Genomic DNA, 72,089 nt, shown 5'->3' with positions numbered 1-72,089 from the left:
AAATGCCATAAAAATGCAGATCCATCCAATTCAAACAAAACTAAAGCTCTTCCATAAATTTTGAAGGAAGAACAATTGCAGAGTTATTTCGTAATGTTAAGGTCTTAATCTTGATCTAACACACGTTAGAACGTCTCTAAAAAAACAATTTAAATTTTCACAAAATATTTCTAGTTTCGTCAGCCGCTACCGACCTGACCTCTCCGCAGTCCTTCCAGGCTTTGGCTCCGCTGTGAGCGGCCCCTAGTCAGAGCACAATGTGTGAGACTACAGTGAAGAAACACACACTGATAAATGCTCTGTGTTCTACTGCCCTCCAATGGCGGACGCTGTGCGTTTAGCCCCATGTTCTGCAGCAGGACAGTTAGTTGGTTTGGTCAGCGGCAGGCCTGGGAGAGCTGCCCGTGGCCGGCCCCGTCGCCCCCATCGCCCCTTGCAGCTGGTTAGGGAGCTGAACAGCAGACCTTGATGCCAAGTACTGGGGTTCCTAATGAACGTCAACTGCAGACTTCAGCTATTATGTCACCGTCCATCCTAGAAGTGCCATGAATGAGCGTGAAGTGAATGTTTCACAGACGCAAAAACCTGTGTGCAATGGTGGTAACTGTCATAAACCCCTCTATTCATTTAGTTACACATGCAGATACACACACACACACACTAACGCAGACAGTTTGCAGAGGCCCAGATGGCTGGTTCACAATGGCGGGGCAGGGCAGCCTTTGATAGGTTTGAGTGATTGATTTCAGGCTTGACTGGCTCTGATAGAGTCACCTCAGGAGGTGCCTGGCAACCACAGCTTCTCTCCACAACTTTCCATTGAGGGCCCCGGGCCGGCAATCACACTGGATGCCCAGCTGACTCAGAGCCGTCCCTCTTTAAACTCAAAATGTGTCCAATCCTGCAACCGCTGGTCACAAACCTCTAATTCTTGTGTCGCATACTGCAGGAAAAAAAAAAAAAAGATATTTGTCACGGTTACCACAAAAGTTTGTATTCTCTGTAAGACTGATGATTATTTATTTGTTTATTTATTAATTTAAATGAAGCAAATATACTTGCGTTTTGAAATACCATGTACATGGCATGGTATATATCATATCACTATTGTAATCCTATATTTTTTACATTTTACTATGGTATTTAAATGTGGTAATTATTCAGTACCAAAGTACTGAGAGTTTGTTTTAACAAAAGTACCATGTTTATTTTTTTATTTTTTTTTGGGGGGGGGAATTATCTTGCAGTAGTTTTTTTGTGGAAAAAAAAAAGAAGAAAAAAAAGGAAAATATCAAAACACCATGGTACATTTCTTTTTTTGAAATACCATTGCAATATCATTATATTATTCCAGTTACATTGGGGTACCCCTGGTGTAAATACCATATGATATATAAATGTGGTAAACATTCGGTACTGTGGTATTTTTTAATTACTCAGCCTAGATACAGTAGATACAATCATAGGTAACACTTTATTTTACAGTGTCCTTGTTACATACAGTATGTTACATGTACTAACCATAGTAATAACAGTAAATTATGCAGAATTACATGCAACTAACCCTCAACCAAACCCTAATCCTACCCTAACCCTATAGTAAGTACATGTAGATGCTTAATATAACTCAGTACTTAAATATATAATTACACTGTAACAATGACACCTTAAAATAAAGTGTAACCCAATAATATACTAAAGTACTATTACTGTATTACCGTGCATTTTGTGACATTATACTATGTAAGTACCATGATATTTTTTAAATACAGTATCATGATTTACCTTCTTTTTTTTTGTTGGTATTATGGTATATAAAATAGTTATTCCATGGTATATAAATATGGTAAATATAATGTATTTTGTACATAGTACAATGTAGTAGTGCATAGTACATAGTACAATACTATGTATTCCATGGTATTTTGAAATAATTTTTGAGGAGGCCTTTCATGTTGATACAATGATATATATCAAAGTACCATGGTATATTATTTTACACGATACCAGTCCCACGTATGTGCCTAAACATTTAATACTGTGGCATTTTTTAAATAACCTTAGGAAGTGCCTAGATGCAATGATATCACAGTATCATTGTACTGCAATATTATTTAAATTACACTGGATTAGGCCTGCCATGTCAATACCGTGATACATCAAACTACCTTCGAAGTGCCATGGAGTATCCTGTAAATACCCATGATATTACCATCTCTGTACGGTAACTGTACTGTTTCATAAGGGCCAAATGAAGCCTTGCAAACAATCCAGGTCCACAGTGTTTTAATTAAGGACGGGTAAATGAGTGAAAACATTGATTCCTCGTCTCCTCAGGTTGCTGCACCTCTGAGGTGGTAATTGAAATGACATGGAGGCGATTGGCGTCTGCTCTAACACCGGGGTGTCACATCCAGTGTGGTGCAGTGGCGGGTTTCACCTGCCCGTATCCCGTCATGGCTAACCGCGGCGAGGGCAATACGTGCGGCGGATGCAATTCCCCCCGCAGCCATCTCTCCCACGCTTTCATATCACTCGCTTTTTGCCTCCTTGACACTCTGACAAGACTGTACAATCAATTAAGCGGCACGAAGCGGCTCTCTGATCCTCGTTCAAGGCGACGCTTGCGAGTCGTCTTCCGCCACTAACAGGGGTTAAACTCAGCCTTCACCCAATAGCCCGTCAGCTCAGATCACAAAGGAAGATGCATTGCCGTTCTAATTACATGCGTAGGGTCTTGAAAATCCAATTATGTTTGCACTCCTAATCACATAGCCTAATTGTACAAAGTAAATAAATCAAGGCCGTCCCTTGCCACTGCAATGGGATCACTGTACTAATAGCGCCATATTAATCACCTTGATCACATCAATGGCAGGCAGGTAGACTTGAGCTCCGTCCCTCATTTGAATAATTAACATCTTAAAACTGTTTCCCTCTCTCTCCATTTCCCTCTACATAATGCTGCTTTTAATTGCCCGTTTATTTATGCGTTGAAGTTGAAGCCATGCATAATTTATCAGATAGTTTTACACACGTTTATGAAATTGTCTCACCGAATTACAAATGTTAAGTTTATTTAGGATTAAATTTTAATGGCTCCTGCGATAGCGAGTTTGTTGCTGAAATTGATTTGGATAATTGTGTCCTCCAGCAACCGCACGGCGTCGGAAGTGCGATTTTCCCCGAACTCCGCCGTAGACGCTATACCCGGGGCAATTAACCTCGTCCTCAGAAACTCTCTAATAATGTGCTTTCTTAATCTCGTATTTAAGGTTATTCGAGATCATGATGTTACCGTGCTTGTTAGTCCAGTGGTGCTCAACTAGTCGTTATTTAATTAAATGCATGTGAACGTGTGTTAGCATAGAAAAACAAACCCAACTGAAAACCACAGTGTTAAGGAATAAACAGATACATCTGATGGGACTGAGCTGCTGGTTTGGGTTAGTTGTACTACAGACCGTCACTAAAGTAGTGATTTCTATGTGAGGTGTTATGAGAAATTGTAAACTTTTTTTTTTTTCTTTTTTTTTTTTTTATGGAATCATGGATGTGGAGGTGAAGGAAGGGGCAGAGCAGCTCCGCCCGTTTAGAAACAAAAACTGTGTAATATTATTATAAATTAATACAGTAGTAATATGGTGTATATATATATATATATATATATATAGGTAATTATGTGGTAATGATTCAGTTCCAAACTACTGAAAGTTTGTTTTGACAATAGTACCATGGTTATACCAGGGTATTTTTGGAATTATCTTGCAGGAAGTCTTTTGTGTAAAAATAAAGTTAGAAAATATGGAAATTATCAAAAAAAAAACATGGTACAACATTTATTTTTTTGACATTCAATTGCAGTACCATGATATTCCTCTTGTTAGATTGGGGTAGGCCTAGTGTAAATACCATATTTTATAAATGCAGTAAACATTCGGTACTATAATATTTTTGAATTATAACAAAAAAAAATAATAAAAAAAAATAAAGTAAAGTTAAATCAAATCAAATAATAATAAAAATCCTACCCAACCCACTTGGACACTGGCTAATGCAAGTATTACTGAAACAAAATACAAACTAAACTTTGTCATTTCACAAGATACAAAACCCCTCTTTATGAACAATTAAAACTAAAATTGAAATTGAGAATGCTAACAAAATAAAACTGAAAAGTGAAATTTTCAACTATATGAAAACCCTTGTATCTGTCTACAGACACCAAGTTCAAAATAAGGGGACTTTGTTAACATTTTCTGAAATTCTATACGGTGTGCAGGATACCACACATCCACCCTGTTCCTTCCCATCCACCCTGTTCCTATAATTCTTACAGCAAATATCAATAGTTGTACTACAGAGATTATACCTACGCTATTTCTGCGTGAGGTATTATGAGTTGTGTTTGAGATGGAAACATGTGGAGGTAAGGGAAGGGCCAGAGCAGCTCCGCCCGCCTGGGGAGTTTGGCATGTGCCCTGCGAGTACACCCCATTGATTGAGGGTCAAAGTAAATAACTGGGGCGAAAGTACCGCCCCCCTCCCCGTTCTCTCTCATGGGGCTCATTTCAATACCCCGCCTCTTCCCTTGACCCCACCCACTGACAGACAGATTCTCCATTCGACCAGTACTCCTCCTGCTTCAATGGCTCCTCTACTCCTGCAGACACACACAAATTTTATTTTTCTGGTCTCTACAAGTTCAACAACATACACAGATCTAAGCCATTGTAATATGAAATGGAAGTAATATTCCATTAAAAGAAGTCCCAAAATGGAGGAGATGATGGACTAAGCAGCTACATATTCCACATATGTTGGGACGGTGGCGAAAATTTTACGGACAATAAAAAAACAACGGGTAACGCTGGTCCTCGCTGAGCAGAGCAAAAGAGGAACACATGATTTGCGATAGCAAAGTCAAGCAGCTCAGCGGTTTCAAAGAAGTGCCCACATAAAGCCATGTGTGTGTATAACAAGGTTATTGTTATGGCGAACTATTATAAAGATGAAAACTAGTTTCATTAATTAATTATGTATAATATATAATTGTATATTATATATATATATGAAAAATAAATACCATATTATTTGTATATTATATAGTACTTTGGAATGTTTTAATTACTTTGGAGTAAGCCTACATGCAGATACAATGATATACTAAGGTACCATAGTATTACTGTGTATTTTACCATGTTTCTTAAATACAGTATCATGCTATTATCTTTTGTTGGTACTATGGAATATAAAATGGTTATGCCATGGCACATAAATATGGTAAATATGCAGTACCATTTGTATATATTAAAGAAAATATATAAAACTGAGAGTTTGCAAAAGAATTAAAACTAAACTAAAACTAAAATTAGTGTTAATTAGAAACAGGGAAAAAAACTGCATAAATGAATTATTAAATATGTATTACATCAGAACCCACTTATACATTTGATAATGGTACAATTTGCAGTGCTGTTTTAATGAATGAAAACTATAACTAATAGTGAAGTAAAATAAACAAAACTAAATTTAGTCCTTTAAATAAAAATAAAAAAATACAACATTTGACTAAAATAGATAAAATGAGATTTTGAAAAGGAATGAAAACTAAACTAAAACTGAATAACTGCTAAATTAGAAACAAAAACTGCACAAAATTATTATAAATTAATAAATTAGATAAATGAAAATATGATTAATAAAATAGAGTATGACTATAGTTTCCCCAAGATACAAAAAACTCTTCAACTAAAATTGAAAATCAGAATACAAAACAAAATAAAAAGTGAAACTTTCAAAACTATAATAACCCTTGAAATCTACCTATAGATGCCAATATCAAAAGAAATGGACTTTGTTAATTTCTAAAATGATATATGGTGTGTATGATCCCACATCTCCATCCTGTTCCTTCCCATCAACCCTGTTCCTATAATTCATACAGCAAATATCAAATGGCAGCGACGGGTTGGGCTCAGGGTGAAATGCTGTCGTAGAAATGTGCATCCATGTATTTCTCCTCTCGGTGCGCACACACACTCACACACACAGACACACTAATGGCTACCCAGCGAGCGGTAGGGATAGCGTTCCTCTTCCTCTGCAACCCCCTTGGCCTCCCGCTGGAGGAATTCCCAGCCCTCTCTGCAGGTAGCCAGCCACAGCCGAGCCGGAGAACATGTGTTTTCCTCCCCTGGTTGGGTCAACGTGGGGTTGTTCATTCAGTGCCGGTGATATAGTGGCCGAGACCCAGCTCTGATCACTTATCTGAAGTCTGGCCCGGACTGGGTCGAGCTCGCTTCAGTTAGGCCCCTCCACGCATGATGGATTCCACTCAAGTATGAGAGCAGATCCAGCCAACAGACTCCTGATGGGCCAGACGCCTCCTCCCTTTGACTGTGCAACTCAATCAGTGACATATGCCAACTCCAGCTTCTGAACTCCAATACAGTGTTGTTCCACCTTTTTTTTCTTTTCTTTTTTTTTATAGTCTTCTTTTTCCAAAGGGTTTGAACTTTAACCACAAAGTTATGAATTTTGGCTTTGAAGCAACAGGAGAATGTGGAGAACGTCTGAAGAGGACCAACAGACACTTGATATTCTTGTTTTTATGTTTTCACCCCGAACGAGGGAAATTGCCTCTTTCCAAACGCCGTTTGGAGGTTGTTTTAAGAGAAAAACATTTTCACTGTGAAATGTAAAGACTAGCACGATTGAAACAACACTTCTCTTGTGGTATCTGACTGAAATCGGTTTGAATTCAAATATTTATTCAGAATTTTTTGCTGAAATATAATAACACCTATAATGGATCTCTGGAAACTGAATTTCAGTCACATGAAAATCTGATTTCATGCAAGTATAATGCAAATAATACTTTTCTATTTTTCTATTTTTTAAAAAATTTTTATCAAAAATAAGATGATCTACAAACAGATGATCAAATGATTTACTTTAAACTTTACAACGTTTTGGTCATTCTAGGGGAGGGAAACATTTGCAAAAAAATAATAATTTCTTGAAGATAATCTAACATTATTGTGTGTCATGATATATACAAATCTAGATTATCAGTGCATTTATATAGTAATTATGTTTAGTCATTGAAAAAGTTTCAAGATAAAAATAAAATTAAAAAAAGGGCCATAACAAATTAGAAATATCTTGATTGACCAAAAAAGTCTTGATGAAGAGGTTTGTCATATATTATCATTAAAAAAATTGGGGTCAGAGGTTTTTATTTATTTATTTATTAAGAAAGTAATATTTTAATTTTGCAAGGCTGTATTAAATTGATCAAAAGTGACAGTAAATAAATTTAAATTGTTACAAAAATCAGTAACAATATTTTAAGGTGAAGTAGTTACATATTACAGGTAAAAACAGTAAATGATGCATAATTACAGGTAACTAACCCTAAGCCAAACCCTAACCCTAACTCTATAGTAAGTACATGTAGTTTATTAATATTGCTCAGTACTTATTTGAGTAAACACAATGCAACTACGTCATCTTAAAATAAAGTGTAACCCAAAAAAATCTATTTCAAATAAATGCTGCTCTTTTGAACTTTCTATTCATCAAAAAATCCTAAAGAAAAGATGTACCATAGTTTCCATGAAGCTGCACAACACAAGAAAGCAAATCATCATATTAGAATGATTTCTGTAGGATCATGTGACACTGAAGACTGGAGTAATGATGCTGAAAATTCAGCTTTGCCAGCACTGGAATAAATTACATTTTAAAATATATACGAGTTGGTTCATTTGGTGAATATAAGAGACTTCTTTCAACGGTCCTCCCGCTTTATTTACAGAACTACTTGTGTTCAGTACATGTTCTTTTGGTAATGGCAGCAGTAACTAATCAAACGAGGATCAAAAGATGGAGATAACCAACATATCCGGGCATTTATCCCGACGCGTGGTGTAGACAAGCACATTTGGCATTTTAAAAAGTCGATTCAGGTGTCTGGATCGTGATGGAAGACCATTGTAATTTGTTCTTGTATCAGAAGAGCTTAATCCTATGATCAGATACAGGAAACAGTCCAAGCCTTGTACTTTAATAAGAAATCTGCAAGAAAAGACTTATGCAAGATTACCAGCCCGATGTCTCACACCGATCAGATAAAGCACATTAGAAGCAACACGGATCAACCACCGCGAGGATCTCTTGTCTTTTATATCTGTGACGGTACAAAGCAACCCCGCGTCGCATGGCACAGGCGTCCAGCTCGGCTTTACACGGTGTCGTCGTGTCCGAGGGGTGATGAAACCCAGAGAGAGTGTCAGAACCCCTGCGGAGAGAGAAAGAACAAGTGGAACAGCTAATGCTCTCGCACAATGGTCCCGGCTATACAATGGAGCCGTGTGACATTTCTGTACCTGCAGCACCCTTAAAACCTGAAATGTGACAAACACTGTCTCGCACACACATGGAGACTCTCTTGTGACGGTGGCTATTTAGAGTTTATCAGGCGCCGCAGTGGGCCTGACGCCGCGCTGAGTAAGATTCCCAGCGGGAGGGCATCCTCTCGGGCCACCCCGGCGCGGGGCACCCGCCGTCGCTGAAAAGCCGAGACAAGAGATTAAGGGGTACGAGTTGCATCTCGCCCCATAAAGAGACACTCTACGGTTTTTCCTTCATTACCAGTAAAGGAATAAAAAGGGGAAAAGGGGAAGACAAAGTACTAATGGAAAGCCACCCCTGCTCTCGGATGCACTCAGCCCTGATTGTGGTGTGCCACTGATATGGTGCGACGTCCCGGTCTGGCTAGGCATTCGCTCGTATTCTGGTGCTGTCTGTGAAATGTGAGATAATAGGAAAAGAGGTGTTTAAAGGCTAGAGCCCTGCCCGTGAGGATTTAGGATGGCAGCATGGTATCCAGGGCTACTCAACGAGTGCCACCCCACACTGTGAAAAGCGTATTTATCAACTTAATAGCAGGTGTCTGATTGAACAAGAGCACTGAGGCGAGTTTGATTAGAGAATGGTGTAATCCCCCACTCTTCTCGTCCTCTTCCTTCCTTCTCCTCTCCACCCCCAAACGCCACTTACTGGTGATGTCTTGAATTTTGAAAGATAAGGCCTCAACGTGATGGGGTAATAGCTGTTAAAGCTACCCCGAAACTGTGGCTGGAATACACTGCACGACTTATATAAACTGAAAAGATACTTTAAAAACATAACGCATCATCACACTTACTGACATTGTAGATGGTTACAGAGAAAAAACAAGGGATCGGACACTACCAGATGTTCAAGTCATTCCCAACACAACAAACTCGGACAGAAATACTCACCTCTTTGTTAGGAGTTGCATGACAAAAAAAAAAAAAAAAATTTACCATGATTCCAACTATATGGAATCAAAGTCTGAAGCTTAAAATTGGAGTCTGTGACTATCACACACTGCACAAATTTCTGTGAAATCTGTCAACTCACACTGTCTGGAATCTGCACACTGGTTCTGATTTTCGGCAACTCCCCTCCAGTCGTCCAGACTGCCAGTTGGAGCAAAAATATGGGCAAGAGTTGTGTAGTGTGTTTGAGTCTTAAGTGGAAAGACAGTCAAGCTAAGGAAACGTTTATGACATATTTTACTTCGTAATTATACGAATGTTCATGGGAATGATAAAAAAAATAAAATAGGGCAAAACTTTTAATTCATCAGGAATTGATTGGATTATGACGGGGTCATATATAGCCTATATACCGGAATGAGTCCAGGCAGATAAAGGAGAAGGGTTTGGTGTAGAGCAAAAAGGAAAGGTGTTTCCAAGGTGGTGCAATCTCCATTTTTTGTTTAAATTATTATTTTTATTTTATTTTTTGGGATAAAACTTGCCCAAAAGGGCCAAGTGTTGCTAAAAAACATTTTTTTTTGTTTTTTTTTTTACTCTTTCCCTGCCAGACATTTCCGTCATTTGTGAGAAAACACTTCCTCGCTATTGACGGAATTTTCCTGTGTTTTCACTGTTATACGGCAGGGGGCGCTATTACGCATCTTCTGAAAGAATACTGAATCTCCTGATCAAAACACACTTAAAAAATATTCAGAAATAAGTGATATCATATGTAATCATATGCATATGTAAAATAACACGATCACCAACATTAAACAGAATATAAATCAATACTGAATGAAATGTCTGTGAAGCTTTGGGGGTGTTGATGGACTCGATCTACTCCATCTATGTTTTATCATCGTTCTGAATCCGATCTGGATGTAGTTTTTGACAAAAAAACATAATTTTCTTAGCTTTTTGCTCAAAATGTTTTATTTTATTTTATTAAACTTACCCACATTCAAGTGTTGATAAAAAAGAATGGATGAAGCTAGAATAAAAATATTTTGTTGTTATTGTTGTTTAAAAGCAGAGGGTCTGTTCTTTCTTTTGACATATTGCATGTTCAGATATGCATACAACAAAATATTCTGAGGGCCATGAAAGTTTTGTGAAAATTATCAAAATTCCTGGCTGGCAAATGCTGGCGGGGAGTTACAAAAGACGAAAAATTGCACATAATATGTGCAATACTTTTTTTTCTTTTTTCTTATACTAACGTAACCTATCTGCAACTATAATGCAACATTGTGAAATGTTTTAATCTTGCTGAGATGTTCCTCCACAACACTGCTGGACCTGACCATGTGCTTTCCATCAAAGTAACACGGCTCTAGATGTCGAGCCAACAGCTGCACACATAAAGAATGGATCGACGGAGAAAACAGAAGAAAAGAATGAAGAAATAACAGAAAAGATGTGAGGAAAAGGCAGAAAAGCTGGACTGATGAATAAGTCAGGTGACTGTGGAAATGAGAGCCAATTAAACGGGCATCTCTGAACGGGCGCTCCCTACGGTCGCACACATACTGAGAGACCGGCCCGCTGGCAACCGCAAACTACATTGAGAAAGAGAGAGACCGAGAGAAAGAGACCCTTGCCGAGTTTATCGCAGCGGTGCTTCATCGAGTTTCAGACAACAGTGGAGGGGAGACGGCGTGAGGGGCCGAGACTCCTTGGGGCCACCCGTGAAATTCTGACCTTTGTCTTTTGCTTAGCATTAGCTCGACCGCCAAGTTAAGAAGAATATGATTTTTACCCCATTTTTTCTCATATTGTTAAAGCTAATTCTAATGAATTGTAGAGCACTTCATCAATAGCCTTTGCAAAACATGTTATTTGTGTTCTGACCTTCAATTACCCAGACCCAACCTTGTGTGAAAGCCCATTGTTAAACTACAGGCACAGAGCAGAGTTTGGATTAGGCCGACAGGTTCGAGCTTTGTCTCAGCTGGGGTGCAGAGGCACTGACTAATTTAGCCAATTAGACAAGGGCATGATTAAGGTGGCCAGATTGAGAAAGAGCCTCCGTTGGACTATAGCCAGGACTCTGGGGTTAGCACCCCTGCTACAGAGCTTAAAGAACTCAGAGATTCTCTAATGACCAGCAGGCGCAAGAGCAGTAATGACCCCTGAGAGAGAGACAGAGACAGAGAGAGAGAGAGAGAGAGAGAGAGAGACAGAGAGAGATCATCACAATCCATGTGCCTATTGTTCTTTACATATCTGATTGTGATCCGCTCATGTGTCATTCATTCGCCACACTGCTCTAGACACATTATATACAGATCAGTCACCACACATTCAAAACTTCAAAACAGATTTATTTATTTTTATTTTTTGTTATTTGTTGATCCCATTATTGTTATTTTAGTATCACTGATATAGGCCTACTATTATATTTTTTGTTAATATTCTGAATTAGATTATTAGTTTTCATTTTTAATTTAATTTTGTTTTGTTTTTAATATGTCTATTAAATATATTTATTAAGTTCGGCCAATTTATGGGGCCAAAAAGAATTTTCGCCACTGGATGGCGGGCCATAACTTAGTCAAAGGATAATTTAGGAAATTAATTGATGAAAAATGCAACTGGAATTGCCTCTGACAGACTGTTACAGTGTTTTTTGTAACTGGTAGTGAGCTGTTACTCTGTGTTAAATCCTGTAGGACAGTCACATCACATCACAGTCACAAAAAGCCACATTTGTGTGGCGGTTTCCGGGTTTTACACTGGATAAGTTAATAAAGCAGTAGTGACTTGCAACACAGACCGCCTTGCTAAAACACACATATGTGGGAGATGTGGAATGGATAATAATAAAAAATAATAAAAAAATAAATAAAATAAAACTATGTTTCCATATTGTGAATAATAAATGTGTATAATTGTAATTAGCTTGTTTCACAATGGAGCCTAACTTATTGTAATAATTATTTGACGCAGCCTACTTTTACACTTTTCCTCACGTACTAAACTGCATTTTTTTATTTTGTTTATTGTTTGCTTGCTGTACGCTATTACGTATTGTGCAGAGTGATGGTAACATTTAAGCTAGCTGATGAGAGAAAATGGCATTATCGAAGAGTCTAAATAGGAAAGTTGACAGCAAAAATAGGGCATACAAAGAAGAATGGAAAGACAACGTTCATCCTACCTAGTTTTGTGAATGCAAAGCTGGTGTTCTCAAAAATGTTCTCGTACTTTTATTTTGAAGGCAAAATCATTAAAGATGAAGTGATTGTGAGTAACTGTTGCTGTCATGACAGATCTATTTGAGAACCAGCTGCTATAAAAATAATCTGGCCCACGGGCCGACTGTTGTCGACCACTGACATAGAGTATAAAAATAAACTTGTCCTTGTCACATTGAGCTCATGTTTTGTTGGTTTCCTGTGTTTTGCTTTCATGATTTTAGTTAGTGATTAATTACTAAGTTAATGATTATGTTCACCTGTGTCTTGTTTGGTTCTCCATTTCCCCCTGTGTATTTATTTGTATGCTCATTTTGACTTAGGGATGTTTACACGACATCGTCTTCAACTAAAAACATAAAAGAATTTATGTGTTTTAGCCGTTCGTTTGCAAGGTTTTGAAAAATAGTGTTTCATCGCCATCTAATGGCCTGGAAGCAGAATCCAGGGTTTTTAGTTGTTTTCGCGGATCTGTGTGAATGGGGATTGTTTTGACAAGGTTGTCGTTTGTACGCTGAAAACTCAAGCTTATCGTTGTTGTGTAAACGTTCGCTTAATCTTTTTCCGTTCTTGTCACCTTGTTTCTCCGTGTCGTGTATGTACTGTATCTAGCATGTTGAAGTATCAAAATTAAACAAACACTGTTGTATTTGGATTCCTCTCTTTTCTTGGAATAAGAAATGCTTAATAATAATAAATAATAATAATAAAATGTCTGTCAAATCAAGGTAATTTAATGTGGCTCAAAAGAAACAATAATAATAACATTAATTCATAAAACTGTAAATGACAAAAAAAATTCTCTTAAAATATGACATACTTTAACCTGGTAAAATGTCGATGCAACTCCCAAAAATGTAATTATAAATTAAACATTTATGATATTTCTAAATAAATAAATAATACATTGATAATATATATTTCAAACTTTTTTCACATCAATGATTATGATAATACTTACGATTATAATTATAAAAATGTAAGGAAAATATGTAATACATTTTTTAGTTGATGGTTACACCACTTGAAATTTTAGAGTCATTAAATTTAATAAACTGTAAAAAAAAATTAAAGTATTTCACATGAGACCAACATGAATACAAAGAGCTTGTCCAGGATTGTCCTATTAATAACTGTTTAATTTGTCAGAAACTGGTTACCATGTAATTTCCACTGTTTGCTTTGCACATTGTACCTGCACTGATTACTCATACTTTCCATTTTATATCGTATTCTGTTTTATTACACAGCTCTAATTGATTGTGATTAGTGAATTGCAACATTCTGTGTTCAAAATAAATGTTGTTGCATAATGAACGTTATTGCTGTATAATGACCACTATGAACCGTTGTACCATGTCTCTCATATTTTCCTCTCCTCTTCCTCTGCTCTCCTCTTCCTCAAAAAACCCCCCCCCAAAAAAAACACTTTCAAACCAACATTTCATGTCCACCTATTTATTCATTGGATAAGTAGCTGTATAATAATCAATGATGTACAGTCACCATTTAAAACTCTTTGCCCGGTTTATTTTGCTATAATGACATTATCCCTATGTATCTGTCTACATATGTGGCGGTGACAGTGAATGAGGCAGGACTGAATGGATTTTGTCTCAAGTCTCTACACTATTGATTATTCCCTACCACCTCGGTGGATGGCACAATTACCTGTTCCTGTCGGAGCGTTCCCGTTCTGTCAGCGAGGCCTCATGAATAATGAAAGGCTGACATTCTGTTACTCTTACCTGCCGCTTGTAACCAGTCAAACTGTAAAATGTGTTTATCTGTGCGCGCTGCCACTCCAAATGTTAGATATTAAAAATTAATGGGCATGATTAAGGTACTTTGAAACCCTGGCAAATGGTATATTTAAATATTAAGTCACATGTAATTAAGAACAGAGAAATATTCTTCCCTGTAGTTAGGGGCAATTATAACAATTTCCATCAAGGGATTTCCCAGCTTGACTTTTTTTGTTCTGAGCTATGGTGATTAACATTATGGCTAATTGAAGTCATTTTCTTAGACCGGGGTAGTTTGCTCCCTCTTTTGTCCTGGAGGGAAACTTAGCACTCAGAGCGCTCCAAGCTGAATTTCAATGGAAGATTTCCATTTTCAACCACACAAGTGGCCCCATTTAATTGTCTGTTTGAGTGTTTCCTCCCATTAGCTGGAGAGGTCAATCTTCCAAAGGGCGACACGGGCGAGGGCTGCGGACTGGTGAGGGTGCGTCGACCAACCAAACGCCCTCCGGAAAGAAAGAAAGAAGCACTTATGTCTCTTACTGTATAAAGGCCACTGATTCTTGTTCAGAATCACTTGTTTACCATCATCCCGCATGATCAATTGAAAAAAAGATCACAATTTTAATGGTAAAAGTAAAAATGCTACAGTTAAACCTGTTAATTGTACACTTGTTCACTGCGGTGAAAAACTGTAATAAATCTAATGGGACATTTTGCAGTAAAATATTGTTATTTTTACATTTTTGGGGGAAAAAAAGAACAAGTCATCTGATACAGTGAAAAAACATAAATTGACTTTCCCCGAATTCTTTACATTTGATGGTTTTTCATTTAAATAATTATTTCTTCTTAGTTTTTTCCCCCTAGACATTTATGTACTTTAGGGTTTTATGTTACATCTTATGTTGATTAATTTAATTAATGCTTATTGCATTATTTTAGTGTAATTTGCAGTGTTGGGGAAACTCACTTTTAAATATGTTACAATCAGCTAGAAAAAGCTTAAGTCTTAAGCTTTCTCATTGGCAACATTTTTGCAAAACGCAAAATACGTTGCGTCGCGCATATATATTGTCCCAATTTCGCTCAACATGACACCTGGTCACTGACACCTGGTCAGTCAATAAATGGGAAAACAAAGTAACTTGCGTTACTCATTTGAAAAAGTAACTCAGATATTTTGTTGTAAATGTAAAAGTTATGCGTTAGTAAAAAAAAAAAAAAATCAGATTATATAATTCACATCATTTTTAATGTGTTACTACCCCCAACATTGGTCATTTGTGTAACCAAGATGATGTTTTTGTAATTGTATCGTGTGTAAAACACTGCACCATCTATATATAAGTATATCCCTCAGCTTGAGGAAAAGCTTATTGTGATATTCCTTTGATTCTACATGTGGCTTTCTCATTACCACCTGTGTTTTTTTAAGATAGTTGTTGGTGTGTTATAAAGGTACAAAACATATTTTAGTTCTTCAGTAGGTTGGGTAAGTTACTCTAAAAAAAGTAATGAATTACTTACTACTTACTACTAGCTACGACATGAAACTGCTCTTTTAATTATTTTAAAGTCCCCCTGTAGACAAACACTTAATCCCTTAAAACTCATCTTTGATCATCAAAATGACATATTTAAATGTTTTTTCCTTGAATTTTTTTTTTTTCATGCCTTAAAATAGCCTTAAGGTAACTCTACACCCTTGCCTCATTTAGTAGGCTATATGCGGTTCTATGAATACGCAAATGAGCCCCGCCTCCACTCACTCACTTCAGCTCAGAGATCCACTCGATGACGATCACACGTTGACCAGGGGTGCGTTTCCCGAAAGTATCGTTAGCCAACTATGGTCGCAAGTTCTGTCATTCGCAAACAGCATCACAAAGTTGTGTGTTTGGAACGACAGCTCTTGACCTGTGGTTAGAAGCATTGTTTCTAGTTTGCATGACATGTGGACTTAATAAATCCTTATCTTGAGCAAAATAAGTGAGCTGACATGCAGTACAATCTATATCTTTTATTTATAATACTTACAAATGTAGTTTACGTCTTTTAGTTTGTTAAGAGATTTAAAGTGTCGTTTTTGAAGAGTGCGCATGTGCGTACGTGCTCTATTACGTAAGAAATATACGTTATATGCTGGAAATAAAGCAAAACAACTGAGAAAATGTTTAAATAGTCCTCAGATGCCATGTCTGTAATTTATATCAAAACATCAAGCGTTAATTCGATCTCAAACAGTTTCATTAATAGAAGTTATTACTCCACCACCTGCGTGACGTCATAAACCGTCGTGGTTGAAAGACCACTTTGCAACAATATGGTTTCGGGAAACAGTCGTGACTAGCTAGTTGATTTCTTCAACGATGAATCACACTATGGTAGTTAAGCAGCGAGTTACGTCGTTGTACGGGAAACGCACCCCTGATTGGTTACAAGGTAGTTTGTGATGTCAGAAACACCAGCGATTTCATAACATGTTTTGGAGACTGTCTTTGGTTCACTGCAGTTTTAAGGAGAAAATACTCAGCAATGGTGTTGGCTTATGAATTTGCACATGGTTTGTCTTAAAGCATATTAAAAACACCACATAAACATATAAACAACATTTAAAGCTTGATTTTCACCACAGGGAGACTTTAAATAAAATTGCATAAAATATTCTTGAACTGATTTTACCATTAGACATTACATTTTTGATGTTAAATCCACCATTGTTTTATATACAGTAGAATTGTTCTGTAGTCTATACAGTATTTAGGCTAATTACATTAATGTTCAATATGTAAAGCTTAAAATGTTGCTACCATATATTAATGGTAAAGGTTTGGCAACCACATGTGCAGCTTGCTGCTTTTTTTTTTTTACTTCATGGATTTTTTTATTTTTTTTTACAGCATATGATAATAACTTAGTGATATGGTTTTATCCCATACAGACGGAAGGAAAAAACTGTCGTTTGGTGTAGCGCTGTAGCCGCCCGCTGCTGTACTAAGAGGCCTGACTCAGGCTATGAATTTTCCAGATGACCACAGAATTGCAGTGTTAACAGAGAAGTAGCGTATACAAGGGGCTAATGTATGGCTAAGCTAACCGTGAGTGACACTGTCAATCAATCTGATATAGCGTTGACCGCTACTGGGATCCTGTTTTTGGCCAGAAAGTCGAACATACTGTGAAACAAGTCCATTAAAGTTATGCATGATGTTTTCACAAGACACGCTGGGTAAAATACTGTGTGCGAGAGAGTGTGTGTGTTAGCTTTTAGCCTTTTACTTAAGAATAAACCTAAAACCATCAAGCTATATGCTGTTCCCAACCAATGTGATGGCAAAGGTTTACTGTACTTTATATCTCACACCAAAACTGGCCTATCTCTGAAATCTGTAACCTATGTGTGTGTGTGTGTGACAGGCCTATTCAGCTGGCCTAAGAGCCGCTTTACAGCCCGACGCCAGCACCGCAGAACAGTCGCAGCAGTTGTCCTCTCGCAGAATGTTATTACAGAAGGAGGCAAGGTCAGATTGCAAGGATGATACATGGGAGGTGCTTTTGAAATAAGTAAGTCCCTTTTTTTTTTCTTTTTTTTTGCATGAGCGTTGTGTATTGACCTTGGCATTTCTGACAATAACATCCATCATGCACATGAACCCCTTCCAAACACACAACGCCAGTCCACGCTGAGGCCAAATGAATCGGATTAAGGAATAACACTGTCGGATGGATGCCTGACATCCAGCGATAGCAGAATAAACTATCAGTTTCTCAGGCTCTCGGGTTTCAGATCAGGCCACTTCGTGGAAATAATCATTTGTATAAAAGTAGAAGCTGGAATGAAACTTTTTAGTATATATATATATATATATATATATATATATATATAGCTGGTTAATGAAATGCAATTTTCAAGAAAATAAAAGACATCTTAAAGTACATTTTATAGTATATATGGACACACACACACGCACACACACACATATATGCACATTAAGTAACTTTATGACTTTAAATAATGATTCGGTCTGAGGATATAAACAACCACTTCTTACAACAAGAGCAATAATAAAGAAACAGGACATAAAAAATATTAATATATTATTATATTTAATATTTCAAATATTTAAGATCGGGACACATGAAAATAATGATTTGTATATTAATGGGGGTTGTATTTATAGTCTATATATATATATATATATATATATACATATATATACAGACACACACACAATGAATCACGTGTATAATATAAAAATATAAAACTAGATAAAAACATTTATTGTAAAACTAATGCTTTATTTTAATACATTTAAGAAAGAATTTATAATAACATGCTATAGAAAATGACACTGGCTATACATAAAAGGGTAGTTCATATTGGCACTAGTTAAATATCATTACTTAATTTGTATGTATGTGTGTATATATATATATATACACACATACATATATATATATATATATATATATATATATATATATATATACACCTATTAAAAACAAGTTCTACCAATTCACATTTGTATTCATTTGGAGCGCAGTCATCTTTGCCCCACGCTGAGTGTGTAAATATGTAAATGGACTCTGGTGATGTTAGAGGGTGTGTACAGTATGTCAGTGTAAACAGAACAGCGATTGCTCGCTGCCTTGAGTGTGTGTGTGTGTGTGTGTGTGTGTGTGTGTGTGTGTGTGTGTGTGTGTGTGTGTGTGTGTGTGTGTGTGTGTGTGTGTGTGTGTGTGTGTGTGTGTGTGTGTGTGTCTCAGGAGAGCCAGGCTGGGACCGACCTCTGCCTGTCTTGCTGTGTTGTTTGGAAAAGTGCTGAAACTCTGCGAATTGTTCTGGCAAACAGCTCAGTGTCTCTCGGCCTCGTCCTGTCTGCGTGCTGCACTGAAGAGCACGTTTGGCACACACACACACGATTAAGCAATATGATTTTCTTTTGATCCACTGCTACAGTCCTGTCAGAGGGAGGAAGTTCACTTTACAACTCTAGCAAGCTGTACTTTCAGATATTTATTTTGTATATATTATTAAAAAATTATCATGTCTAATATTATTTTTATTTAAAATAAAATTATCATGAGTATTGCAAATATGACAGGATTGCATTTGATCATCCATGTATTATCTAGTGGCTAATATTTTACATAATAATAAAAATAATAATAATAATTATTATTATTAGTAGTAGTAGTAGTAGTAGTATTGTTGTTGTTGATTTTAGAGTTGAATGCAGAATTTAAGTGGTATTTTTTAAACTTGTTTGTCAAAACTTTTTTTTTTATAAATTTTTTTTATATAGCCTATATGTTACCTTATATGTTACTATATAATTACTAGGGTTGTTGAATTTAGAGTTAAAAAAGTTTAAATGTTAAGTGTTATTTTTAAATTACATTAATGTACAATATTTTGGTCTCTAAAGAATGATGAGAATTACAAAATCTAGAAAATAAATAAATACAAAATACACCAACTGCTACTAAAATAATAATAATAATAATAATAATAATAATAACACCACAACATGATCATAATTTTATGTGGCTCTTGTGATTCCTTTTAAGATGTGGTTTTAAATATTAAAATGTTTATGCATTTTCAGTATTTAATAATACCGATTAGTACAACATTTAAAAAGCCAGTTGTTTCTATTTTTTTTTTCTATTATTTTCTATTTATATAACCACGTCTTTTACATTGTTTAAATTAATAAAAAAAAAAATGTATATGTACATTTCTGAAATACATAACTAAGACAGTTACCTCTGATAACAGATCACTCTAAATTATAATGTGGACTCTAATGTGCATTTTCTGTAAAGCTGTTTTGAAACGATGTGTATTGTGAAAAGCACTATAAAAATGTGAATTGAATTGAATTATACTTTTACAGTATAGTTTGATGGCTAGACTGCAGAATATAAATTATGTACTTTGACAAACAGTGAATATACATTTTTTCCACATCTCTTTCTCTCACACATACTGATACACACTGTCTGCCCTCACAACACCAGATATGTGTGTGTCGAGAGTGTCAGTTTGAACAGGATGTTCTCACGTTAAGGAAAAGAGACTCTCATTTTGTGAAGCACCAGCAGAGGATCTTCTTCACACTTCCACGATGGCTCTAGCTAAAATGGAGAGTGGATACTCTTTTTCTTTTGGAGTGAGTGTGTGAGAGCTGAAGCGATGAAACATGGTTAGACAGTGCCCCCTAGCTTCAGCGTGTGGAAGCCCTGGCGTCTGGGAACCAGGCCTTGACCTGCCACTGCAGAATTTTAATAGAAACCAAGCATGAAAGGGAGAATTCTTTAAAGGCTTCATCAAGTGTGACCAACCAGCATCAGCAGTAACCCATGTTATACAGGCCACAGTTATGACCCCCTCAAAGGGGAGGCGGGCGACAGGGAGGGCCACACGCCCTCAGAAGTTTCCCTCCTCTCCCTTGAAGAACGGCTGGGCCGTCCCAGCAGGAGGCGCACGGGCCTGCTTTGAAAAATAACACCTTTGTGATCCCCTGTGTTCGGGATGGAGCGTGGTTTGCAGATGGCATAGAAAGAGCCACCGGATAGCAATCTCTGGCTGAACAGAAACACGGGAGAGAGACGGAGAGAGTGGCCTTTGAATTAATGCCAAAATATCATCCTCTATCACGGAAACAAGTTGTCCCGAGAGCGGCGGATGATTGTTGTGAATCTCCTGCCTGCAAAGAAAGCAAACGCATATTAGGCTGCTAAATGTTTAACTAAATGTCTGAACATTTTACAATTAGTGTTTGTTGTGATTAAGATTCAGTGCTTGAAGTGCATGGAAAGAACATTTCAAATGTTTATTTGGGAAAAAGAAATGCAACAAATGTGGATTTTGATTGATTTTTTTCCCTTTTTTTTTCAGTTAAGCTTCAAGTTGGAATAATTTTAAATTAATAACATGCATTATACATATATATTAGGGGTGTAACGATATTCAAACCGAACCGAAAAACCGCGATACAACAGCCACGGTTCGAACCGCGATACTCTCATGTCGAACCGAACGCGCCCCGCCCCCTGCTGCCCAACTCTCACTTCACTTTGTCACAAAACAATTTTTTTCTTCCTTGACATTTGATTAAATAGTAATTAATGAGTACAGTTTTGACAACTAATAAGAGCTGTAGTTTTACTAAATATTATAATATTATTTACTAAATAAAGTGCATGTCACGTGATTTGGGTGATCGATCACGCTCGAGAGTTTACATACGCACTTCAGGATGGCAACTCCGCGGCATATTGAGATTGAAGACCCTCCGGTCACAACCACTGACTGATACAGCAGCAACAGCAGCAGTGCTGATCACGACACTTGAGAGTGATCACCGACACCTGTCATCATCCAATATGATGACATATCACAGCTTTTTTTAATCATTGTTTTGAGACATTGATTTGCGAACAAAATCCTCTCCGTCAGGTCGCTTCCTCTTCAAGCCGGACTCGTCTCGCGCTAACGGTAATTCCCTTTCACTGTCCACGTTTTGATTTCGGCAAATTTTGGCGAATGCAAACAACGTGATTATTGTTCATGAGTCCAACATCCAGCCACGCAAGAAAACATGTAATCTACCTGAGGGAATAATATGCTCAAAAAACATTTCTGATTATTATTAATGTTTAAAACTGTTTTGTTTTTTTCCCCCCAGGATTCTTTGATGAATGTAAAGATCATAAGATATTTATTTGAAATAGAAAGCTTGTGTAGCACTATAAATGTACTGTCACTTTTGATTAATGTAATGCATCCTTTCTGAATAAAAGTAGGCAATTACTTTAATTTCTTTCCCAAAAAAATAATCTTACTAACCTCAAACTTTTGAACTAGGCCTATGTATAATGTTAAAAAAGCTTTCTATTTCAGATAAATGCTGTTATTTTGATTGGTGGTTTGTTTGTAATGTGACATTTTTTTTGTATGACATTAAAAATATTTTTAGAATTAAATTGTACATAAATAGGTTAAGCAATACAAATGTGTTTGTCTGATAACCTTTTAAACATATACTTAACTACAGTCTGCAGACACTGAAATTATGTACATTGTGCGACACAGTAAATATTTTGAGTGTCCCTCATTTTCCTATAAAGAAACACGATTGTCCCGCATTTTACTTTTCTGAAGTTGGCAACCCTACTCAGGTGTGCAGTTTATTTCTGACTAGTCAGTGGAGACATTTATTTCATTTTAGTTAACTCAGGTGTGCTAACTGCTCTAAAGAAAACGTGAAGCCAATGTATAAAATTAATAAAGATAAAGTTAAAAAGTTAAATTATTGTTGTTGTTGTTTTTATTAAGTTAAAAGTGAATCTAGTGTTATTATTGCTGGTGGTGCCCTGCCATGAACCCTGCCCCCACAGCAAACAGAACCGAACCGAACCGAACCGAACCGTGGCTCCAAAACCGTGATATGAACCGAACCGTGGCATTGGTGTATCGTTACACCCCTAATATATATATATATATATATATATATATATATATATATATATACTCATATATACAAAGTAATTATACACTACACACATATATATTATGTAAACAAACTTATATACTGTATATATATATATATATATAAGTTTGTTTACATAATATATATGCGTGTACTGTGTATAATTACTTTGTATATATAAACACACATATAAATGTGTTATTTATATATAAAATATTTATATTTATATATAATATAAATTATGTACAATTATATACAGTATACAGTATATACATGCAAATATTTCTTAAATATATACATGCATATGTGTGTATTTATATATACAAAAGAATTGTACAGAGTACACAAATATACATTATGTAAACAAACTTTTATTTTGGATGAGGTTAATCGCGATTAATCGTTGCTCAGCATATAATAAATATTTTGAAATCTAATAAATACTTTTAAAAATAATAACTGAATGCAAATGTCATGGATGTCCTCATGATAAAAATAAAATATATTTGTACTATAAAGGGTTCATATATTTTACATGGGAAACAATGGGAAATAATAAACACAATAGTACATTTAATAAAGTTGGTGATTCTTTTTTTTTCTTTTTTTATAAATGTATTATATTTATTCTATAAAAAACATATCGAGGTTTGCTTCACAAGTAAATGCATCGTATTTTAAGGATATTTACATGAATTATAGATGTATTGGCCCGGCTAATTATCTAATATTTGTCTGTTTTGTGATAATCGCATTCTGCTATACCATGGCGGACTAAAATAAGTGGAACCTCAGTTCCATAATCTAACCATGTCAAATATAATAGAGACAGTTTTTTTTATTTTATTTTTTTTTTATGAATTTTGAGTAACTATTTAGTAAAATAAGCACAATTTTGTGTACATCTCATTTACATATTCTACTGTATCCCACAAATCAGTCCTCGGCCACCCTGCTCTCTATCTACACAGACACTGATTAAGAAGAGTACTACTGTTTTTGCACCGTATGTCCTCTTTGACTCTTATGGTTGTTTATCGCACAGGCAGAAAGAAACTGTGCATGCTGGCAGTAATTAGCATTAAGTGTCCAAAACAGCTGACAGCACTGATACAGGAGTGTCAGTGGTGGCTTGTAGAAAACCTAAAGACCAGACCGTGATGTGGTGGTCTTGTGGAGTATGTGTAGAGATGAATAAATCACTACTGGGCCAGTGCTGGTGACAGGGTTTCCCCTTCCAGCCGCCTGAGAGCGATGGGGAGAAGCAGAGCGCTGAACTTCTAACCCCACTTTCTGAAATCATTTTTAGCTGTGGCTGACAGTCGATAACCGCTTTTTGACAGTGCGCTCCTGACAGCCAGCATTCCCGTGCCGCAGTGGGTCTCCTGCAGTCACTAAACCCTCTGCAAAGGTGATCTGCTTTTGGCTTGTTTTCCTTTCCATTGGCTTTGGCAGGCTCGGAGGAGCGCGTGTATTTTGATACTCTTCTCACTTCATTTGTACCTTGTCGTGAAAGGACTTGCAGTTTCAGAGCTGTAACATGCAAACCTGATCTGATTACTGAATTTCAGCATTTGCCTTCCAGGACAATAATATAACTAGATTTTTTACATTTCCTCAAGAAAATGTGAGTTGTGCTTGCCTGTGCAAAAGTCAGTGCCATTATGCTAAGTTGTTGCAACAAGTGTGTAAATTATACACTGACTATTCATTAGATGATTTCTCTCACGCTACTTAAATGGCTTGTGACATGCTAGCCGTCAGCTACCTTAAAGTGTTAGTTCACCCAAAAATGAAAATTATCCCATAATTTATACTCACCCTCAAGCCATCCTAGGTGTATATGACTTTCTTCTTTCAACCAAACACAATCTAAGTTATTTAAAAAAATATCCTGGCTCTTCCAAGCTTTAGAATGGGAGTGAATGGTAAACGTGTTTTAAGGTCATAACACAATATTGTGTAGGGAACTGTGTGAAGTCTTTATAAAATTAATAATCTGCCCCTGTAACAATATTTTTTGTGAAAAGGAATAAAAGTTGTTAACATTTTACTGCCTCTAGTGTTCATTTCAGCTGGAAACTGCAGTGATTTGAGTTTGCGAAAAGGACACCACAAGCACATTTTAATGGAATAAAACAATTTTAAATATAATTGTGACTTTTCATCTCACAATTCTGACTTTTTTTTCTCCCAACTGAGAGTTATAAAATCAGAATTGCGGGATATAAATTCGCAATTGCAAGAAATAAAGTCATAATTGCGAGATATAAACAATTATGAGGAGAAAAAAAAAGTCGGAATTGCGATAAACTTTTTTTCTCGCTATAGCAAGTTTACTGTATGTCTCACAATTCTGACTATTTAAACTTACAACTGCAAGTTATAAAGTCAGAATTGCGAGTTTATATCACAGAAAAAAAGTCAGTCTTTTTCCTCGCAGTGTTGGACTTGCAGTTGCGAGTTTATATCACACAATTCTGAGAAAAATTTCAGAATTGTGAGATAAAAAGTTGCAATAACTTTTTTACATTTTTTATTCAGTGGCGGAAATGAGCTTCCATAATTTTTTTTTCCAATTAACGTGTGTTGGTATTACTCTGCTGCGATTGGTCTGTTAGTGTGTTTCATTTGAGTGGACACCACACAAGTGGACCAAGATACCTTAAAATATAGGTCTCGGTCTGCTTTCAAACAAACTCTGGTGCGGTTCGACTGAAATATGAATGCAACACAGACTAAAGACATCTGAATGAACCAAAAAAAAGGACATGATGTTGAAAGATGATGTTGTTTTGACTCCTGTACACATTTATAAGTTGTCAGGAGTTGTCAGCTCCATCATATACCATCATATATACTCACAGCGAGTGAATTTAGCCCAGAACACAGCATTGTTTTGGAAAATTCCGTTGCAAATGTTTTATTTATTTTTCATCTTTAGATTTGATGTTAAACATGACAATGTGAACGCTAAGCGAACATGGACTTAATGTATCATGTTTTTTTGGTCTGGACCAAAAGAACCAAAAGAACCAAGAGAACCGAACTACAAGTGTGAACACACCCTCAATCTTTGGCTTTTGTTTAGCTCATTCTATCTTCTGCCAGGTGAAAATTGTAAGTCAGATTGATGCTAAAGTTACATACGAAAGTTGAATACTAAGGGTTTGAAAATACTATCTCTATAGGCAGGGACTGTCATAATAGTGATGCTTGCCTTAGCAAACACAACTATTAATTTGGGCGGTGACATGATCTTGACCTGTGATTTTGATGAGCTCAAATATTTAGCACAGCCCTGTCGTAGCCCATTTCTTCTGCCCACAGCTGTGAATACTGTCTTTGTACTGTTAGCGCTCGCGCGTGTGTGTGTGTGTGTTTGGCGAGTCTGTTGGCCCCTGCTCCATTCAGCAAACTTCACACCAATCTCAGCCTCTTCTCACTCAAGAGGGGCTCACAGGGCATAAATTAACCTCACAAAAAGCAGAGAAAAAAAAAAAAGACCTGCCAGGAAGTCATTTTCATCTCTTATTAGCACATGTTCTTTATAACACAATGAGAAAACAGTCACGGTATTGAAGACGAAGGGGACTACGTGTTTTGCGTTCACACTATAACGTTATTTTCGTGCACAGCAATAAAGCATTTGTCTGCTAATTCACCTAGGGACACTATATGTTACGTTAATGAGTGTCACCAGAGCCCGGGTTAATGTGTCTATGACTCTTGCAGCATTAGGAACATCTTACAGAGGAGGTGATGTAACTTAGAAGATTCTTCGTCAAACCGGCGCTGTCCTACTTCTCGAAGACATTACTCACACAAATCAAAGTAGAAAGTCTTGCAGTAGGGTTGCACTTTATTTTACAGTATGTGTACTTGCATGTGCTTAAAATATACTTACCTAAGAAAATACTGGGTAATATAAGGTAAATATAGTTAAGGTTAGGTTTAGATGTAGGTTCAAAGTTAGTAGTTATTACCCAGTTATTGCAATTACTGCAATACGTACATAGTATGTATGGGGACCAGGACTGTAAAATGAAGTGCTACCGTAGCTTACATGTGACCTAATATTCCAATACTGTAGCTCATTTGGAATTAGAAAAATATTAGCTGATAGAGGTCAATCAAATTTCATTAAAAGAGGAACTGATCCATTACACTGTTAGTTCTTACACAGTATACTGTATATTATTATATTATTTATTCATATTTTGAATTAGGTTTTATTTGTATATATTCAGTTCTGCTGAGTATTTATTTTATAATTTATTTTAACTTCAGTTTTATTTCAATTAACAAAAACTATTTTTCAGTTTAGAATTCAGTTTACAATCAGTTTCAGCCAACAATAACAATTTTGATCCATTAAATAATGCTTAAGTATTTCATTTTTTATTATTAGATTTTATATTTTTATTAAACATAATATTTTTTTACAAATATTATTTAATATAATTTGTCAAAATATTGTTAAACAGAAGAACAAATTCATCAAACTTCAAGAAATATCTCTCATAGATGCACAGTGAAGTGCAAGACAGATTTCTCTCAACAAATTTGCTACATACTCTCATTCATAAATGAAAATCCAGATTGAATTTAATTTGAACTGACACAAAACTGTGCAAGTGTATACAGTATTTTCATTATTACACAGATAGAGTGTCACCTTTATGGCTTTGAAGATTTTGCAGCCATTAAGTACAACAATTTCACACTTACATCAGGTAAAGTAATATTGTGACATGCAAAATGCCCTAATTGAGTCATAATACGCCCAATCATTTAAGCGTTTTACAGAGCATGTGTTGTGACATTTTAATTGTCTTTGAAAAACATCGCAAAGGCAACGCCACAATTTCATTGTACACGGATGTGCACAGGACCATATGGCTGCATACATATTTCCTCATTTCATACGTTTCTTTTTGACATCAATAATTCCTCGGCATCCAGTAGCGTCTGGACCGCTTCCAAAGCAATTATAAAGTTGCCGTGGAAACAGAGGCCGCCTGCCAAAAAAACGAACCATACTGTCTTCGCTCAGCAAAAGAAGACACCAAGACAAAGAAAGAAGAAATACAATAGAAAGATGAGAAATAGAGTGACAGCATATCTGCAGAGCGCCATCATGATAATTCTCGAATGTGCATAGTTGTTTCATGAGACTAGACTTACTCACTCAATAGAGTTTTTCTTCCTTGGGGTAGAAAGAGATGTTGTTAGGGGCTAGAGTAATGTATTGTAACCTTATGCTAAGCTAATGAACAGGAAGATGAAGGCCCCGTAATGGATACATTTTTACATTCATCTTTTTGAGGCTCATTATGGGGGTTTGTGACAAGCTCGTTAGGACTGGCCGCCAGATTACCCAAGTGAATAAAGCGCAGAACCTTCATATGCTCAAATACACACAATAAACACAGCCACGCACACACAAACACACGCTCACTATGGGAGCAAGGCTTAAATGTGCACTCAGACAACCTCACATGCTTTTAAAGGCACCCGATGACTCTGTTTGTTTGTTCAGTTGGTGTTTTGGGTTCATATCAGACACGGTGCATAATGTTGTTTGATCTTAACGTGACACAAATGGGAGAGAATCTTACTCCAAATGATGCCAATTCACGGCGAATACCTTGACAGCTTAATTAATAATGTATACTTTTTTTCATGTATTTATCTATACACCTGTGCATACAAAATGTAATGTGCTAAAATATTTAGTGGCACTTTGCATGCAAGTGTACATAAGGTTATTGAATATAGTTGAATATGCTTATAGCTGAAGACGCTCGTATGTTCTCATTAGAGATGCGTAGAGGGATCAATATTTGCATTCCAGCAGACCATCATTTAACTCACTTAAATGAGCTTGGAAGTTTCATTTACATGTTTTTTTTTTTTTTTTTACTTGTATAGGAGAAAGAAGATATCGTATTATTTCATATATGTAAATGTGTGTTCCCTTTCAAAAGCTACTCTCAATGTTGCGCTTGATTTAAGCGGTATGGGGAAAACGTCTTTGTTTGACCCGTTGTAAACACGTGTGGCAAACACGCCAAAGAATTTGGCTTAAATATCCACTGATGATGACGTCATCTGAATGTGCACGTCAGAGGCTATAAATAGACGTGTGACAGGTGCGCTTGTCAGGTTCCTTTATCTTCAGAAATGCATTGTGTCCGTGTGTGCACTCAAAATCTCTTGAAAACTATCCCTTTTGTCAGGAGTTAGCTTTGTCGCCTTTTTCTCTCGCTCTTTCTCTGTAACAAAAAAAAAAAAAAAAAAAAAAAAGAGTAGAAGAAGAAAAAAAGAATCATGCCGAGAGAATCAAAGAAATGTGTGCCGCCCTGCTCACGGCCCATTTCGGATGACGATCCGCATGACTTCTGTGTAGAATGTCTGGGGGAAACATACACTCACTTTATCAGCCCTCGAAGACGCAGAGTGTGAGCACTGCGAGACATTTCCCGTCAAAGTGCACTGCTCCAGGCTCGCATATGTCAGACAAGAGCAAGTTTGCGCGTCCTCAATGATGCATTTATGGGGTTCGCGAGTCGATCTGTGTGAAGAGCAGGATACGAGTCCTTCCCTTTCTCTCGCTCTTTCACCAGATTGTGTGGTCCGCAAGCCAGCTTCTGTAGCGTGCACCGGCGCTTCTTCAGACCAGGCTGAGGACACAAGCTCTCTTTGGGAGATAGATGTCAAGTGGGGTGCCTCCGAGTGCTCCTCTCGTATAGATCTTATGATGAGCTTGCTTCTCGAGGTTATCACTTGCGCTGTGGACAGTCTTCAGTTAGACTGGCCACAAGAACAAGAGACCCCCAAGACAATCTAAATTAGACGACATTTATGTTGGGTGGCCAAAGGGAAGCACCAGAAAGGCAGTCCCTCCCCTTCTTTCAAGATCTCCATGATGAATTACAAAAGTCATGGAGTAAACCATATTCCTCTCATGTGTCTTCGTTCCCGTGACATCAGTATATTCGACTATCATTGTTGTGAAGACACGGGTTATACGATGATGCCCCAGATAGAAGAGACACTTGCGGGCTATCTCTCACCTGGCAGCGTATCATCACTAAAGAAGCCTGCACTTCCCTCCAGACCATGCAGAATAAACATCGTCACTGGTGGAGAACGCTTTTCAGGCAGCGGGTCGGGCTGGTGCTGCCCTGCACACCATGGCGGTGTTACAGGCGTACCAGGCTGACCTGCTCAAGGAATTGAGCATGTGTGGGGGAAATGTCAATGAGGTGGTTTTTGCTGAGCTGTGCCAAGCCACAGATTTGTCTTTGCACACGACCAAGCAAACGGCCCCCACCATCGGCCGTTCCATGGGTGCTGTGGTCGCTACGGAGAGACATCTGTGGCTCAACCTCAGTGGTATTAAGGAGAGAGATAAATCTTTCTCCTTTATGCTCCCGAATCACCTTCCGGCCTATTTGGTGACTCAGCGAACACTGTCGTCAGTAGGTTCCGCGAGGCTCAGTGATGCGAGGAGGAGTTTGTGAAGTTTCTCCCCCACCGTGCTCAAGGGTCAGGGTCGGCATTGTCAGCCACCCAGCCCCATTTTGAATTACATAGACGACTGGCTTATACTCACCCAGTCTCAGGAGCTTGCGCTACGACATCGAGATATCGTTCTAGCTCATCATCAAACATCAAGAAAAGCGTTCTCTCTTCAGCCCAGAGAACAATGTATTTAGGAGTTGTAGGTAGTCGCTGATATAGATGTCTAAATATATAAACGCATAACTTTGAGTAACAAAGTGAGGTAATCAAGAAATCAGGGTTTGCTTCTAGTAACAGAAGGGTTTGCTGGATTATACATATGAAGTCAAGTCACCTTCATTTATATAGCGCTTTTAACAATATAGACTGTTTCAAAGCAGCTTTACAGTGATAATAGGAAATGAAAGTAACAGAGATTGTTTTGGCTTTACAGCAGCTCTTGAATAAAGTTATTGTCCAGCTCAAGTTACTTCCATTGCAAAGATCATTAGTTGGATCACACGACAACGTTCTAACAGAAAACCCCTAACACACTCCGACCTGCTCATTCGCACAACAACAGTGCCTGTTAGCTTGAACGCAAAACTTGAAATAGGTTCCAAGGTGCAAGCCTTGAAAAAAAACAAACAAAAAATTTTTATCTCTGCATAAGCTTTAAAAACACAAATCTGCGAAAACGCTGATGGCGTGCACATGTGTATTACGCGTTTAGTCTATAGGTATGCACATTTTAATATATATGTGCATAGGCGTGTAGTCTTTCTTTACAAATTGACCTCAACAAATTACTTGTCTGGCCTTAATAAATTTATAATACAGAATTATCTATCGTTTCCGCGTAGCCATGTGAACCGGAACTATTTTGTACAACGTTTTATCTGTACAGAGGTAAAGGGAAGGAGAAGGGGCCATCACAGGGGAGAGACTAGTTGATACTTCAGGACTGCGTTGTCGTCATGTCCAGGTGCAGGTCCTTCATCAGATCTGGAGTGTGTGTGTGAGATTGTGTGTGTATGTGTGTGTGTGTCTAGGTGCTGGTCCTTCATCAGATCTGGATACGGCCTGGATCCGGGGGACTGTGGTAAACCTCAGGATAAACAGAGAGACCAATATTAGCGTAGACGCCATTCTTCTTGTGATGTATGTACATCAGGATTTATGGGAAGTGTTCCCAGTTCCGGCTGACCTAATCTATGCAGCCTATTTCTAGAAGTCTATAATAATGTTATGTGTACTGTATGCTAGGTCAAAGAGATGTGTTTTTAGTCTAGGTTTAAACTGACAGAGTGTGTCTTCTTCCCGGAAGAAGGGAAGTATTCTGTTAGGAAGACTGTTCCAGAGTTTAGGTGCTAAATGGGAAAAGGATCTACCACCAACAGTCGATTTTGATATTCTAGGTATTATCAACTGGCCAGAATTTTGAGATCGTAATAGACATGAAGGACTATAATGCGTTAAGAGCTCGCTCAAGTACTGGGGAGCTAAACCATTTGGTGCTTTGTAAGTAATCAGCAATATTTTTAAATGTATACAGTGTTTAATAGGGAGCCAATGACAGAACAGGGCTGACATGGTCATACTTCCTGGTTCTGGTAAGAACTCTAGCTGCTGCAATTTGGACCAGCTGTAGTTTGTTTATTAAGCATGCAGTGCAACCACCCATAATAGCATTACAAAAATCTAGCATTGATGTCATGAACGCATTAACTAATTGTTCTGCATTTGTCATTGTGAGCATATGAAGTAATTTAGATATATTTTTAAGATGGAAAAATGCAGTTTTACAGATACTAGACACGTGACTTTCAAATGAAAGATTGGTATCAAAGAGCACACCCAGGTTCCTAACCGACGAGGAAGACTTGACAGAGCAGCCATCAAGTGATAGATAGTATTCTAGGTTATTACGTGAAGATGTTTTTTTGTCCATTAATTAGAATCTCTGTTTTTTCAGAATTAAGTAGTAGGAAATTACTAGTCATCCAGTTTTTTTATATCATCTTTGCATTCCGTTAATTTTGTGAATTGGTAAGTTTCGTCAGGGCGTGAAGAAATATAGAGCGGAGTATCATCAGCATAACAGTGAAAACGTCTTGGTTACTAATGTAACCCTCATTCACTGAGGGAGGGAACGGGAGACGTAACGTCGACGGGACAACGTAATTGGGATCACTTCAGGGAGCCCAATCAACTTTGAGTGTCTACAGAACGAGCCAATGAACGTTGGCGTGCGTGAATCGCGTCACGCGCCCCCACCCCGCATCGCGGGTGTAAACAGGAAGTGGGCGCACGCACACATTGCTTTTTACTGAGGAACCGAGATTTGTGATGGCCATGCAGCGATGGTCAGCAACGGTGGCGACGGGACGTTACGTCTCCTGTTCCCTCCCTCAGGGAACGAGGGTTACATTAGTAACCGAGACGTTCCCTTTCAGTTGCAACGTAATTGGGATCCCTTGGAAAACGCCACGGTTGCTGCCACATCCAGCGCCCTACACACTTACTTTTAGCTTCTGACCAAGGCTGTATCTCAATACTAGTTTTACTTGATCTTAGTGCTGCGTTCGATACTATAGATCACACAATACTCTTAGATCGACTACAAAATTATACTGGTGTTCAAGGACAAGCACTAAGCTGGTTCAAATCATACCTATCTGACCGCTACCATTTTGTCTATTTAAATGGAGAAAAATCGATCATAACTCCAGTAAACTATGGAGTGCCGCAGGGATCTGTGTTAGGCCCTCTGTTATTTTCAATATATATGATGCCACTTGGAAATATTATAAGGAAACATGGAATTAGTTTCCATTGTTATGCTGATGACACTCAAATATATATTTCATCAAGGCCGGATGAAAACGCTAAATTTTCCAAATTGACAGAGTGTGTTAAAGATATAAAAGATTGGATGACGCGTAATTTTCTTTTATTAAATCCAGACAAGACAGAGGTAATACTTATCGGTTCAAAAAACCGCCCACAAAACCTCGCACAATACAACTTTAACATCATAGGATGTCCTGTTACTTTATCCGCTACAGTAAAAGACCTGGGTGTTTTACTCGATTGCAACATGTCTTTTGAAAATCATATTTCATATGTTACAAAAACAGCCTTTTTACACCTTAGAAACATTGCTAAGCTACGTAATATGCTATCAGTTTCTGATGCAGAAAAGTTAGTTCATGCATTCATGACCTCGAGACTGGATTACTGTAATGCCTTATTAGCTGGTTGTCCTGCATCCTCAATAAACAAGCTACAGTTAGTCCAAAATGCCGCCGCTAGAGTTCTTACGAGATCAAGAAAATATGATCATATAACACCGATTTTATCATCACTGCATTGGTTACCTATAAAGTTCCTTATTAATTACAAGGTATTGCTACTGACTAAATAAAGCCCTAAACGGCTTAGCTCCAGTCTATTTAACGGATCTTCTATCGCCCTATAATCCATCGCGCTCTTTAAGATCACTAAATTCAAGGCTTTTGGTCATACCTAGGATATTCAGAACCACCAAAGGAGGGAGAGCATTTTCACATTTGGCTCCAAAACTCTGGAATAGTCTTCCTGATACTGTTCGTTGCTCAGACTCGCTCTCCCAGTTTAAAACTAGATTAAAGTCGCATCTCTTCAGCCAGGCATTCATATAATCCCACAGTTCAAACTACAATCCGGCTTCTAGCTCATAAATGCCAGAGGAGAACTGGCCCCCGACTGAGCCTGGGTTCTCCCAAGGTTTTTTTTCTCCATTAGGTCACCTGATGGAGTTTTAGGACACCATTAGGTCACTTGATGGAGTTTTTCGGTTCCTTGCCACTGTTGCCTTTGGCTTGCTCAGTTGGGGATATTTTGGGGATATTTAATTTAATTTTATCAATCAATAAATTCCTCTTGAAACAAACTTTGTTGTATTATTTAAATTGAATACTGTGAAGCTGCTTTGATACAATCTGTATTGTGAAAAGCGCTATACAAATAAACCTGACTTGACTTGACTTGACTTGACAAAACTCTCAGACCCCCAATTGACTGGGGCGGAAGATCTGCGTAGAGGGAGTTCAACTGCTGTTCCATTATACCCCACACAGAGGAACTCTTTGGATAACACTGGGAAAGAGTGCCTTTCCGGGGAAAGGACGCTGCGGAGCCACATCCTGCCCGAAGGGAGGTAACGTGGAGAATACACATATGGACTGGCCGAAGGGGCAGTGCAACATATGGAATGTCACTGGGGTGGCTCCAGTCCAAAGGGGGAGGCTACACCGGACAGTGACGGCAGAGCAGACTCTGCCAAGGGAAGACACGGGCTCACCGCAGGGAGCTGGTCGTGGAAGAATACACATATGGGACCGCCGCAGGGATCACACATATGGAACCCAGCCTAGCACAAGTTACACAAGCAACGAGCACTAGGCCTGGCGTCGGCCTCAGCGCAAGATGTACTGCTAACAACTCGAGGCAGTTGATGTGCCAATGCAGTTGAGGCCCCGTCCACAGACCTGAAGCTGCATGCCCGTTGTACGTGGCCCCCCAGCCGGTGGCAGAGGCATCCGTGGAGACCACAGAGTGCCTGGACACTTGCTCCAGGAGAACACCTGCCCGCAGGAACGAAGGGTCCGACCACAATCTGAGAGTTTGGCGACAGTGCAGAGTCACTTGGACCCGGCTCGATCGTGGAGCCAGTGTTGGAGCGGCCTCATATGAAGCAATCCGAGCGGTGTTACCGTGGCTGCAGATGCCATATGCCCCAGGAGCCTCTGAAAAAGTTTCAGTGGTGCCGCTGTTCTGCGTCTGAGCGTGCTCACGCAGTTCAACATTGACTGGACACGGGCCTCGGTGAGGCGCGCTGTCATGTTGACCGAGTCCAACTCCATACCGAGAAAAGAGATCCTCTGCCCGGGGGTGAGTTTGCTCTTTTCCCAGTTGACCCGAAGCCCTAGGTGGCTGAGGTGACTGAGCACCATGTCCCTGTGTTCGCACAACTGCTCTCTCGACTGGGCCAGAATAAGCCAGTCATCGAGATAGTTGAGAATGCGAACACCACGCTCGCACATGGGAGCAATGGCCGCTCTTCACGAAAGACGCGGGGCTACAGGGCCAGCCCGAAGGGTAAGACCTTGTACTGATATGCCCGTCCCTCGAACGCAAAGCGAAGAAACGGTCCGTGTCGAGGGAGAATCGAGACATGAAAGTACGCATCCTTCAGGTCGATCGCTGCAAACCAATCTTGGGGACGGATGCACTTGAAAAAGCGTTTCTGCGTAAGCATCTTGAACGGTAGCCTGTGAAGGGACCGGCTCAGGACGCGCAGGTCCAAGATTGGTCATAACCCACCACCTTTCTTGGGTACAATGAAGTACGGGCTGTAGAAGCCAGTCTTCATATCGGCTGGAGGGACCGGCTCGATCGCGTCCTTCGCCAGTAGGACTGCGATCTCTGCCCTGAGCACAGGGGCATTGTCCGCCAGAACACGGGTGAACAGAATGCCCTTGAAAACAGGGGGGCGCCGGGCGAACTGAATCACATAGCCGAGTCTGATAGTACGGATTAGCCAGCGAGACGGGCTGGGAAGCACTAGCCAGGCTCCCAGACACCGAGCAAGCGGGACCAACGGCACCACAGACGTACCCGGGATGGGGCAGCGCGGCGGAATGCAGGGACCCGACTCGGACGGCATAGCGGGGTCTGAGTGTGTGGTGCAACACATACCCTACTTTTGTCAAAGGGCAGAGTGAGTGTGTGGAGGCGTCAATGCGTCCGGAACACAGCCACTGCTGTCCGCTGGCGATGAAAGAGGGGCTTGGGGGTGACAAGGCATAGCATTGAATAGCGTTGAATGCTCTTTTGTTGAAAATGTGGGTGAAGAACATAAAGAAAAGGAAACAAAATATTCTCCGCCCAGCCCTCCACCGGGGGAAGGAGTGGTGCGTTCGCCATCTCCTGAAGAGCAACTTGATCCACCTCTGGGCCGCCCGTCTCAGGGTCGTTTGCACAGTTACTTGCCTCCTGGTTTGGCAGCAGCCTGGACGGGTGGGGTCGGCTTCCTGCGGCTTGCTCCACGCTGAGGCCTAGGTGGTTGCTGCTGCTGGGGCTTAGCGGGAGCGGAGGATGCCGCAGAAGGCCGACCTCGGCGACGAGTAGATGGAGGGTCTGCGGCCGGCGGACGGGTGGAAGCAGCAGCTGTCCGTCGGGGCAGGATGTGCCGGATGGCCTCCGTCTGCTTCTGTGCGGCCGAGAACTGTTGGGCAAAGCTTTCGACCGCGTCGCCGAACAACCCAACCTGGGAAAGAGGGGCATCCAGGAACCGATATTTATCAGTTTCCCTCATATCCGCCAGTTTGAGCCAAAGCTCCTGGACCACCAAGGTGGACATCGCCTGACCGACTGAACGTGCGGTTTCCTTCGTCGCCCGGAGGGCGAGGTCGGTAGCCACATGGAGCTCCCGGAGGAGCTCTGGGTCAGAACCACCCTCGTTCATGTCCATGAGCGCCTGGGCCTGGTGGATCTGCAAGAGCGCCATGGCATGGAGGGCGGAAGCAGCCTGTCCACAGGCCTTGTAAGCCCTTGCCGTTAGACCGGACAAAAACTTACAGGCCTTGGACGGGAGGCGTGGATTACCCCGCCAAGAGGAGGCGGACACCGGACACAGTTGCATCGCGACAGCCCGCTCCACTGGGGGGATATCCACATACCCCTTAGCTGCCCCGCCGTCAAGGTGGCGAGGGGAGAGGAGCCACTAGGACGGCTTCTGGCACTATACGGTGCCTTCCACGTCCTAGAAGGCTCCTCATGCACTTCCGGAAAGAAAGGCACCGTCCAACCGATCGTCTAACCGAGAAGGTGCACGTGCAAATGAAGGGGGTGTGTGGGGAATGGAGGAGAGAGAGAAGCATGAAGAGGGAAGTTAGCTAGAGGAGAGATGTCCTAACAACGACTTAAGTTAAAATGGTATATTCTCTTGAATTTTGATATGGCCGACACACGACCAAAGAGACAACGTTGCGATGAACAAATAACAAAGAATAGGGAAAAGGAGAAAGAACGCGAAGTCCCGAATTTACATCGGAAAAGCGTTCAAAAGGTGGTGAAACTCCGCCGGCAGAAGGGCTTCCAATCCGACATTCAGGTGGCTCTGTTTTTGCTGGACAGGTGGGTAAATCCAGTTTGTTTTTTTCTAAATCCACGGAAGGGAGGAGGGGACGGGATGAGGAGGAGGGAGGGTCAAGCTAGCCTCCGTTTTGTTTGACAATACTTCGAACGTCAACAAGAAGTGACGTCACCCATCATCGCTTAGAGCACCTTTAAGTCAGGTGCATAGGGGAAAAATCTAGTGACAGGAGGTCACTCACAGGGATTGGAAGCTCCATCCCGATGTGGTCAGTCAGATCTGGGAAGATTTTACGAAGCAGAGATGGACCTCTTCGCTTCACAAGAAGCAGTGCAAGGTTCCCTTTACATCTCACTGACTCCTCACCCCTGGGTCTGGATGCCATGGCCCACGCATGGCCCAGGAAGCACCTGTATGCGTTTACCCAATCACTCTGCTCCCAGTAGTCCTGGCGAAGGTCAGTCAACAAGGGTCATGTCTCTTGCTGAAAATATTCCATCCCCGGCCCGAGCTATGGAACCTTCAAGTCTGGTCCCTGAGCGGGACCGGCTAAAAGATGTTGGACTCCCAGCGCTAGGGCTCCCTCCACTAGAAGAATATACACCCTTAAGTGGCGCGTCTTTGAAAGGTGGTGCACTATACATGTACATCATGCAGACCCAGTCCACTGCCAGATTGTTTCAGAGTTGGAGTTTCTACAGGAAAAGCTGTCAGCAGGCACATGTCCTGCTACTCTCAAACTATTTTTGGCCGCCACTTCGGCTTGCTACGCTCTGATCGACGGGATTTCAGTGGGGATATTTTTATGACAAGATGATTGACAGGTTAGTTTACATGACAGGATGCGTGTAACTAAGCGACAGAGAGCAACCGTTAAATACGCTATTTGATGACGTGATGGTTTGTCTAGTAAGCTTGTCTACTATTCTGCTATGCACTCTGCCGGGTCAATTGACCCAAAAAGGTGTACTTCCATGATAAACTCTCTAGACAAAAAAAAACAAAAAAAAAACAAGGAAAAAACTTGCAATTTTTATGGATGATTTGATTGTAGAAAATCTGCAAAGGAAAAGATCTGCAAAAAAGCAAAGAAGGAGGCCAAGAAGGAACGAAGACGGAGGAAGGGAAAAATCCTCATAAGAAAATCATCCCCAAAGAAAGAGAGATAATGATGCGAATAATTAGGCAACAAAAAAAGATTAAATAAAAGATTGATGAAACTTATAAAACAGTTAATTGGGGAAAAGCATTGTGAAGAAATTTGTTTAAAATATGAAATGGAAAAACTAACAGAGAGAGTTGATCTTCTTTTTACTGAAAAAAGAGAAACATCAACACTGTCCGTTAGAGATGGAAGCAACATGCAACCCTGTAATTTTCTAAAGTGTAGATACATACATTTGCTGTATTTCTTTTTATTATTATTAAAAAACTGAGCTTGTAAAACATAGCATTTGCTTTGCTATGAAAATTGTTGAATGTGTGAAAAACCGTTGCTGCAAGCAAGAAGAGCTCAGCAAATGTTCAGTTATGTCAACAAGCTTGCATCTACAAGGGACCAGAAAAAGAGGAACTTGTATACACAGTTCTAGGAACTCCAAGGAGCCTAAACTGATCGATTTGCTGAATGCTTTATTTCTGTTATTCCAAATGCTGTACTTAGAGGAAATCCTGTAACTCTGAAGAGTATAAAATGTGAAACATTTGACAGTAACCTCGAGGTGAAGACTTCTCGTGTTTTTTTTGTTTTGTTTTGTTTTGTTTATGCAGATTTGTTTATTCTGTACTTTGTTATTAAAATGAAACCATTGAATGTGGTGATTCATAAACCTCTCTAAAACAAGTCTCAGAGTACATTTTCTTCATACCTATTATCTGAACCTGGATAGTAATCCCATCGAGCCTCAAGAGCACCCAAATCCAGACTGAGTTTGGCACGGACTCCCCCTGAAATTTCTAACCAGCGGACAGTGCATAAAATCATAAACCAAAAAATAAAAAGGTAATGCCAAATCTTTTGGATTTGTAAAGATTATGTCACGGTTCGCAGGTTTGCCTGTTCATGTTTGTATGTACTGTCCTGGTCCGATTGCCTATCAGCATCGCTTAATTACCAACTGCGCTGACGAGCAATCAGATCAGCCGCAGGTGTGGCTCGTTTATGTGTCCTATAAGTTTTGAAATTAGCTTTAGATATAGCTGAACCTCTGACTAATCTTATTAATCTTTCACTGGTCACAAACAAAATTCCCAAGGTATGGAAGTCTGCTTATGTTTTACCACTTTTAAACGGAGGTGACCCTACCTTGCCTAATAATTATAGACCCATTTCCAAACTTTCAGCATTGGCCAAAGTGTTGGAATCTTTGGTTAAGCCTGGTTCACACGGCAGGATAATTAGGCCGATTTTAGCCCCGATTCACCCCTTCCGACAATCTTAAGGATGCTCCGATTATCGTAAAATAATCTGATCAGATATTCCTGCCGTGTGTGGTGTGTTAAGGCTGCTCTCGTCTGCTCTCGTCTGCTCAGAAGGACATCGGGACCGCTCCGATCTCAAATCGGGGATATCCAACATGTCGTATTTATTTGGCCCGATTTCTTCTCGTGTGTGGTGTCCCCCGAGCACGCAGCCTGTGGACTGTGGAGTGTAGCCAATCAGAAAGCGAGGTGACGAGGCGGCGAGGAAACACCGGGAAATATAATCAAAACAGCCGGTGGCATGGCGCACCAGAAAGTCCGGTGGACGTCAGAGATCATCGCCTTTTCTTTTGATAACGTTTTTTTTCAGTGAAAAACAAACTACAAACTATTGCCACTGCATCCTCTTCGTCCGCCATGATTGTTTACTCTGAAGTCACGTTTGATCTCGAGGTATTTTGCGCGATTTCCCGTCTGATCTGGGAATGCTCGGGAGTCAAATCGGTTTGTGTGTGATGTGTTGATTTTGCCGTGTGGCTGCGCACCACACACTGTACGACCAAAACTGTTAGACCCGTGATTTTTTTTTATCCCCGTGTGTGGGGTCTCTCAGGTTTGGAAAATCGGCCGACAATTTTAAAATCGTCCCGTGTGAACCAGGCTTTAGTGAACAAGCGAATGAGTATTTAAATGCTAAGTCAATTTTATCTAAGCATCAATCTGGTTTCAGGAAAAAACACAGCACCTACCACTACTGCTATAAAAGTAAATAATGATATAGTCAAAGCGCTTGATGATAAGAAACCCTGTGTGTCTCTGTTCATTGATCTGTCCAAAGCATTTGACACTGTTGACCATAGCATACTAGTTCAGAGACTGATCAGTATAGGTATGTCTCAGCACTCTGTAGGCTGGTTTATCAACTACCTCGCTGATAGGACTCAAGCTACGCAAGTTGATGGTCTAATGTCAAAATATGTATCAATCTGTAAACGGGTCGCACAGGGCTCCATTCTGGGGCCACTTTTATTCACTATTTATATAAACTGTCTGGGGGGAAATGTCCAACATGCATTTTTCCGTTTTTATGCAGATTATACAATTATTTATTGTTGTGCAGCTACCATTAGGAAGGCGTATTCTGCTTGCAAACTGCTTTCGATAGAGTGCAAGCACAGCTTTATCAATTAAAGCTTGTGATTAATGCAGAGAAGACCAAAGTAATGGTCTTTTCAAACTCAAGGAAAAATGAGTTAGACCTGAATATTGTTACTGATCAGGGTAAAACAACTAGGTAGTTTCATCTTATAAATATTTAGGATTTTTAATTGATGATCACCTTTCTTTTAAGCTTCATATACAGAATCTAGTAAAAAAAAGTTGAAATTGAAGCTAGGTTTTTTCTTTGGGAACAAATCTTGTTTTACTTTTTCTGCCAGAAAAAGGCTAGTCGATACCACATTTCTCTCTATTATTAATTATGGTGATCTGTTGTATATGAATGCCCATGGCCCCCATCAAAGTGTATCCAGATGTTCAGTGCTGTTTCATGGAGCTTTAAGGTTTATTTCAAATTGCAGACCCCTCACTCATCACTGTATGCTTTACTCCACAGTGAATTTGCCCTCTCAGTCAAATTGCCTGCTTACTCACCTTTATATCTTTATATATAAGGGCATTATAGGCAGGCTCCCATGTTACATATCCGAATTTCTTTCTTTTACACAGAGTACTTATGGTTTGCGGTCCCAGAAAACTTTTTCATTGAATGTACCTCAAGCTCGGACAGAGTTGTTCAAAAAGGCTTTCATGTTTGTTGCACCTTCGACTTGGAATGACTTAGCAAGTCAAGCAGCCAAACACTTAAAAGCCCATGTTGCAGGTTAGAGTACCCAGTAAGCCAATGTATAGAAAAATAATGTAGGAACTAGATTTAAATATAAACATATACTTATAAAACGCTATTTAGGCTTCTGGAGTCGTTTTTGTGAGAAAATGTTACTTCCGCATTTGAAAACCGCCGAACCGGAAGTGACGTAACATGAGGGAGAGCGGTTAAAGTAAACAATAGGAAAGCAATGGATCGCAATGACAGCTCGGAAGCTGAGGAAATTGTAGCCTAAATGTTTACTCGTATGATATATATAATTCATATAATTGATATATATGATGATATCATATAATCATGAGCCTGACATGAAGCCAAGGGTTAGAGTTGTGGTGTGAGGAGAACAGGGCGAGAGAACAGTGTTAGCTTATAGATGTATTCACGTTAGCCGACGATATGTATAACACTATGCTCAGATCACAATACTGTACAGATTATTATCATCATGTATCAGGCAATAGCAAAGCTAGTATTTAGACCCTTACCTGCATGTGTTGTGTGTGTCAGCCATTAGGAGACAGTTTCCAGAGGAAGAGGGACTTTATAAAGGCTTTGAATTGACCCATTTGGTGACGATGAATAATACAAAAAAATGATCACAATCACAACTGTCTTACTGTATAAAAACTTTATATGTAGAAACAGCCAACACAAACATTAAAGTCGGTTTGTACAGATTGAAAATGAATTATAGAACATAATATATTATATTTATAATAATAATAATAATAAGTGTCGGCTGCAGACTAATAACAAACACATAAATGCATTACATTACAAGTTTATGTAGGATATGTTAATGAATTAAATTAAGACAGGCACATTTTGTAAAACAGATGTACAATAAGTGATGTCTGACGGATCCGTGAGCGTCATGTTTCCCACTGGCAGCCGAACCACATGCTGATGGCGGACCGTGACCGGGCGACCCGATGAATAAGCCGGGACAGTGTGCACATATCGCCGGGATTATAATCATCCGGTCTATAGTGAACGCTACACACTACCGCGTTTTTCAAAGCAGAAGCAGAAGTGAAGTCCCGTCTCTTACCCTGCACAAAACGCACACAGGCACGGAAGATCGCACATTTTTTTTTTTTCTTATTCGGAAACCTGTGGACTCGATGTCCTGACAGGCCATAATTCACAATCATTTACCACGACGATGATTAAATGAAATACAATAAGCACCGAAAACACACTGAATCATGACCGCTCCAACTGAATACAAACCTACTCCGCACTGAGCGAACACAGAGCCGGCGAACGACTCCCTCATGTGACGTCATATGACGCGATGGTGAAAAAAAAGGAAACTGTCATGTTTTCTATTAAATTTGTGCCCTTATGTCTTGCAAAACAATTTTTAATCTTGCATTTACTTTTCATATGGTATTTTCATACAAGGTTATATTAATTTTGAAAAAAGAAAAAACGAGTGGATGCGCGGCTGCAGCATCAAGATCATCATGTCCAGAGAAGCCTGGTTCCAGCTATGGAGGATCTTCCCTTCATCAACTCCTGCAATACGGTCGTTCCTCATTCGATCCTGAACCCATGCAGGTGGGCAGAGCTCGTCTTTCCCAGGAGGAGAAGGAGCGACGGAGAAAACATGTCTCTATTGTGGAGCTCTGGGACACTTTGCTGTGAAGTGTCCCGTAAAAGTCAAAGCCCGTCAGTAGTTAAGAGGTTACTGACGGGTGGCATTTCCTTGGAAAAATCCTCTATATCTGCCATGCTCCTCCTGGTTAGATTGTAATGGGCTGCTACGCATCATCTGTGTGACGCTTTGGTGGACTCTGGAGCGGAGGGGAGTTTCATGAACAGAGACCTGGCCCACAGACTCTGGATTCCAGTCATTCCACTGTCCATCAATGCACTGGGTGGACAACCTCTGTCATCCATCACACACTCTATCGGACCGGTGAGTCTCATCACATCAGGCAACCATGTGGAAGAGAAAATTTTTTTGTTAATTGTCTGCGTGTTCTTCTGTGTCTTGTTCTGTTTTGCAGAATGAACAGGCAGATCTGCCCTAATGTGCGCCCGAGTACCTCGACCTAAGGAAGTGTTCAGTTAGTCTCGAGCTGCTTCTTTTCCTCCACATTGTTCTTACGACTGTGCCATAGACTTATTGCCAGGTACGTCTCCGCCTAAGGGCAGATTATACTCACTTTCCGCTCCTGAGAGGGAGGCCATGGAGAAAAATATTTCTGATTCTCTAGCAGCCAAACTCATCTGCCCTTCCTCATCCCCTGCAGGGGCGGGGTTCTTTGTGGGAAAGAAAGACGGTTCCCTGCGTCCTTGTATTGATTATCGAGGACTGAACAGCATCACGGTAAAGAATACACATCCTTTGCCGCTGATGTCTTTGGCTTTCGAGAGACTGCAGGGTGCTTCCTTTTTCACAAAGCTGGACCTACACAACGCCCTGATCCTTCTCGTCAGTTTGTGGTGGAGGTCGACGCATCAGAGGTGGGGGTTGGTGCGGTTCTCTCCCAGCGCTCTTCCGCGGACGGCAAGGTGCATCCGTGCGCTTATTTTTCTCATCGTTTTCCGCCAAACACAATTACAACATTGGTAACAGAGAACTGTTGGCCGTTAAGTTAGCCTTGGAGGAGTGGCGTCAAGGGTTGGATGGTTTGGGGGTACCCTTCATCATCTGGACCGATCACAAGAATCTTGAATACATCAGATCCGCTAAAAGACTAAACTATAGGCAGGCTCGGTGGGCACTTTTTTTTAGTCGCTTCTATTTTTCTATCTCCTACAGTCCAGGGTCCAAGAACATCAAACCTGACGCGTTGACTCGTGTTTTTGACCTATCTGAAAGCCCGGTTTCTCCCAAGTCCATCGTACCACAGATATGTGTTGTTTCAATGCTAACCTGGGAGATCGAGTCGAAGGTCTGCACGGCTTTACATGGGGTAACGCCTCTGCCCGGGTGCCCACCGGATCATTCATTTGTGCATGAGAGATTACGGTTCGTACCATTTTTCTTATTAAGCAATGGTTCTTGTGGCAAACTATGGCTCACGACACACATAGATTTGTATTGGCCTGCTCGGTTTGTGCCAGTTGTAAGACTTCCAATCGACCTTCTGCTGGGCTCCTTCAACCGTTGTCAGTTCCTTCGAGACCCTGGTCACACATTGCGCTAGATTTCGTTACGGGCCTCCCTCCCTCACAGGGTAACACGGTGGTTTTACATTTACATTTATGCATTTGGCAGACGCTTTTATCCAAAGCGACTTACATTGTATTATCCTATACATTTATACATAGGTATGTGCAATCCCCTGGGATCGAACCCACAACCTTGCGCTGTTAACGCAATGCTCTTACCACTGAGCTACAGGAAAGCTGATTGTTTTTAACCGTGGTGGACAGGTTCTCGAAGGCTACTCATTTCATTCCTCTGCCCAAATTACCTTCTGCCAGAGAGACAGCGGTTGCTGTCATAGACCCCGTCTTTTCGTATTCATGGCCTCAAGAGAGACATGGTCTCTGACAGGGGTCCCCAGTTCATATCCAAATTTTGGAGAGTTTGGTCGATTGCTGGGGGTGAATGTTAGTCTTTTTCTCCGGGTTCCATCCCCAGAGCAATGGTCAAACGGAGAGGGCCAAGGCCCAGGCCGATCGCCACCGGTCGAAGCCTCCCATCTACGTCGTTGGCCAAAAATTGTGGCTTTCATCTACCAATATCCCTCCCTGCTCTGTCTGTAGAAAACTTGCTCCTAAATTCATTGGCCCGTTTACTGTCACCAAGATCCTTAGTCCGGTGACAGCCTGCCTCAAACTTCTTCCGGAGTACAGGAGAATTCATCCTGTCTTCCATGTTTCGAAATTAAAACACGTTTCATTCTGCTATTAATCCACCTATCCCGGTTCCCCCACTGCCACGAATCGTAGATGGGGAGCCTGAGTCATATTCTGGACTCGAGGCGGAGGGGACGCGGATTCCAGTACTTAGTGGACTGGGAGGATTATGGTCCGGAGGAGAGGAGTTGGATTCCTGCAAGAGACATATTGGACCACTCCCTACAATCGACAGGTAGGTCCCTCTTAGAGCGTCAGGAGACGCTCTTAGGGGGTGGGGTAATGTCACGATTCGCAGGTTTAATTACCAACTGTGTTGACAAGCAATCAGATCAGCCGCAGGTGTGGCTCGTTTATGTGTCCTATAGTCTACTGCTCACACCTTGTCTCCTTGTTCTGTCAGTGCTTTTCTGTCTCCAGTTTCTGAGTTACCGCCTTTCTCTAGCCTTGGACTTGGACTGATCAATTCACTATTGATGTACTTCTACGAGGGTCATCGGACTTCAGCCCATTGTAGTCTCCTCGCTGCCAAGACCTGAACACCGACCTGCATCTCTACATCAGTCCATCCAGTCTTGATCTTGTTTCTGTCTAATTAAATAAATTATTTCATTCGCGACTGGATCTTTTGTTTCATTCCTGTGACTGGTTATGGAGATGTGTGATGGAATTCTTAGTCATTTAGGGGGAATATAAATACAACAACTCAAAAGTATGTACAGTACTTTTTCTTCACAAAGTACATACTTTTAAGGTGTAGTATAAATAGGCAAATTGAGACAGGAGCTGTGTCCCAATGTGAAGGCTGCATCCTCCGAAGGCCGTATTTGAAGGCCGATTGGCCGCATTTGAAGGCCGATTGCGTCACAGCGGCGCGACGAAGGACGTCCCAATTCAAAGGCTGCATCCTTGGAAGGTCGCATTTGAAGGCTGATTGCGTCACGCGGCTCGATGAAGGCTGTCCCAATTCAGTTCTGCATCAATTCAGTTCTGCATCCTCCGAAGGCCGTATTCGAAGGCCGGTTGCGTCATCGCGCTGCGACGAAGGCTACCCTGATTCAAAAGTGACGCCAAATGCGTCCTTCTTTTCCTCGTGAAAGGAAGGATACATAAATGGACACTTAGCGGCCTATCCTACCTCGATCCTACCCTATTCTACCCCATAAGTCATTGCGCGCCGTTGACGACAGCATTTGTTTCGTTATTTTTAAAGGCGGCCGAGACTAGAGTTCGGTGGTGGACAGCAAATTCAAATTTAAATGTAAGTATTATGTTTTCATTTACTCAAATAGCTAGCGAAACCAGAGTTAAAGTTTATAAACTTCATCTTAACTCCTTCGTCTCCATTGCGTGGCTTCATTTGTCAGGTGGTTTTAGGCAAAACTTGTGCTAATATTAGTTTAACGACCTATTTGTAATATTTGCACTAGTCTATCTCACTTGTGTATTATAAGACATATCACTCACCCTATAAAGCCCACAACAATAAGAAAAGCAGTTGATAAGGCAACGGGTTTTCACTTTTACGTGTTTTTGTAGTGCTGTCATGAAAGCTATGTGGTTTTAACCAAATTTGAGTATATAGAAATATGATTTCTTAAGTATTTTGTATGCATGTCTTGATGTGTCATATTTTGCAGTGTTATCAATGCACTTAAGATTGCACCCCTGTGTTAAGCTTTTTTTAGAGCAATTCAGGAGAAAAAAAAATACAAAGTAAGAAAGTTAATACACACGTCTTTGCTGAAATTTATTGTGCTGTTGTTGTTAACAAGCCATGGTTCATTTGCTCTGCCCTTAGGATTGCAAGTGTCCTGGGACAGGTGAGGGTGTGAGTGGGAAACCCACTGCTGAAACATGGCCCAGTTCAGCAGTGGGTGCCCACAGGAGGAGAGGATGGACAGGCTGTTTTCTCTTCTTGAGAAAATGATTGAAAAATATATATTTTTTTCTACATATTCTTGTTTTACTTTTTTCACTATTTTTTAAAAAGAAAGAAAAATCTGTACATTATTTATTATGCAACTTTAAATGTGTAAATAAAAGAGAATGAGTTGTTCTGGACATTGTTTTTTTTTTTTTTTACAGTCATAATTTCTACATGAAACAAACTCTTGTATACCTTTTTTTTTTTCAAAATAAAATTGGTAAATGAAAATCATTTGTTCAAAATCAACAAACATTTACAGTACATAAAATAAGAAAAAAATGATGTAGACTTTTATTAGAATTTATTAGAATAATAGACTTTCAAAAAGAGTAATTTCTGAAAAAAGTACTTTTAATAACAAGTTTTTAGTATCAAGAGTAAAACTAGAGGTATTCTGCAGGGGAAAAAACTCCTTGTCAGGGTTTTTATTATAGTTTTGTATTTATATTATGCTACCACTGCATTTTATTTCTGAATATTTTCAAGGTTGTTACATTATATACTTTTGTGTAGTTTAATGTAAAATCATATGTGAGGGAAAACAGGTTCAGTAGGTTACTTCACATTTGTACGTGAATATTTAATGAAATATGCAGTTCCGAAAATTAAAGTAACAAAATGTAGGTCTATTGTCACTATATTAACTAATTGTTGCTAACTACAGAAGGGCGCATCTGAAGCGCTCGGACCGGTCTAGCCTACGGAGGATTGTTCTTGTGGCCTGGCGACCGTGACAGCTGCCGATGACGAGCGCGAGAAATACTGGACTTTTTTATATTCAATTGGGTTTTATATTCAAACAGGGCTAAACCGAAAATACATGATCCGGCAGCGCCGGGGCTGAAACATCCTCACCATGTCCTCCAGTAAAATATAAAACATAAAAATGACAATAGCCAATTCTGGCTCCATAGCTGTTTACTCAATTAGGCTATATCAAATGAATTATCAGGATGGCAGCTGTCCTCTCGCACCGTTGAGGAGCGGTGATCAGAAACACCTGGTTGCGCAATTAGGAAATCCTAGAAGGCTACATGGTGCGTCCTTCGGAGGACGCATAGGCTGCATCCTTGAAGTCTTCAGTCCTTGGAAGGATGCAGCCTTCACATTGGGACACAGCTGCAGTCTTCTTCTGCTTCTTCTTCACCTGTGTTTTGATCTGGAGATTCTGTACTATTTCAGAAGATGCGTAATGGCGCCCCCTACTGTATATCATGGATACTGTAAACATGGATTGCTGGAAAATTCTGGAAAAAAAAATCAAACCAAGTTTTATTATACTTTTAAGTAGATCACCATCAAAAGATTAAGTACAAATATAGATATACTGTGCTATATAAAGTGCAATTTTAAGTATATATCTGAGAAGTACATAAAGTATATTTCTTAGAGGTACATACAAATATTATTATATAAAAAAATAAAAATATATACTAGTAAACTTCTTTTTCGTAAGGGTACTGTTATCCAGGAAGTGAAGTGCGATTTTTCTTTTGGACTAAAACAGGGACAGATTGAAACAATTTAATACACTGGATTAAGTTGTCATTGCCTACATTTTCAGCACCAGCAAAGAGGAATTTTAGCCTACTTTACTAGAATTTTTATCCAGACAGGTTTAATCATGAGTCCACACTGTGCCTGTTCGGTAACAGAATGCTCTCTGACCTCATAATTTTGAAAAGTTGTCATGCCCTAGTATTATGTAGGACAGGCAAACATTACATGCTCCGAATTTGAGTCATAGTTAAATACAACCTATTCCGAAGTATCTCAGGTGGTAATAGTCCAAGCATAGTTAAAAATTGTAGGCCGCTGGACAGCATTGTTGACTGCACAAATCCTGTTGCAAGTAAATATCCTGGGTCGTGTTTTAGTATATTCCCTTCTGTTCTATCAGACCAGACCTGTGATCCATTTTTGGGCCACAGCTAACCAGTTGAGAACAGCTGGTTTAAACCAGCATGAATCTAAGCCTAAAAACTAAATTATATTTAATATTTGAGCTGGTTCCCCCCCTCTGCATTAAATGTTTGTGCTGGCAGTCATGGTCTTTGTAACGGTTTGGTCAAATTGGTTTGTAGTCAGACACAGGAGTCTTGGGCTGTATCTGAAATCACCTCATATACCCTCATTCACTGTTCCCTACATGACTCCACTAATATAGTCTGCTGAATGACTGAATGAAAATGAGTGATCGAATTCAGTGGGTGGATCATGGGTGTTCTCTAGTCTAGCGGCAAGCCATTCAGTGTACATTGATTTTACGCTCGTTTCTTAGGTGCGTTATGGGATTGAATTGGTTTTGGACACAAACACATTCTTGTCCCCTCAAATAGTATGGGTATAGGGGTGATTTCAACATAGCCTTGGACTCAACCCAGGTGATCCTACAACCTGATCACAATAACTGGACCGTTTCTCCACTGATTACAGCCACGGCTATGCGTTAGCTCAATACTGCACTCCTGTGGTCACTGCTGAGATATCTTCTAAAGACCATGTAGAGACAAATGCCAAACCAAGGTGTTTCAGTCTGACTCTGAACAAAGGGAAAATAGCTTCATACACAGCTAAGATGAACAGATATCAGAAATTAAAACAAGGGGCATTTCCTAGGTCAGTTGTCAAAATATAATTTAAATCTCACTTGTTATAATCCATGAAAGTAAATAAATAAGACAATACGTTTTTGTATGTTTTTTTGTTGTTGTTTTTTAGTTGTTGTGGGTTCCATGCTATTATAATTAAGAGTTATTATGATGTTTTAATACAACTGATTTTAATATAATCCACAATAAAATCACAGAAAAATACACACAAAAGTATTATTACAAAAATAAGACAAAATAATGAGAAATAAAGCTGTATTTTAACATGTTTTAATTGTATTTATTTTTTTAATTTTCACACAGCATTTACAACTCTCTTAAAATAATAATAATAAAAAAAAAAAATATATATATATATATATATAAATTGTTTTATTATTTTTTTAAAATTATTATTCTTTTAAGAGAGTATTATTACAAAAGTATTATTACAAAAATAAGACAAAATAATGAGAAATAAAGCTGTATTTTAACATGTTTTAATTGTATTTATTTTTTAAATTTTCACACAGCATTTACAACTCTCTTAAAATAATAAAAAATAATAATAAAAAAATATATATAATTATAAATATATAATTTTTTTTTTTTTTTTACATGGGGACAGGACACCAAAAACTGGGTCCTTCTCTGGAAAACTGGGACATCATGGTCACCCTATGATAGCAACCTCAAATGCTTTGGAGCTGTTATTTAGGCTAATTTTATTGGATTAGAGGAATTGATTTCATGAATGTGATTTGAAGGATCAGAGATTTGAGGGACAAAAGCTTCTGCTCTCTTTCATCACAATAAATAAATAAATAAAATTGACTCAAACTAAAATAATGTGAAATAGTGTAACACTTATTACATCACATTCTATAGTATTAAAGGCACAATATGTATATTTTTGGATTAAAATATCCAAAAACCACTAGAACACTGTAATATATTATATTGACTTGTGTACTTACAGTATATTATCCCAAATGTTTCCAACATTGTTTAAATCTAGAGAAATCAGCAATTTGAACCAGTGTAACAGTTAACGGCCCGTGACATTGCATCACCTGTCAATGACGTTATTAATGTGATTTCTGGTTTTACTTCCTTTATTGTTTGAATCTCGTTTTCTTGATTTACCTTGAATTCCATGTTTGTACCATGCCTCGGAGACTACACTATTTTGTCAAGCACTAACATAATCAGAAAGAGCTTTAGTAACAGTAATACAGCATTTTCCCCACCATGTAATATATTTTAAAATTATATAATTTTTTTATTAAATGATGATCAATAAGTCATGACAACATGTTTTTACATTACTTTAACTTTAACAAATTTCAACCTTTTTCATAAGTTTTAAGACTTATTCAGCATCTGAAATTAAAACAAGGGACATTTCCTAGGTCAGTTGTCAAAATATAATTTAAAGGTGCCCTAGAATGGATTATTTTATTATTTTAGAATCTTTCCTGGGGTGCCCTTATAATGTTAGTATGTTTTTTAGATCAAAAGTTGTTATAATTTAGAAATAAAAGGCATATTTCCTAGCCTGATTTCATCCCCTGATTTGAACGCTCTGTTTGAAGGGGCGTGTCTGCTGTGAGACTTCAATGTAAACGGCCACTGCTGTGATTGGCTGACATGCTTGCATATGAAATCTGGCATTCGAGCTATCTGGAAACCTTTTACTATTACAGCTTTTATACGTTTTTACTATTACAGCTATCGGGATTAACGAATCATGAGAAGTTTTTTAAGTATTTAGATCTATTCCCATCACATAAAAGGTTGCAGTGATGACCATGAGCAGATGACAGCCTGCTGATCGCGTGAATGAAGATCTTATCACTGCAACGCGATTTACTGATGCATAAACAGTGTTGAACGACTTTGAGAGAAAGATTATCTGTCTGAACTTGAACAATTACACATCAGAAATTCACATAACCCACTGGTTCTCCAGAGGCTCGGATGAAGGAGCTAAACAAATATTTTTGTGTTCATTTGTACATCCAAACACTGAGCAACTGCCATGCTACGAAAATAAATAAGACAATGCATTTTTTGTTGTTATTTTTTTTAGTTGTTGTGGGTTCCATGCTATTATAATTAAGAATTATTATGATGTTTTAATACAACTGATTTTAATACAATTCACACACACACACACACACACACACACACACACACACACACACACACACACACTGATCATCATTTATTGCTATATATATATATATATATATATATATATATATATATATATATATATATATGTGTGTGTGTGTGTGTGTGTGTGTGTGTGTGTGTGTGTGTGTGTGTGTGTGTAAGTCATGACAACATATGTTGTCATCAACAAGTCATTATGCCTGCAATATGTAACAAGGGTCTCATGCAGCCACCGAGCGAACGAACAGAGTAGCGTAACAACTGTTAACACACTCAGATGTATTAGTATGATTGTTTTGACCAAGAAAAACTGTGCTGTCCCAACGCATTCTCATCCTAGGGCGTCATATACTGACACTTTTGACATTTCGTCTACATCAAACGCACATGGCACCCTTTAGCGTCAATATGAGACGCACAGAGCTCTGTTCGGTTATGGGTATAGGTTTAGGTCTGGGGTAGGGTTAGGGTTAGACCGCTAGGAGGCGCCTTATGGCCCATATCTATCTGCGTCTCATATTGACGCTAAAGGGTGCCATGTGCGTTCGATGTAGACGAAATGTCAAAAGCGTCAGTATATGACGACTTGCGATTTCAATTTGTCAAATAAAGTGACCTGTATGATTAGGCTAATTGTGAATTTAAGTGATCAAGCGTAACTGTAACAATGTTCAAGCTCAGAGAAGAAGGGGGACGTTAAACTTAACTTTAAATGTAAAATAAACAACAAAACGAAAGGAGCAGCAGCGGCAGACTGTGGCGTGTAAACATAATACAAACAGCAATGTAAAATGTCCCTGGATCTCAGCCCAACCCTGCTTCATACCACAAAACTTTAATATAACTTTAATGCATTAGCTCAGCCATGAACAAGATTTCTGCCAGTACAGTCAGATTGCTTTTCAGCAGCTGTGGAGGTGAAGACAACAACTCCCATGATTCCACTCATTCACAGTGTCATCAAGCTTCGCCTTTAGTGTAGTCCCATTTCGCCACTTGTTAACAACCACCTTTTTCAAGACACGTAACAGCTTAGAAAAATCACAAGTGGGGTAAATAATACTGATTTATTTTATGTTGTAGAATAAAGTGTAAAATTGTCTTGAGTTTGTCTTCAGCACAGACCTTATTTCTGCCATTTAACCAAAAACCCATGACTTCAGGACGATGGAACCAAGAGTGCAAAAATGCTAACTCACTTCCTTTTATTTATGTATTTATTTATTTATTTGTTTGTTTGTTTGTTTGTTTGTTTGTTATTGATGCTGAGAATGGGAACATACAAAAGAGAAAGTACACATCACATAATATCAACCAAAACAATAATAAAGGAGACAACAGCAAAAAGGACAATATATATATATATATATATATATATATATATATATATATATGAAGAGTTCAGATGCAAAAGCCTCTAAATGCCATCTGAAATTTTCTCATAGAATGATCATTTTTATCAAGCTCGTATATTTAAATTCAATAATTTCACTTAAATGGCAATAAAGATTACCTATTAATTGTCATTTAAGTGAAATTACTGAACTTAAATATACGAGCATGATAAAAATGATCATTCTATGAGAAAATTTCAGATGGCATTTAGAGGCTTTTGCATCTGAACTCTTCATATATATATATATATATATATATATATATATATATATATATATATATATATATATATATATATATAAAAAAATACAAAAGAAGAAAAAGAAAAGAGGTAGGGCCATTACATCACATAAAGATGTTCACATGAAGAGATCAAAGGTAGTACAAATTCTAACAGTCCTTATAGCTTTCTTATTAGTAGATACACAAATCACATTTAAATAATTTTCTATTTCTTTTAAGAAGATCGAGAAGACAGGTTTACAGTTTGTAAGTTTACCTCTAGATGTGAATCTACTGCACCAAGCTATCGCAAAAATGTCAAAATAACACTCTTTGGCTAAATTCAGAATGAAAAGCAAGGTTGTTCTTACTGAGATGTTTTTTTGCTCTCACCACACAACCTCAAGTAGGCTACTCAATTCCCTAATTATTTTATTACTTTAAATAATAGACATTTTAAATGCATAATACATCCATTTGTATAAACAAGAAATATGATAGGATGACTCGTCAACATTCAATACTGATCCATTTCTAATAAAACAAATATCGTTATGATGATTTGCGGAGGTGACAGTAATCTCGACCACAGTATGTCTGCGTGCAGCAAATGCTTTATGAATATTAATTAGGACGTGCTGACGTTGGAGACGACCCGTGGCTAAATTAATATTCATGATTCAAGTCTTTCCTAGCGTCCATAGCCTATGGTTGACAGTAGATGGTTGAAACGCGCCCACTTACAAACGTCCTCTGCAAACGTCTTCCTTTGAGCCAATCAGATAGTATTACATGGCGAATGTTACATTTTACGTAATTAATATTTATGACTCAAGGCTTTACCATAGTAGGATTTGTTAATCGCTTCCGGGAAATCTCGACCAAAGCGTAATGACGTAAAAACGGTTTTAGAGCACGCGAGCAGCATGCCAGCCAATAGGATGTGGTGTTTAATATGGGGCCGATCCCGAGACTCTTAAGTCAGCCCGTTATACTCCTTATCATAAGAGGACGCAGGTGAGTTTTGATCTTGTAAATAGATTTGTGCAGTAGATTTAACACATCCGAAAGCGTCATTCTGGTTATAAAGCGTACTTTTGATTTTTATTTGTAAGAGGGATAAATCTGGTCAGTCACTACAGGCAGATCAGCCTTGAACGCACGCGCGGAATGACATAAACTGCTGTGATTCTTGTATGTTCTTAAATTACAGTCATTTTATGATTTATGATCTTCTTATTTCCAGGCTATTCCATAAACGGATATTTTAGGATTTAAATAGTCTCATGTTTATCTAGTTCAGATTTAGATGACTTATTGCCTTTTCTCAATGAATGCTGCTCTTCTGAGAACATTTTATGATTATATATGTTTTTGATAAGTATTATTGTTACAAAAGCTATCTTTTCGAATTATTGAACAATTATGCAGGACTATTTAAATGCATGTCCATGTTTGTTTATTGTCAATGAACCACCTGTAGTTGGTGCTAAAAACGTATTGACCAATATACAAATGTTTCTTTTGAATCTTTTCTCATCTTCACCACGAAGATAAGGCAGCCATGCATCCTATGAATATGTATATGGTTCCCAATCCAGGGATACCAGGCTGTCCACCAGGATTAGAGTACCTGACACAGGTTAGATAACAGCATCAATATCATAAAAATAAAAATGAATATATATATATATATATAGTACAGGTCAAACGTAATATCTGTCCTACTTTAGCAACATTTAAATAGTAACCCTTTATTCAAATACTATTAAAAAGCTTATTGTGTAGTTATGCTTGTAGTCAATTGTTTTATTTGTGATAACGCAATGAAACATGCCAAATTGTGCAGACATCATTTTTGGCCAGGCTGTGATGCGTATAGATTATGAACACATGCAAAAACAACAAAGAATTAACAAAATATTAATAACCGATTATGTTGTAGTCAATGTATGTTTTTTCCTGTGAGCTTTTTGTTTTTCTATGCATTTTTTGGTTTTGTTTTGATTGTAGTTTGTCTTTTTTTTTCTTTTTTTTTTCTTTTTTTTTGTCAGTCTTTCCTCATATTAATTAAAAACAAATATTTCCACCAGACATTACTTTTAGCCACTACTGTACTGTTCTGTACTTTACTGTACTGTGTGTGTGTGTATATATATATATATATATATATATATATATATATACTGTATATATGTATGTATAGTATGTGTCATGCAATCACCTGTTTTTCCAACTTTCTCAGGTAGATCAACTTCTTATTAAACAGAAAGTTGAGCTTATTGAAGGTATGTATAACGGTTTATTACAGATGGACCTATTTTTGCCCTAAACCTAAATATGCATAGGTAATTTAATAGAAATACTTTATATTTCATTAATAATAATAAGTCCTTTGTGTGTTCTATGCAGCTTTGGCAGGCTTTGAGAGCAACAATAAATATGATATCCGTAACTCCATGGGTCAGAACGTGTTTTATGCGGTGGAGGAGAACGACTGTCTCACCCGTCAGTGCTGCGGCCCGCTGAGATCCTTTACCATCCGTGTCCTCGATAACATCGGACAGGAAATCATCACAGTCAACCGCCCTCTAAAATGCATGTCCTGCTTCTTCCCATGTTGCCTGCAAGAGGTGATCTGCCTAGAAGGCTAAAATGGCTCTGAATAGCCAATATGCAGTTATAATTGAAAGTGTAAAAATTATTCAACCCCTTCATGGCAAGCATCTTTAGTACTTATTAGAACACCCTTTTGCTGTTATGACCTACTGCAGACGAGATGTATAACCAGACACCAGCTTCTGCAAAGTGTTTCTGAGGAATCTTATCCCATTCCTCATGAGCAATGGCCTCCAGTTCAGTAATATTCGTGGGTTTGAGTGCTGCAACCGCCTTCTTCAAATTCCACCAGAGATTTTCTATGGGGTTCAAGTCAAGTGACTGATGGCCACTGTAGAATCTTGCAAACAAGCCTTGGTGGAATTTGAGGTATGCTTGGGATCATTGTACTGTTGGAGGACCAATGACGCCCAAGCTTCAGCTTCCTCACTGACAGCATTACGTTTTCTCCTAGGATTTCCTGATACTTCAATGAATCCATCTTGCCTTCCACACGCTGCATGTTTCCAGTGCCAGAGGAGGCAGAGCAGCCCCAGAGGATCACTGAGCACCACCATGCCTAACTGTAGGCAGAGTTTTCTTTTCAGCATATGATTCATTCTTTTTCCTCCAGACATACTGCTGATCCGTAGGGCCGAAAACAGTATCCCAAAACTTCTGTGGCTTATTTATATGATTTTTAGCATATTTTTTGTGCTTTTTGCTCAGTATTGGTGTACATCTTGGAGTTCTGGCATGGAAACCGCATGTGTTTAATACGTGCCTTACAGTGCAAGCTGAAACCTCAGTGCCTGTTGCCACCAAGTCTTGCTGCAGGTCTTTTTCAGTCACTCAAGGGTTTTTCTGAACCTGCCTTCTCAGAAATCTGGTTGCAGCCGTTGATAGCTTCCTTTTTCTGCCTCGTCCAGGTAGTTTAACCACTGTTTCTTTAACTTTGAACTTGCAAACTATGTTTCCAGCGGTGTCTCCTAGAACATATAGTGCCTTCGCTATCTTTTTGTATCCTGTTCCTTGTTTGTGAAGGACAATGATATTTTCTCTTATCCTTTTGGACCATTCTTTTGACCTGTCTTTTAGGCTACGTTCACACTGCAGGGCTTAATGCTCAATTCCGATTTTTTGAAAAAATTCGATTTTTTTGCAAGGCCGTTCACATTTCCAATTAAATGCGACCTTTTGTGATCTCCTGTGTGAACGTGAAATGACCCAGAAATGACCCGCATGCGCAGAAGAGTACTCAACGCTCAACGACGTCACTTGTTGTTTGCGGAAGTAGCTAAACTTTAACTGTGATTCTCTCACACACACACACACACACACGAGCGCGCGCAGCGACCGTTACACAAGAGCCAGACAGCAGCCGCTGACCTATCTAATATCAGATTCAGCACAAATAAGTTAACATAACGTATATATAATGGCCGTGGGCTTTTTTTTTATTTTTTTTTATTAACGGGCTCGTCGAGGTCGACCCGTTCGGCAGATTTACCTCAGCTCGACGAATATGCAGTCCGTTTTCAAACCGACGACTACTTCAACGCAGAATTATGACGTTTTTCGCGTATCAATGACGTGCGGGTCGGATACATGCGGATACATGCGACCTGGCCGTTCAGACTGAAGTCGCATTTCAAAAGATCGGATATGTATCGGATTTGGGACCACATACCCAAGTGGCCTGGGTCGCATTTGAAAAGATCAGATCTGTGTCGTTCAGACTGTCATGAAAAGATCAGATACAGGTCGCATAGGGGCAAAAAAATCGGAATTGGGTCGTTTCAGCCTGCAGTGTGAACGTAGCCTTAGTTAAACGTGACACTCAACAAACCTAATATCTAGCCAGATATTTCATGTGTTCTAGCTTAAGCACACCTGGTGCAACTAATGAAGCCCTTGATTAGTTGCATCAGGTGTTCTTGAGACAATATCTGTTTTGCAGATGTGTGCTGTTGTGAGGGATTCTATTCAGGGGGTTGAATAATTTTGAGACTGCAGAAGTCATTAGAAGTTGCATTTTCAGTTGAACTTGGGGAAACAACTTGAAACATCTGTTGTGTTGAACTATTCCAATTAGTTTCGTTTGATTAGTTCATTGCAAACAGCTGAAAGTCTGCACATTTTGCCAATAAACCTGGTTTGCAATAGGGGTTGAATAATTTTGATAACAACTGTAGTTATGAGAATTGCAGCATTTGTTTGCAGATGTCGTTTGCTTTGATATAGACCATGTAGAACATACCAGAATAGTTAAGATTAATGGAACAGTTTTGTTGATTCCTTCTTTTCACCCTCTCCTCTCCTCTCTTAGTTGGAGATCCAGGCTCCTCCAGGGAACACAGTGGGATATGTTCTACAGCAATGGCACCCTTTCCTCCCCAAGTTTACTATACAGAATGAGCACAGAGAGCCGGTTCTCAAGCTCCAGGGGCCGTTCTGTGGTTGGAGCTGCCTGCCAGACGTGGACTTTGAGGTACATCAACTCAAACATTTGTGATTAAATGCTCACAGACACTAAATACTTCCAACGTTCTCTGAAAATGAATAATTTCTGTATCACACAGCCCTTAAAGGGATAGTTCACACAAAAATGAAAATGATGTCATTAATTACTCACCCTCATGTCTTTCCAAACCAGTAAGACTTTAGTTCATCTTCGGAACACAAATGAAGATCTTTTTGATGAAATCTGAGAGATTTCTGTCCCTCCATTGACAGCTAGGCAACTACCATTTTGACGCTTTGAAAAGTTAAAAAGATCGTAAACTAAATCCATATGATCGAGCGGTGTAGTCCACATGTTCTGAAGAGACACTATCGCTTTATATGAAGAACAGATTGAATTTAGGCTTTTATTCACATACTCACATAATTTGTGGTAAACGGAAGCTTTAGCATGTTCGCTTGACGTGCAAGAACCAATGAGGTTCATTCTCATGTTACGCAGCACGTTTGAGCTTCTACAAGGACCAATGAGGTTCATTCTCATGTTACGCAGCACGTTTGAGCTTCTACAAGGACCAATGAGGTTCATTCTCATGTTACACAGCACGTTTGAGCTTCTACAAGGACCAATGAGGTTCATTCTCGTGTTACGCAGCACGTTGGAGCTTCTACATGAACCAATGAGGTTTATTCTCGTGTTACGCAGCATGTTTGAGCTTCAGCAAGAACAAATGAGGTTTGGACCAACACAACGATCTCGTTATGAACTTTTTGAAGCGTCAAAGTGGTAGTTGCGTAGCTGTCAATGGAGGGACAGAAAGCTCTCAGATTTAATCTAAAAGATCTTCATTTGTGTTCCGAAGATGAACGAAAGTCTTACGGGTTTGGAACGACATGAGGGTTATGACAGAATTTTTATTTTTGGGTGAACTAACCCTTTAATTCCCTTGAAAGCTTTTTATTTGTTTAGTCTGGCAAACTGAGACTGATGTTTTAGCAAAAACAATACAAATTATTTTTTGCATTAAGAACATCTGCATTAAGCCTTTTTTTTAGGATCATTAAGATTTTTTGACATTATTTTCAATAAAAAAATAATTCTACATCATTATATTATTTGTTGCATCTTTAATTTATGCTAATTTAAGTTAGAAAAAAAGTTTTTTTGCAATACAGGCATTAGAATTTGTTGGGGGAAATGTAACATGCTTAATTGTCAGAAAAAGTATATCAATAATAATCATAAAAACTTTTGTCATAGGCCTGGTTTCACAGACAGGGACATTAAAGTAGCTTTTTATAAACGTGTCTTTAAAAAAAACACATTACTGACTTGCATCTTGAGACAAAACAATGGCATTGACATTTTTGTAGATATGCCAGTGCAAGGTTTTTTTTAATTTTTTTTTTTATCATTTATTTTATTATATATATAAAGTGTAAGTGTCGTTCAGTTAAAACAGCTCAAACCTTCATTTTAGTCTATTTCTGCAATTCCGTTTCTGCCTGCTGTCTGTTTGGCTCTGTCTATAAATGCCCACTAGGGGGAACTGTTATTCAGGAGATCAGTGGTCCCCAAACTTTTTAGAGTGGCGTACCACTCAGGCATTTAACATCCTTCTGCGTACTTCCACTTAGACTGCAGTCACACCTTTTCCATTAACGGTCAATATTTGCCCCCTTAAATGGATTTTCAGGTGCATTTTTTTACCTTTATAAAGGCAAAGTTTTTCTAACCCTATTATCAAATCAGTATCAACAAAAGCCATATTTGCACTGCAGTGGCACAAACCACATCTATATGTATTTACGCATTGTTTAATGCTGCTCAGAGGTGGCATGAATGCAATTACAATGGCATAAATAATGTTATGAGATAATGTTTTAAATAGAAATTGTTGGTCACCTTTAGACATTCTACTAACTATAAGTAACTTTGCAACTACATGTCAGCTAACTCTCATTAGAGTATCAGTAGACTATAGTAGACTGTTAGGTTAGGGTTAGTAGAATAAGTTAATATGTACTTGCAAAGTTACTTATAATCAGTAGAAAGTCAATTGGGGAGCATAAAATTTTTTTTTTAAATGTACATCACATAATATTACCTTTTTGTCATTAATATTACCTTACCTTAATATTACCTTACTATTTTATAAAATAAATGTCACATTGACAATCGTGTGGATATTCAGGTAAAAAAAAAAGCATTCTTGCTCTTATAATATATTATGAAATTTGAAAACAACATTCTCAAACAGGGTGTGTCTTTGTATCGCACGGCGTCCGAGTCTTAAATCGAACTCCATGCACAGTCTGTGTCTGTATTTGTTCTTCATGCTAGTAAGTGCTAAAAACCCAAGGTACATAGTTGAGAACGGCAGTAATGTAGCGTGATTTGCTAAGGCAGCATACTGTGCACGCTCTATCATATCCACACTGCTTGTGTGGATGCAGTCAGGTTTGAAGATATTTGAAAGAATGTTTGTAAATAAGATTTAATGGACACACATTGACTTCCATAGTATTATTCTTTTTTTCTTCCATACTATGGGAGTCAATGGGGTCCATCAACTGTTTGTCCATCAGCATTCTTCAAAATATCTTCTTTTATGCTCAACAGAAGAATGAAACTCATACAGGTTTGGAACAACATGTGGATGAGAAAAAGATGACAGAATTTCCTATTTTGTGTGAACTATCACTGTAAGTACAATTGAAAATGTTATTTACTACTTATTCTGTCTAGATTCTAACCATGGATGAAGTTGGCATCGGAAAGATCAGCAAACAATGGACAGGACTTCTCAGAGAGGCTTTCACGGATTCGGACAACTTTGGGATACAGTTCCCTATGGATCTTGATGTGAGAATGAAGGCAGTGATGATCGGAGCCTGTTTTCTCATTGTGAGTTGGATTGTATGGAGGATATGGTTTGTAGTGTGGGAGGAAGGCCAAGAAAGTGTTAGTAATGACATGTATGTTCATTTTTTTCAGGACTTCATGTTTTTTGAGTCGAATAACTAACTGCTATGCAGAGGGTGTCGTAACGTCCAGCTCTGTGGAAATGGGTGGAAAGAGATGTTTACCTTTGCACTTCATACATCTGTGAAACCCTATGGAATGCATGTGAATATAAAGCCAGAAGTATAAGGGAATAACGGTGCTTTTAGAGACTGAAGTAGCTTCAGGTGTGTGATAGAACTGGTTGTACCGATTAAAGTGCATTGTTTTATATTTGTATCGACACATAACAGATGAATAAAAATAACTCATGCTATGAATGGCATTTAAAGGAATAGTTCACCCCAAAATAAATAAATCTGTCGCTATTTACGCATGTCCTGGCTGCTCCTTTTTCACCATGAGATTAAATAGACACAACAGCCATACGAGAGATTTGTGTGAAGAACAGAAAGTGAACTATTCCTTTAAGAGCTGTCAGTACGACTATGCATATTCAATTTTGCAGTAATACCTGCACTGAATGACCAGTATTTTCCTTTACAACCCACAAAATTATAATTTATTGTGAAACAGTGTTTTCAACACTTAGTTTTATTGATTACTTCACAAAAATATATTTTGCATGCGAACAGCTTAACAGTTGGTCAAAATGTTCATGAACATGTAGTAATTTGTTATTTATTGTGTTATTTATTTTGCTTATATATTGTTTGTTTGTTTAATTTGTAGTGTCAACAATAAGCTTATAAATATGATTATGTTTTTTAAAGAACTTCTTTCGTTGTACTCAAATTCTCCAGAAGAGGGCAATGCTGATCTTTACTGTAAGTATATAAAAAATGTCAATGTTTTAGGTTATTTAGGTAAGATATTAATTATTATTAAGTGTTAATGTTTGTTATGACTCAGGTTTGCAATTTAGGCATAACTTCATCTTCATGACGCTTCATGAATGCCTGTTATAGTTTATGTCTGACTAACAGAATGTATTTCTATCAAGACACTGTTCTTATGTTTGTTTGTTTTGTTTAAAATGTTATGTATATTATATATATTATATCTAGTGCTAAACATCATTTTATAAACTACACACGTTTGTCTAATCATTGTGTAGCCGATGTACTGTTATTTTCAGTCACTAATTATAATTTAATGTTTTGATTGAATTTGTCTTAAAAAAACAACTTTTTTTTAGGGACTTAGGGAATATATGCATGTGTATACACAGAAAAATATAATAATAATAATAATAATAATTTCCTTCTCTATATTTTTGTCTTATTTTCCAGTACAAATATCTAAACATTGTTAAATCAAGATACATTTACTTGAGATGCTAAATTACCTAAAGAAATGTCAAAATAGTTTTCTGAAAAATTGGTCAAAATGAAGTGAGTTTATGCTTTAAAAGAGAACAAATATCTGCCCACGGAATCAGAAAAGTTTTTTAAAGAATATATTAAGTAATTTTGCTTCTCAGCTAAATGTATCTTGTTTCTTGTACCTGGAAAACAAGACAAAAATACCAAATAAGAAAGGTTTTTTGTTTGCTGCAGTGTAGATATCAATATTTGGTGGAAACTTTTTACCCTCAAGCTACAGTTAACAAGTCAGCAGTAATGCCTCCTAATGAACTGAGTTACGAATACTGATGTAAGAGATCATAGCTGTACGTCATACAAAAGCTGTTTATTGGTTTTAGAAAAAAAATATATTTATTACAATTTAGCAGAGAGTTTTCAGTCAAGCATGCCATCAATGCAGAGAAAGTAACAAAGAAAGTAGTGCAGAGAAAGTAGAAATGTAGTGTAATGGAAACACAGGAGGCACTGATCTCTGAAATGCAATAAAGATAATTATTTAGCTGAGGATTCATTTCTCCTGGGCCCTGATATTCAGTTCTCATCCTGCAGGATAATGCCAAGAGCATCAAAGCAAACACTGCACATATGCCATTCGTAATGTGTCACTGCTTGTCTTTTAATAGAATTATTAAATAACCCTATTTTGTTGGAACCAAAACAATTAAAAATAATAATCTCTAACGACCTCCACTACTTCAGCTCACCCTCATGTTTTTCTAAACCTTTTATTTATTTCGTAGAACACAATTACAGAAGATTAGTAGAATGTCTGAGCTGTTCTCTTCCATACAATGAAAATGGATGTCGAGTCAAGTTACCTTTATTTAGCACTTTATACAATACAGATTGTTTTAAAGCGGTTTGCAGTGATAAACAGGAAAATACTAATTCAATTATGCAAACAGAATTAAATTAAATAAAACGGCTCTAAAAAGGCAATAGTAGCAGTCATTTTTGCGTTAAAGCAGTTCAGTGGCTGCAGTCTTGTGTCATTCCGCTCTGAGCGAGTCAAGTAGGCCCGGTTACATTTGGTGCCGTGACCCGGATGGGAGCGAGGTTTAAGGGGCTGAGTGTAATGGAGGCAATCTAGTAAGAGCTGTGCGTGTAAACCTCACTCCCCTGACCTCAATGCAAGATCGCCTAACACTAGCGACTGAGGCTAATGACTACGGTCTTAGCGCCCACCTCCCATGCCGGAGACACTGGTTCGAATGCCACTCGAAGCAGATCAAGTAGGACTATACAGATAAAGCAGCTCTGGATAAAACAGTGATTATCCAGCTCAGTTCAGTTCTCATCCAATGCAGTCAAGTCGCTAAGACCTTAGTCTCTAACATCAGTTGCTAGTGGGAGGCGATATTGCATTGAGGTCAGGGCGAGGCCATCTCAAAGAGGCACAAAACCACTTTCATGGACGTTTACCTGGACTGTTCCCTGCTGGAGGAATGACCTGCCTAACTCAGCCATTTCCAAGAAACTGCTGAAGACGCATCTCTTTCGGCAACACTTGAACCATTGATACTAACACTTACTATATATCTGTTTTAAAAAAAAAAAACTCACCTTGCTACTTGTACTGTGCTAGATTAAATAGGACTGGTCACAGCACTTGCATATTGTTGCCCTATTGTTACTTTGATTGCTTCTATTGCTGTCCTCATTTGTAAGTCACTTTGGATAAAAGTGTCTGCTAAATGATTACATATAATTGTAAGAAATGTAAAAGTGCTCCATTATCTTGCTCTGAACATTTTGCTCAATGGCAGGCTTTCATTGAGTGGGGGGAAACAAAAACAGCTTAAACATTTTGATATAAATATCTCCTTTTGTGTTTCAGAGTAGAAAGAAGAAAGTCATATGATGACCGAGGGTATAATAAATGATGAATCTTAGAATAGTTTTTGGAGGAATTATTCCTCTATGTCACTTCAGACAGGTAGTGTTACTGTGATGTTCTATTACAATATTACCTGTACCGGTTTATTTGCTATTATGATATGTTATAGTCTATTTCACTTCCATGTACTGTATATTTAATCTACTGTGAGTTTATAGTCATTCAATAACTGCTTTCAGGGAGCAAAACTATTTTTTGGATTAATATTGTCTATTTTGGAAAGACTGTTGGGGGGCTCAAATGTCAGAGTTGTTACAGTGTTGTTATTGAAAGGAAGATTTAGTCAATCAGTTAGGCAAACTGGCTCTCACGACTCACTCAAAATGCCAAGATTGGACAGAGCCAAATCAATCTGCCAAGCAGGATGAGGACGTGAAGGTTTCCTCTCGGATGTCCCTGAGTGAAGCTGGGTGTGTGTGCTGTCTATTCGTTTCTAAAGAAAAAATAAAGAATTATAATTGCTCAGGTAGCATTACAGGCCAGTGTTGCAATGTTTTACCACAAACCGCTATGAGTAACAAAAAAATCAGATGACGGTGAAGCGACTCTACTCCCTTTGAAGAGTCTGCCTTTTTTTTATAAATGGATATTTACATCTGGCCAAGACCATTGTGGTGTCATCATGTGCAATGACCCAGATTTTATGATTTGAACATTTTTCTTTTTATAATTGAATGTTATCTGGATAGTCAAACCTTGAACGGTGGCTTTGAGAACCGTTTTGAGCCTTTTTTAAGGAGCCCTGTGTCCTCATTCTCTTCATGACTTCTAAATTATTTCAAAACTTTTTCTTTCTTTTTTTTTACTTTTGGACAAGGACTAATGTATACATACCCCTGAAGCTGTACTGTAATCTCCTGTGATGGGAGAATGGTATAAATAAAGCGTTCATCACTGAACTTTGGTTGGTTTGAAACAGCTAAATATTTACTTAAGCTGCGATCGGTGTGAAGAGAACATCTCTGGCTTGTGTCTCCCCTTTTGTGTAATGACAGTTCAAGAAATGGTTCCCTGGAAGTTCAATGTACTCTCATCTAAAACCTGGAGAAATATATTCTGTTTGTTCTGTAACAACTTTACCCAAAACCCAACCTTTATATCAACCCCTACATCAAAGTAAATTGGTTTATAAGAATGTTCTCTAAGAAGAGTCTTTCTCTGTCTTTAAAATATGTTCGAGAGGAATGTTCTTTCAGAACTAGAAGGATGTTGATCCAGGAACATGTCCTGTTAGCTAAATCTTGGTAAGCCACCCAAGACAATATATTTATGTAAGTGAACACAAATGTCATCGTACTGAATTACAATTCTAAGCCAAAATGATAAATTGTACTCCTTACAACATCAAGTAATTGTTTTCTTCATTTGAAAAAGTTTTCTTATTTTAAATACTTGAGTACTTAAAGTGATATACTTAAATAGGATACTTTGACTTTTAATTGAGTAAGTTTTACACAATACCTATACTTTAACAAAGGTGTGCAATTATATAAAGTATAAAATGACCTGGTTGCATAAATGTGCACACCCTTTTATAATGGGGCATGGTACACTGGAATTAACCGATCACATTTAAACTTTTGCTAAAAAGTAATTATAATCATTCAGTCATCATTTAAGTGATGCTGGTTAACCTTGAATAAAAGCCATCTTCTATGGTCACATCTAGGTAATGTCTTTAATTTTTGGGGGGAATTGTTTTTTGTTTTTTTTTGTTTTTTTGCAAAGCTGGACTAATAAACCTAGACAGTAGCTTGGCTTCATCCAGAATGTATACATACACATTAATCAGTTTACTTTTGGCCTTGCCATTGTGGGTCTGCTCCGAAAGATATACAGTAGGTGACATGTATGTATGTAGGAGTATGTAATCCTTCAAACATTCGATTATGCGTTGTGTCATATTTATTTGGAAGGTTGCAAAACAATTGCTCGAATACGCAAAAACCCAGTGTAGCTCGATTATAAATGTGCATGTACACTGAAAGAGAACGCTCACTGGAAGTGTCAGAGCCAACAAGCTATCATGGCAATTCGTAACTGTTTAACATTTTGGAAAATTGGAGATGAATTTGTCTGTATTTCCATCCCCATGTTTTCAGGATCTGCTCATGCCCCACACTGTAAAAAAAAAAAAAAAAAAAAAAAAAAAAGGTTTCTGCCTGAAATTTTTTAATACAATCAACTTGGATGTTTGTTATTTCAACTTAAATGACATTAAATTGACTAGTTGAAAATTGCGTAACTTATTTTGATGAGTTAAAGCAATTCAATTCAATTCAATTCAATTTTTTTCTTTTTTCCCCCTTATTTTACAACACACTAGCAGGGTTAGGTTAAGGAGTGGGAAATGGAATGCAAAATCATTGAAATGCTGTTCCAAGACCAACAAGGATGCTGATCCAGCAACATGTCCCACTTGGCGAAATCACAGTTAGCCGCCCGAGGCTTAAGGCTTATAAAAGAATATAATATTGTACATTATGTCTATGATGCAGTGAATGATAGTAATACTTCAAAAAATAATATAACCTAAGACATCCATCACTTTTCTCATTAAATTAATTCCATGATAGACAACTCTCCAAGCTGATACTAAAATGCCAGAACACTCCTAGAAGATCGGGGGATTTACACTCAGCTCCAGATACAATGCACACTTTACCTTGATTTTTAGGGTTCAACTGAAGTGCATATGTCAGTAAAAACAACAGTGTGAATTTTCTTATTTTCAGTCACCAGGCTACTTGATTGCTGTATATAAAGGAAGTTTAGGAATGTGCTGGCATACCTGCAAACAAATAAATTATGTCATTGCTTACATATACAAACTTCAAGGACCCCTAGAAAGAACACACTCTATGGAATTTCCTGTATCAGTGTGTAAAGAAGACCACACAGTCAAACAGAGGTCCTACAAACATCTGTGCAAACAAAGCTTGGTGATACAGTCTCCAGTGGGATGGGACATTGAGAACTGGCTCGAGAAACAGTGCAGCTGAATGAATCCACTGAAAACTGCCATGTTTAAGCATCCACTCCAGCTGAGTTATTGTTCAGAGTTAGAGAATGCCGTGGCGAGACTCTCCTCTTGGGTCTTGTCCACATGTGAAGGGCTCCCCTGAGTTTTTCTCAGATATACTTTGTTCTAACCATATACTCTAAATCCTGCTTATAGTGTACATTCCTCAAAAGGCTTGTCCTTTCTTTTTCCCCCTGGAAATGGTGATGGTCAGGGTATATAAATATATTTCCGAGCATCTCATTTCAGGCTGGCCTCTCTAATGATCATGTTTGGTATTACTCTAATGAGAGACTGCTCATGAAGCTCACCCTGTATAATTAAACTTAAAATGAAGATGTCTCCCAAGAGGACAACTAAAGTTACCCAATGGAGTCGTTCCTTGGCTCCACCTAAGTTCTCATTGATTTATAGCCATCTCTTTGGTCAATCGTATGATGCCGTTATGTGACCATGTCTCGAATGGTCACTGAAAAGTACACTCCAAAAAAGCACCAAGTAGCCCATACTTAAAAGGCTGTGCACTAATTCAAAGTCATCTCATGTCAAATGACAGCTATGAGAAACAGACTGAAATGTAAATTATTCAAATTATATTTAAAGTATATTCATATTCAGTGCGAAAACATATTTATTTAGGTTTGATGTCTATAACATTGAACACCATTGATTCCTGCATGACCAATCAACGTTGCAAGTTTGAATACGCAGGATTTCAAATTAAATGTCAAGATTTTCAGTGACAATAACAATACAATATTTATAAATTAATTTTTTTGTATTTTTCTTATGTAATTTTTATTGAAACTCTCATGGGATGTATTTAAATATATTTGTATTTACACATTTGTAATGAAGAAGTTGTAATTAAGAATATTTAAATATACAGTAACTAAATGTAAAATCAAATAACACAAATTCTAAAATTATAATCAGGTACTTTAGTATGTTAGTCAACACATCAAAGTGTGTTAAGAAACAGATATGAAAGATTATTCTTTTTAAGTAGACTTTAGTGGCCTTATATTTCATTGATTTAATAATACGTGTATTCATACAGTTTTTCACAAGAGTAGTCTTTTCAAGCAAATTAGCTTTCCTGTTTGTGTGGCCAATTGACTCCATACCCTATATTGTGTGTTTCTGAAATATATTGTGTGTTTTTGAAACACTGTTATCTGCCTGTCTTCAGTCTTGCAAATGGCGCCATTGCGGATGCATAGATTGCCACCCATATGAATGATGGGTTCTTAAGGATGGTTATAGAGCAAGATGACAAATGTGTTTCCCTGGAGGTCAAGTTCTCTTTGTGATTTTGGCTGAAGTGTGGGGTTTCCCATCTTAACTTCACTCAAACCAGTATACAGATGTGGAAATGAGGTGGTCAGACTGAGAGCAACTGGTCCATCAAGAGGCATTGGTCTTCTATCGTTGCCAGTTTGTAATTAACGCAAAGTGGCAGGATCAAAGGCATATATTTGAAACAAAAAAGCTATTATTGGAAAAAATTATAGCAAAGGATTCATCAGGTCCATGAGATCATGGCGTCTTGGATGGGTGACTCATCATTGTAATCGAGAAACCATTTGCCAGGCCTGCCAGTACCACAGACACGTATATATATTTTCGGTTTGTTCCCTGTACTAGGGGAAAAAACTAGGTGGGCTAATGCTTTTAGATCGTCTTACTGTGTAGTTCAAGACAAAAGGTCTCAACGTCTGTTAAAATGTTTATCCCTGATTCATTTATCGGTTCTACCACTGCCTGACTCTGTCAAAATTCACTGTACTTGACATTTTCGATGAATGGAAATATAGATGGAGATTCATGAACGCCTTTATTGCCTGCAGACATCAATGTCTCCTCAAACTAATCTCTTTGCCTTTCATAGAAATTACAACAAGAAACACTTTGATTAACTTTATTTCCCTTTTAGGGGATCTTACACCATAAAATCTTAAACTGCCTTGAATAGACACCAAAACCTTGGCCAGTAAGAATAGAAAATAGAGTAATTCTCACATTTCATCCCCAAAATGAGATTCTTTGCATTCAGACAATATTTCCATGACAATTAAGCACATTTTACCTTGAAATTATTATTATCATATCGCGTCTATAAGTTTTACTTTGGATTTTTTGTTGTATTCATAACTCAACAATTATACAATTATCTTTGTTTGTGTGTGTGTGTGTGTGTGTGTGTGTGTGTGTGTGTGTGTGTGTGTGTGTGTGTGTGTGTGTGTGGTCCTGGTAAACCCTACTTTATGGGGACCAAATGCCCCCTAACAAAGATAGCTTATAAATACTCTACTAAATTATTATTATCATTTGAAAATGTAAGAATGCAGAAATGTTCCTATCATAGGAAGGTTTAGGGATAGGGTTTAGGGTTAGAGGATAGAATATACAGTTTGTACAGTGTAAAAATCATTATGTCTATGGAAATGAAAACCCAACGTGTGTAAATAAGCATATAAATATGCATTAAAAAACCTAAACTATGTTCAGACTGCAGGCAAATTTGATTTTTTCAGGTTTTCAACTTTTTCAACTTTTCAGGTAGACTGTCCACACTATTGATTGCAAGTGATCAAATAAGATTTGTGTGTCCAGACATACCCAACCTGTCACAAACTGCACAGGGACACGAAGGTTTACCAAACTCAGTATTTATTAGAAGTGTAATCCACAATCTAAGTCAGAACAGGCAAAGGTCATACACAAACACACAATCCAAACGTTAACTGTGTACAGGGCAGAGGCAAATCGAGAAATCCAAGGAACAGGCAGAAAATCAAAACCAGGACATGGGAAAAACAGGATACTATGGCTTAGAATTGCAGTGACACAAACCAGACTTAGCAAAGAGTGACTGATTAACTAGGCTTTATATACAGTAGGCATAGGTAATGAGACACAGCTGTAGACAATCAGTGATGAGTCCGGACAAAGGATTATGGGGAATGACAATAGTCGGGGGTGGAGTGCCCTATGGTAGCTCTCAAGGGTACTCCAGCTGGTGATCATGACATAGCCCCCCTCCTAAGGAGAGGCTTTCAGATGCTCCCAATATGGACAGAGAAGTCCAGGAGGGAGGCGCAGCGGAGGTGGGGCGGGTTGGAGGGCCAGGTCCATAGAATGGAAGAAGAACTAAAGACAAAGGAAGAGCAGGCGGCACCGCAGGTTGGGCAGCAAGGGCTGAAGACCCCCACGGCGAACCAGAAGACCACCACAACAGTGTAGACCACTAAGGTGGAGCAGGCAGAGCTAATGGCAACCACGGCAGAGCTGAAGATCCCTAAGGCAGATCTGATGGAACTGGAGACCACCACGGCTGATCTGGCGAAACTGAAACACAGAGCACAGAGAGCTTAGGATTAGCCTCAGAGGCCATGTCAAAACAGGCAGGGAGCTCAAGAGCGTCCTCCATGGTCATAACGGGACCGGCAGGGTGTTCCAGGTCGATGTCTGTGATCATTTCAGGGCAGATAGGCAGTTCATAAACAACCTCTGCGGCCATGTCAAGGCAGGCAGGCAGTTCAGGAATGACCTCTGTGGTCGTGTCGGAGCAAACAGGAGGACCCAGTTAGCTGGAGCGCATAGTCTTGAAGCATGTGTGAAATCAGTCCAATCGTGTGACGGAACGTCATAGATGGGATATCGACTCGTTGGAATCCTCTAAGCCCCAAAGCACCTCAGGTGGCGGGTGAAGAGAGCACCAAAGAAAAGTGGGCACCGTATTATGAAGTGTACACCACTTCTCTCCGGAGGGGCATTCCCTCAGAGGCCTGGCGCTGGTGGCATCAGGACTTCTTGACTGAAGCCTTCCTTGCTAGAAGGACGTTCCTCAGATCCATCTTCCCCTTGTCAGACTTAGACCT

The 72,089-nt window shown here is 38.7% G+C and overlaps 1 protein-coding gene across 2 annotated transcripts; it reads left to right on the top strand.

Moving 5' to 3' along the window:
• The first annotated feature begins 54,804 nt into the window (after positions 1 to 54,804).
• Positions 54,805 to 63,025, top strand: LOC309509585 (phospholipid scramblase 1). 2 transcript variants are annotated; one of them, XM_082184394.1, is made up of 7 exons: positions 54,805 to 54,910; positions 55,447 to 55,535; positions 56,139 to 56,181; positions 56,306 to 56,526; positions 58,821 to 58,982; positions 61,704 to 61,862; positions 61,953 to 63,025. In XM_082184394.1, the coding sequence occupies exons 2-7, from the start codon at positions 55,458 to 55,460 to the stop codon at positions 61,980 to 61,982; spliced, it is 693 nt and encodes a 230-aa protein (XP_082040520.1). In that variant the 5' UTR covers positions 54,805 to 54,910; positions 55,447 to 55,457; the 3' UTR covers positions 61,983 to 63,025. The 2 variants fall into 2 exon arrangements, with proteins under 2 accessions (XP_082040520.1, XP_082040521.1); XM_082184395.1 differs by lacking the exon at positions 54,805 to 54,910 and adding an exon at positions 54,937 to 55,087.
• Positions 63,026 to 72,089: the final 9,064 nt, after the last annotated feature.

Source organism: Leuciscus leuciscus, assembly GCF_965113295.1.
Source record: "Leuciscus leuciscus genome assembly, chromosome: 11".
In the NCBI taxonomy this organism is placed as follows: Eukaryota; Metazoa; Chordata; class Actinopteri; order Cypriniformes; family Leuciscidae; genus Leuciscus; species Leuciscus leuciscus.
The sequence above is the reverse complement of the archived record's forward strand: the minus strand, read 5'-3'. Positions and strand labels throughout refer to the sequence as shown.

Excerpts from the sequence above, each read along its gene's own strand:
- LOC309509585 (XM_082184394.1), top strand. The coding sequence starts at position 55,458 with ATGCATCCTATGAATATGTATATGGTTCCCAATCCAGGGATACCAGGC. Across the intron at positions 56,527-58,820 it reads TCCCATGTTGCCTGCAAGAG|TTGGAGATCCAGGCTCCTCC; the intron begins GTGATCTGCCTA and ends CTCCTCTCTTAG. Across the intron at positions 61,863-61,952 it reads TCGGAGCCTGTTTTCTCATT|GACTTCATGTTTTTTGAGTC; the intron begins GTGAGTTGGATT and ends CATTTTTTTCAG.